Source organism: Diadema setosum, chromosome 19 (genome assembly GCF_964275005.1).
Source record: "Diadema setosum chromosome 19, eeDiaSeto1, whole genome shotgun sequence".
NCBI classification, from domain to species: Eukaryota; Metazoa; Echinodermata; class Echinoidea; order Diadematoida; family Diadematidae; genus Diadema; species Diadema setosum.
Window position 1 is genome coordinate 28,760,979 of NC_092703.1, and position 72,089 is coordinate 28,833,067.

At 38.0% G+C, this 72,089-nt stretch overlaps 3 protein-coding genes across 3 annotated transcripts; 1 reads left to right on the plus strand and 2 right to left on the minus strand.

Annotated features, from left to right (window-relative positions):
• Positions 1–8,067: 8,067 nt before the first annotated feature.
• On the minus strand, positions 8,068–23,964 carry LOC140242399 (betaine--homocysteine S-methyltransferase 1-like). The gene is made up of 3 exons (XM_072322135.1): positions 23,836–23,964; positions 9,461–9,572; positions 8,068–8,288 (listed from the first exon to the last, which is right to left on the minus strand). Exons 1-3 carry the CDS (start codon positions 23,962–23,964, stop codon positions 8,068–8,070), a joined length of 462 nt encoding a protein of 153 aa, XP_072178236.1.
• On the minus strand, positions 23,669–58,439 carry LOC140242674 (X-linked retinitis pigmentosa GTPase regulator-like). Its single transcript, XM_072322433.1, has 16 exons — positions 58,412–58,439; positions 57,258–57,383; positions 55,978–56,070; positions 54,684–54,902; positions 54,004–54,153; positions 52,713–52,871; positions 50,599–50,757; positions 49,283–49,407; positions 48,488–48,706; positions 47,535–47,688; positions 45,966–46,126; positions 44,352–44,432; positions 41,043–41,247; positions 37,668–38,003; positions 36,722–36,897; positions 23,669–24,696 (listed from the first exon to the last, which is right to left on the minus strand). Exons 1-16 carry the CDS (start codon positions 58,437–58,439, stop codon positions 24,556–24,558), a joined length of 2,532 nt encoding a protein of 843 aa, XP_072178534.1. The 3' UTR covers positions 23,669–24,555.
• Positions 58,440–60,777: 2,338 nt separating this feature from the next.
• Positions 60,778–68,535, plus strand: LOC140242245 (uncharacterized). The gene is made up of 6 exons (XM_072321989.1): positions 60,778–60,860; positions 64,521–64,710; positions 65,549–65,589; positions 66,273–66,357; positions 67,378–67,489; positions 67,943–68,535. Exons 2-6 carry the CDS (start codon positions 64,536–64,538, stop codon positions 68,013–68,015), a joined length of 486 nt encoding a protein of 161 aa, XP_072178090.1. The 5' UTR covers positions 60,778–60,860; positions 64,521–64,535; the 3' UTR covers positions 68,016–68,535.
• Positions 68,536–72,089: the final 3,554 nt, after the last annotated feature.

Genomic DNA, 72,089 nt, shown 5'->3' on the forward strand with positions numbered 1-72,089 from the left:
CCAGTTTTATTCAATCGTCAAACTGCCTCGAAAGGTTTAAAAGACAAATTCGATCAACAAATATAAACTCAGATTTTTGATATGTTAAAATGATGAGCAATTAAGAGTTTATACATATTAGTATGCATTTATTTCTGTATCATTATGTTTCTCAATGCTCATTGTTTTTAGTACATTATGATATGATTTCTGATCTTGCCTTTGGTACTATTTTAATATGCGCTACATTTTTTTTTAAAATCCTTGTATCTATATCTGTGTATGATAACGCATCTCTATTTTCTCACATTTTTCTTTTACTTTTCATATATTTGTTTCGATTACTTTTTTCTTCTCTTTTCTTTTTGTTTGCGTTACACTGTGTAAACCTACCTGCAATATTTCAATTTTCTGAACAAAGTGTGAAAGTGTACTTTTTACTCGTTGCCATATCACTTTTTGGCCATTATTTTTGTACATTCTGGTAACATGATTTATTTTGTTTTTGCATATGGTAATCTCCTGCTGTTTTTTACTTTTAATTTGTTAATTTTTGTATCTTTTTTACTTATGTAGATATCACATCTTGCTTGTTTCTATGTGTTCGTTTGCTTTCTTTTTTGTTGCTGTTGTATTATGTGATTTTTACTCGCAATATGTACTATTTGTAACAGGGCTCACTTGAAAAGCAGGCCCTTGGGCCCTGAACGTGACTGCCCTGTTCTTTCTTTTTTAAATAAAACTGAATAAATAAATAAATAAATAAATACATCTCATCTAATCCTTTCAGCCTGGAGCAACATCTCAAAATACTGGGGGGATCTATATCTCAGCTTCTTGTAGGGACAAGATTTTTATTGTGGCAGAACTCCCTGTTACTCTTGTAGATTACTGTATGATTATGCCTGTACTCAATATTGTTAAAAAGCGAGGTATACACTCAAAATTGCCGTATACATTAATTTATTGACCTCCCCAACACAGTATGACGTAGTAATCATGCTGATACATCTGCAATATATAAACATAAACAAATCTTACTGTGTTCTCCAGCAATGTACCAATATAATACAAATCTTATTGTGTATATTTATATACATTATGCACTTATATCTTGGAATGCCATTAAAATGACATAGCCAAAGGGAGTATACCAACGAAATACGCAGAAAATCATGTACAACGAACAACGTTTTATATCATTTGTCGCATGTTTGAGCACAAATCCACGACGAATGTCTTTATTATGTGGAAGAGCTTTCTTTTATCGTTGCTTTGTCCCCCCCCCCCCCCCCCGTAAAACAAATCAATGCTGTAATGACCTTAAATTAGATCGTACTGCATGATCTGGTCAATTGACGTGATAAACTTTACCTTAATAGACAATGATATTATTGTAAAGGATGCTATTGTCCTGCCCAATAGGACCCATTTTGTCTAAACGTGCATACTGCTTCTTTTTTTTTATTGTGGCAGAACTCCCTGTTACTCTTGTAGATTACTGTATGATTATGTCTGTACTCAATATTGTTAAAAAGCGAGGTATTCACTCAAAATTGCCGTATACATTAATTTATTGACCTCCCCAACACAGTATGACGTTGTAATCATGCTGATACATCTGCAATATATAAACATAAACAAATCTTACTGTGTTCTCCAACAATGTACCAATATAATACAAATCTTATTGTGTACATTTATATAGATACATTATGCACTTATATCTTGGAATGCCATTAAAATGACATAGCCAAAGGGAGTACAGTATACCAACGAAATACGCAGAAAATCATGTACAACGAACAACGTTTTATATCATTTGTCGCATGTTTGAGCACAAATCCACGACGAATGTCTTTATTATGTGGAAGAGCTTTCTTTTATCGTTGCTTTGTTCCCCCCCCCCCCGTAAAACAAATCAAAGTCAAAGGGGCAAAACCAAAATTAACACATTTCTTTTCTCTTTCTTAAAGAGGTCTTCGTGGATTTACACCCACCACATCATTCCATTTGGATTTAATGAAATATAATTTTATTATTGTCATATTACTACTTAGAATGCATGAACTTTGCACAAAGTTTCTCTCCGTTAGTGCACAGTCGTTGGCAGGGGTTAAGCAGCATGACTCAGTAATAGCAACTGAGATATTCTTTTTTTTATCTTGTTATGACCCTTTCGTCCGAATGCCGGGCCCTGCCGGCGCCGCTGCATTACCGGAAAGACTTTCTATTTACGTGCATATCTGATTATACCTAAACTGTACTTACCTTTCAACCTTGATATTGACAATGACATCAGTTGGCCACATCTTGGTTTGTTTTTTTATTTGTTTTGTTTTGTTTTGTTTTGTTTTTGTTTTTTGTTTTTGTTTAAACTGAACTTCTTCCCCATAGAGCACTATTGATCAGCAGAGTATCATTTATTTCCGCTTCTGACGAATTAAACAACATACCAGCTTACATTTAAATCAGATTCTAAAAATTTTGTATAAGATAAACAAACGGCTGATGTTTTTGACGATCGGGACAAATTCAATTGGTCTGGATTTTCCTAAACTACCAGTAGATAATGTATACAGAATGAATTTTTTTTTTTTATTTTTGTCAAGACAGTGTCCGTACACAGTTATAAATCACTCAAGAATGTCCCGTTTGCACTCCTGTAAACTTGTGAACCCTTTCATTGTAGTTTGACACAAGAATTTTCCTCCAGATGTACATTCCTCCTTCATGTCTCACCTTCACAAACTATCTCTACGTAAATGCATAGACGTTCGAAGGGGCTTGTCAGCATGACTCTGTTAAACAACCAATCTAATTTTTTTACCTTAACTGTTAGAACACCTCGTTCGTATACTATTATTGGAGTAATTCTATTTTTGTTATTACCATATAAGCGCCTTGTCTTCTTTTATAATCACTGTTATTTCATATTACGCATACGAATTTACCTCACCAACGTTAAGTGTAGGAGGATTCCATTTACTTCTGTAGACATAAATTTAGCGAGACTACATGATGTAACATTTGTTCTATTGTATAACATAAAAATTCTTTATTTTTGTCAAGACTGTGTCCGTGCACAGTTATAAATCACTCAAGAATGTTCCGTTTGCACTCTTGTAAACTTGTGAACCCTTTCATTGTAGTTTGACACAAGAATTTTTCTCCAGATGTACATTCCTCTTTCATGTCTCACCTTCACAAACTATCTCTACGTAAATGCATAGACGTTCGAAGGGGCTTGTCAGCATGACTCTGTAAAACAACCAATCTAATTTTTTTTTTTTTTTTACCTTAACTGTTAGAACACCTCGTTCGTATGCTATTATTGGAGTAATTATATTTCTGTTATTACCATAGAAGCGCCTTGTCTTCTTTTATAATCATTGTTATTTCATATTACGCATACGAATTTACCTCACCAACGTTAAGTGTAGGAGGATTCCATTTACTTTTGTAGACATAAATTTAGCGAGACTATATGATGTAATATTTGTTCTATTGTATAACGTAAAAATGTATCAGTATCATTATTGTTATTATCAACGCACATGCACTGCACACCCCCACACATGCACACACTCACATTTACATTCACGCACAGACATTGCAACGTACTACACAAAATACATGGCCCCAGAACAACCATTCTCAACTTTGCACTCAAATCCTCATGACTCATAACAACGATCATCCTGACCAGGGTATCATAAGTAATCACAGTAAATACTACACTATTTCGGATTTCAATAATATGTTCCAATCTTCACTTGATTCCACTGCAAGTCATGTTAATAATTCCTGTAGCAATTCCACAAATAGGAATGATGACACTAATTATAACCCCATTAAAGATTTTAGCTTATTCCACTGGAATGCTAGAAGCTTAAACAAAAATTTTGATTCATTTGAATTACTCCTTCTTTCTTTACAAAATTTTCCCTTTTCCGCAATCGGTATAACTGAAACTTGGCTAGGGCACATGTCTCCAAATTTGTTTAGCCTTGATAGATATAAAATATTTCGCTCTGATCGTAAGAGAGGTAGAGGGGGAGGGGTAGCCCTATATATATATAACGAATTGCGAGTAAAAATAAGAACTGATATTGATATTGAAGGTTGTGAAAGCCTGCTTGTGGAAATCATTAATGATAAAATGAAAAATAAGATAATTGGTGTTATATACAGGCCACCAAATCATAAAACCGAAATGTTTTTAGAAAATTTTGATGAATGCCTCAACACGATTACACAAGAAAATAAGGAAATTTATATTATGGGCGACTATAATATTGACATGACGAAAATAGATACTTTAGCGGTAAAATTAAAAACTATTCTTTTTTCATATGCTTTCCATTCCCATATTGATAACCCAACAAGAATATCCCAAACATCTAAAACCTCGTTGGATAATATTTTTTCTAATAACTTTTCTGTAAATAAATTCATTAATGGTATCTTATATTATGATATATCTGATCATTTACCGATATTTATTATTCTTCGTTATTCTGAAAACGTCAAAAGTATTTCAAAACCCAGGCCGATAATGTACAGAAAAGAATCAGACGAGAATATTGAATTACTTAATCTTGATTTAGTGAAGGAAGAATGGCAAGAAGTGTATCTTCAAAATAACGCCGATAAAGCTTATGATATTTTCTTAGATAAACTTTTATATTATATTATTATCAAAAAAACATTCCTTTAGTTAAGAAAAAAACACGCAGAAAGAACAAACATCCCTGGATTACAAAGGGAATCATCAATTCAATAAAAACCCGTAATAAATTGTATAAACTGGCGATTACTACCCACAATACAAAACATTTTACAGATTACAAAAAGTATAGAAATATACTCAGTAATTTGATTCGTATTTCTCGTAAAATGTATTATTCCGATAAGTTTGATAATCAAAAGGATAACGTAAATGGTTTATGGGAAACTATATATGAAATAACAGGTAAAAATAATAAGGAAACATCGTCCGTTTTTTATAATGACAACAAAGAACTCATAAACCCTGATGAAATATCTGATGCTTTTAACTCATATTTCGTAAATATTGGCCCCCAATTAGCTTCAAAAATAAAAAACAAACATGTTCATTCAAACTTTACTGAATTTCTTCCACCAAACTGCGACAAATCCCTTTTCTTTACCCCAACAGATGAGGAAGAAATACTGGAGATTGTTAACAGATTAAAGCCAAGTAGATCTAGTGGCCATGATGAAATAAGTGTTTATATACTGAAGAAAATCATCAAACAAATAACCACACCTTTATCTTACATTTTCAATCTTTCACTGTCTTCTGGAATATGCCCGAACTCATTAAAAATTGCGAAAGTAGTTCCAATTTTCAAAAGAAAAGACGACCCTTCTCTTTTAACAAATTATAGACCAATATCGTTATTACCTAGTATTTCTAAAATTCTGGAAAAAATTATTCATAAACGCCTGTACATTTTTCTTCATGTAAATGACCTACTTATACCTAATCAGTTTGGATTTAGAAAGGGCCATTCCACCGATTTAGCTATAATTCAATTGTTAGATAAGATTACTGAATCTTTTGCAAATAAAAAACATTTTATATGAATTTTCATGGATTTATCAAAGGCTTTTGATACCATAGATCATGATATATTAATTTACAAATTAAAAAGATATGGTATTCGTGGTTTAGCACTTTCTTGGATTATTGATTATTTATCCAACAGAAAGCAATATGTACTATTTAAGTCATCTAAATCTCTGAATTCTAATATTGTATGTGGTGTTCCCCAGGGATCAATTCTTGGCCCCCTACTGTTCCTTGTATATATTAATGATATAATAAATACATCAAAAACTCTTAAATTTATACTTTTTGCGGATGATACTAATATTTTTTACTCCCATGAGAACCTCGAAACACTGTTTGATACTCTGAACACGGAAATAGACAAAGTCTCCCGATGGTTTATATGTAATAAATTATCCCTTAATGTCTCTAAAACAAATTTTATACGTTTCAAACCTACTGCTTCACAGAACATTAACAGCAGTTATAATATCAATATTGATGGATTATCTTTAACTGAAGTAAGATCTACTAAATTTTTAGGAATCACAATTGACTCGAGTTTAACTTGGAACGATCACATTTATAATATCCACACGTCTGTCTCAAGAACTGTAGGAATTTTATATCGACTGAAAAACTTCATTTCTCAAAATTCCTTGACTATTCTATACAATGCATTGATCTTACCACATATCACATACTGCAATATCGTTTGGGGAAACTGTGGCTCAACTAAAATTAATCCAATTCTTACTCTCCAAAAACGTGCTGTACGTTTGATTACCAATTCCCGTTACTTATCCCCATCCAATCCCCTATTTCATCAACTAAAAACATTGAAAATTGAGGATCTTCACACCTTTCAAACTGCTGTTTTTATGTATAAATATACATTTAATTGTCTTCCAAAAATTTTTGATGGCTTCTTCACTCCAAATTTCACCGTTCATTCATATCCAACACGTCAGTCGTCCGATTACCATCTCGAAAACCCCAGAATCATTTTAGCTCAAAAATCTTTAAAGCACAATGGACCAGATATTTGGAATTCTTTACCCCCTAATTTAAAACAACGTACGTCGTTGAACATTTTTAAACGAGATCTAAAAAACACCCTCATAATCCAGTATACTTCTGACACATAAAAATATTCATACCACCTGGTCAACAAACACCCTAAACAATGAGTTCACGGCCATAACTGAAGTAATATTCACCTCATCACACTGATACACAAAATAACACTCAACGTACAAACCAAGATTCATCCCAACACAATGCACACCGCACTGCACCGCACGCCCTTCGCACAATTTACTTCCCACTCAGTGAGTGGCAAGATTTTCTTTATGTATCTCTTCGTTGTGCCCTTTGCACAATTACCCCCCACTCAGTGAGTGGCAAGATTTTCTTTATGTATCTCTTTACCTGGGGCCATCTTCCTCGTCAAGCTTAGCTTATGATGATGGTCCCCTGCATTTCATTTTTATCATTTCCTATTGCTTCCTTTCATATATGATATTCGTTCTTGAAAAAAAAAAAATGTATGTAAGATCCAAACGTTACGAATATTAGCTGTGTAAATGACTATGTAAGTATTTTGTTGATTTGTGGATTTGTATTGATTTTGAAATGCAGAAATAAAAACTGAACTGAACTGAAGTGAACAATTACAAAGCCCTTCACCCTCTCTCCGTCGCCCTCCACGCGTTGGAAAATTGTTAAAGACCTGCATTTCAGTAAAATGAATGTGACTTTATATTTTTTCCAGATTTCACATTTCTTTCTAGTCAAATGCATAGGGCTGGAGTCTTACGACGCCCCCCCCCCCCCCCCAGCGGTTCTGTAGCCAATGATGTCTATAATAATGTACGCCTAGCTCATCAGTGATATAATAATCCTCAGCAGCAATAGTTTACGTCAGTGTTTTATTATCGTTAAAACTCTTTTCAAATGGAACGCTTTCAAACCTTAAAGGACAAGTTCACCTTCATCAACATAAGGATTAAGAGAATGTAGCAATATTAGTAGAACACATCAGTGAAAGAGGAAAATTGGACAATCGATGCAAAAGTTATGAATTTTTAAAACTTTTGCGTTGGAACCGCCGGATGAGGAGACTACTAAGGCTCGTGATGTCATATGAGTACAACAGTATAAAGAAAATGTAAAGAAAATTCAACATATTTTCACTTTTTTCGCATAATAAAAGAGCACTTGACTTGCCTCTTTCTAAAGGCAGTGGGAATAGTATTACCCATAACTATGTCAGTAACGAGTCAAGGGAATGTGTACTTTTTTCAAAAGATGAAATTTTGTGAATTTCTCTTTATATTTTCCTTATATTGTTGTACGCATGTGACATCATACACTGCAGTAGTCTTCTCATCCAGCGGTGACTGCACAAAAACTTCAAAAATTCATAACTTTTGAACGGATTGTCCGATTTTCCTCAAACTTTCAATGATGTGTTCTACTAATATTGCTACATTCTCTCAATCCTTATGTTAATGAAGGTGAACTTGTCCTTTAATTCCCGCCTGTAGAGCGTTCTCCACAAGCGTCATCAGTGGTCCGGGTCCCCTCGTGCAGTTGAAGCCGATAACGTCAGCGCCTGCGGCTTCTAGCTGCCTCAGGGTTTCGTTGAATTCGACTCCGTCGATGGTACACGGCTTGCCGTCACTCGTCTTCGTCAGATGTGAAGCTAGCGTGATGACGGCGGGTACGCCTGCAGAATAATTTGCCGGAAACAATTTGCCGTTTACAAATCAAAATAATTTTTTATTTTAAGCCCACATTCTTCTCTGAAAGGAAGAGCATAGAAAAAGTCTTCACGCCTTCTCGTAATAAAGAAGGCCCCTACAGGTTGTGTTAGTGTGCTCTATAGCGAGCTCGACACCCACTAGTCATACAGCTCAAGAGTCATATACAACCCCACGAGCTATAGACTCTAAATGAACAAGGTCCGCGAACCATAGGGTCCACGAGCTAGACACTCGGCAGATAAGGAACATTAGTTTGACACTATATAGGCAAACAAGGTCCCCGAGCGCGATGCTACATCACGGGGGCTTAAAGGCATAATTAACCATTTGCAGATGAAACAAAAACCCAGCAGTAGTGCTTAACTAAAATAGTTCGAAAATGTGAGTTAGGGATAGAAACAACCACTGTAAAACTTTGAATCCGTATAATCGATGGTAAGTGTTGTTAAATACACAAAATGTGAACAATACTTATAATGAAAATGTTTCCAGACTAAAATCGTCTACAGTTACGGTTTATTAAGAAAAACACTGATATCTCCTCATATTTTAGGCTTTATTGTGAAAATTTTGCATGGTAGGATGTTGTGTGATACAACAGACCTACACATATGCATCAAATGTGATATCTTGAACATTTTTAAAATCACTGCTCCCAAAGGTAAACTGCACCTTTAATGTACGTAGTGTCGAGCTAGTGGACCTTTTTGGCTGTTTGTTTTTGTTTTTTGTGTTTTGTGTTTTTTGGGGGGCTGTGTGTGTGTTTCTTTTTTGTTTTTGTTTTTGTTTTTTGTTTTGGTTTTGGTTTTTGTATTGGTTTTTGCTTGTGCTTTTGCTTTTGCTTTTGCCAAGTGTTGAGCTCGTGGACTTTATTTGCCCGGTGTCAAACTCATGGTCCTTTTTTTGTCTAGTGTCTAGCTCATGGGCCTGTTTCACTTAGTGCCGAACCAGTCACTGCTATAGTAATATGGGTAGTGGGCCAGTTTTATTTGGTGTCTAGCTCCTGGCTCGAATGACTTGTGGGTGTCTTGCTCGAGGGATGATCACGTAGAAAGAAGTCGCCTTCTCCAGTTCTCGCTGGAGGTACATTATAGTCCACACTCCTTACAAAACGGTTTCTGGGCGAATTACTTACCTTTGCCGTATTCCTTTACGACTTGAGCCGCCAACGCCGCCTCGCCGCAGTGATCGAAAGTTTCTCCGACGATAAAGTCCGCCCCTTCGTCAACGGCCCACTCAATTTGCTCCTGACGTCATAAACAGCAAAACGAGATTTGTTTAGGAGAAACAGACTTCCAGAAATATAATAGTACCTTATACAGATTTCATGTTAATAGGATTAATGAGGGAGTTTTATAGGTGACCTCAAAATGAGGGGATGATATCGTCATCTCATCAAAGTTGCATACTATTAAAGTTGCAGTGCTGGACATATTCAACTATTATCATCCGGTTTTGCTGAGGCATCTATTACTCTTGTTTGTTCGATTTTTCGCCATTTACTAATGGCAATTTAAACATGAAATGCATTTGCACTGCGAGAGATCAGTATTCAGACCATGACTTTATTTCTAGCTTGTTTTTTAGTATATTATCTAAATGTGTCTGTAGCTTAATTGTAATCAGCTTGCAATTGCACTTCTGTTATTTGAATTTGAATACAATATGTATTATCTTTTTTGTAAAGCGCTTTGAGAACCTATTTCTTGTTGAACTGCTTAATTATAATGAGCTTTTAATTGTACTTCTGTCGTTTGAATTTCAATACAATGTATTATCCTTTTTTCTTGTAAAGCGCTTTGAGAACCTAATCCTTGTTGAATTACAGTCCACTCAATTTAAAATTACATATACGTGTACTATCATTTTTCATATAAAGCGCTTTGAGAACCTATTCCTCGTTGAACTGCGCTATAAAGATATTATATTACTATTTTTTGTTATTCTGATCTTTGAAGCAAGTATAACCTGAACATGTCCTCTGTTTCTTGAATGGCGCCCTCGTTGCCGGGTTGGTAGACGAACGTGTTGCAAATGTCGCCACACATGAGCGTTCCTGTCGAGTCGGCAACTTCTCGGGCCATCTGCAGAGCGAGGCGATTCTGACGTTCGAGCTCTTCGGCTCGGCCAACAACTCCCAGTTTATGACGGTTCCCATAGTACTTGAGAGGAGGAGATAAATTAATAATGCGAGTATGACACGATAATGACATTATCTGTATCAGTATGACTATCAGTATGATTGTGAACAGAGCACACAAGACGCATCAAAGATCCAAAGTTCACCGCATTAATGCCAGCACGTGGTATTCATACTGACAAAGGTTAATCTTGAGAGAACTTTTAGATGTAATTATGATTACTATACGTGGGTTTGTCGTCTGCGTGGTTTATAAGGTTTCCTACAAGGGTCATATAGGAATCTCGCAAACAAATGTCATAAACAATTATTGATAGTTTATGTGTTCAACGAATACTCGAACCACACGTAACATGGAACACCGAAAAGGGAGGACTATACATTGATACAGTTTCACGTATTGCGATAAGTCGCTCATTGTCAGACCCTTCTGAACCCTGTTTTATGGAGAGTTAAAATTGATTATATAGTTGATTTTATCTGTAAATCTATGGCAGCCTGTGTGGTAAGGAAATTTAAAATAGATTTTATCTTTTGACAAAACGGGGCCCTGGTCTTGTAAAGAAAGTCGTCGAAAAACAAAACACGCTACAATACTTTCCGAGAGCCATACATACATTTTCCGTGACGTTTGGTGACATGCTATAACACTGGAATAGATAATTTGATTTCATATCATTTTAACCTCATAAGCGCTCAAGTTCCTACCATTCATGTCTCTGGAACCTTAGAGGACACAAACTTTACGAGGAAATAGCGAAGCCTGTATCAAAATTGTATACTGTTCTAATACCTGTGCAATTGTCATGATGTTCGATAATTAGCACAGTGAATATTGCAGTTATGGATTCGGTAGGGTATTGGTATCAAATAAAAAAAAAAAAATGTTGGTTCTTTATTAACTGCGATTTCGACGTCACTAAATTTTATTATTCCATTTGGGTTAGTTACACTAAAAATTTCAACTCCAGACAACCGTTTGAATAGAACTTAACGCAGGATTAGATTTAGATTTTCCATACACTTGTGTACAAATTCTCACAAACAAACTGATTTTTCTCCGAAGTACTAAAAGTGGATCTAGCCCCTTTTACAAATAAACACTTCATTTAATATGCTTATAGCCCTCGATCTCGAGTCATGCATTTAATTCCATTAAATTGACCATGTCGAAGCTATATCGAACATTATAACGTCATAGGCCTAAGCATGACAATGTCTCAAATTCATATCGTGAGGATGCTCTGGACGTGCTTTTCAAAACCTAATAAACGCTGCGAGCACAAATCTAATGTATACCAATCGCTGAGATTGTTATCATTAAATTTTTCATATATTGTCGCACGTTCTCTTATATCTGAGGTCTGAATTGTTCTACTGTGCCTGTCTCACGTATAATACATACGCAGCCAAACATATATCCCGGGAACATACCATACCTTACTATCCGTCTACTGTCTATAAATCGGCGACCCGTGACAACCTTTTGGCTTGCCATTCATGAACACAGCTTTCATGTAGGCCTGATGTCAACAGAACCAAGAGAAGTGGGCGTCATGATTAACCTTGGTAAACTACATGAAGAAAGTGAAGATACGATGTTGATTTCGAGATTTGTCTTCCAGAAACGCATTATTATGAACGTGCCAAAGTGCACAATACGTGACGCACAAACAGCTTAATTGGAAACACTCTTTAGGGTAGCGGAACTTTTCTTTATAAAATGGGGCAACTGGCGATTAGGGTCAATATTGCCCCATTCCCCTTCCTCTCCCCAACCCCTTCAGACCATTGTACTGTAGTCCATTCAGTGAAATTGTGTTCATTGTATATTATGTAAGTAAAGAAATAACAGGAAAATCAAGTCGCGCGAAGAATATAGAACTACGAAGGAACGCGTTCATCCACAGAAAGGAATCCGACTTCAGAGCACTGTAACTTATGGCAGCCATGGGGGTTTCCAAAGAACAAAAACATTCTCTGTGAGTAATGCCATGAGCGAGGTGCGTTGCCATGTCAGTGGATAAATTATCTTTTGTTAGGCATACTTGAAGCCCCCAGTTAGAAATTACCATTAAGAACTAAACAGTACCCAAACCGAATTGGTCTATAATGAGCTTACAATGAGCGTGGAAAAGGAAAAAAGTAAGAGACAACATTCAGTGAGTGCAGACATACTGTTCACTCTCACCTTTTGATTTCGGCATTTTCCCCACGTGCAGGATAGTCGTGTAAAAAAATATGTGTCAGCTGTCACTGGCTGTATAATCCGCAAGCGATACACGCTGACTTCTGAGTTCTGACGCCGAACTGACGCAAAGTGGGAGCAAGTTACAAATAAAGAGAAGCGAATTTCACTCGTTTCGGCAAATTTGCCGTGCCCTACTATTATGCTCATCAGAAATCGTTGAGCGTTGCTGCATGCAATTGTATGCGGATATGCGGCAACTGAATTCAAGAGACCTTGGGTTATAGACCGATAAAATGTGGCTACCTCACTATAGTAAGCACATATAGCTAAATTGTTTTCAAGAGACAAACTGCCCACTAAAGTGCGCAAACATGGTCGGGTCAGTGCATGGCTGTGACCTGATTTTATTATCTCGCACAAAAGCAAACTTGAAAATGTTGAAAATGGGTCTATGACAGATTATGCAGACCTACAAAGTCTCACGCATCAGGCGTGACAATCAAGCCTGACGAGCTTTCTTTTTTCTCACGCCTCACACACGCCTCACACATGTACACAACCCCCCCCCCAAAAAAAAAAAAAATAAATAAATAAATAAATAAATAAAATAACGACACCAAAAACAAAGAACAATCCCCAAAGCATAAATCATTCTCGACCAGAAGGCGAAGATGAGACAACCACGGCCGAAGGAGAAAATGCACAGTGGCGCTAATGCATAGAGTTACAAAATCTTATTAGTAGAGCAGATAAGCCGAAGAATTGTGCAAAATTTGACTAAAGCATGAAACTTTCACCATTGTTAGTACATGCTATAAGATTAATTTTAAGATCGGGAGGTAAGTCTGAATTGACCTCTGATGACCTCTAGAGGTCAGTGACCTCAAAATGTAAGAAAATTGATATTTTGCGTCATTGGTTAATGATAAACACAGTAATGATGTACTAAAACTTAATATTTGTCACAGTGAAATTGTCTTTATGTTCCACAGAGCCCTGACAGGTTTCTACCTTTGACCTCTGATGACCTCCAGAGGTCAATGACATCAAAATGTCAGAAAATTGATATTTTGCATCATTGGTTAATGATAAAACACAGTAATGATGTACTAAAACTTAATTTTTGTCACAGTGAAATTGTCTTTATATTCCACAGAGCCCTGACAGGTTTCTATCTTTGACCTCTGATGACCTTCAGAGGTCAATGACCTCAAAATGTCAGAAAATTGATATTTTAATGCGTCACTCATAACTGAAACACGATAATTATGTACTAAAAACTAATTTTTGTAAGAGGAATTGCCTCAATGTTCCACTGAGCCTTTCGAGTCAGATTTCTACCTTTGACCTCTGATGACCTCAGATGACCTATGATGAGGCCAATGACCTCAAAATGTCAGAACATTGATAGGCCCTATTTGGTGCAATTGGTTGATGACAAACATGATTTAGATGTTATATTCATTTGTATTACAATTGAATTGTTTTCCTATTCCACAGAGCAAGAGAAATTACTCACGTGTCTCTACCTTTGACCTCTGAGGAAGGTGACAGGTCAATGACCTCAAAACATCAGAATATTGATATTCTATGTATAGTCAATGGTCAACTTTGTAATACCCGATGTACAATCATTTATGCTATAATAGAAGAATCTTGTCATTCCATGGAACATTGGTTATTAGCCTGTGCATTATATCCAACTTTGACCTCTCAGGACAATGAGAGGTCACTGAGGTCACATGTGTAGGCTTACCTGTATTGATGTTTGGCTTCATTGGTGTAATCGTAAATGCTTAATCATGTACAAATCACGCACTGATGTTTTGATCAAAGTATGTATACATATTCCACAGAGCACTGGTTTATAGTAACAGGTCTCTGAAATGTGAGAGGTCAATTACTTCAGAAATAAGCTTAAGTTTCTTGAGTGATGGCAGTGACCTCAAATACAACTGTTATGTTTGGGTTAGTTATGTAGACTAGCAAATATAGGCAAATATGGCCATTATCTCGACACTCGAGGAAAACAAGGCCCACGAGACTGATATACAGAGTGTTTAATCTATTCAGTGTAAGTCTCATAGATCTTTTCCCCCATTTGTCGCACTCATTATGGGACTGGTTTGCCTAAGTGTCAAGCTCATGGGCAATATTTGCATAGTTTCCAGCTGGTGGGCCTGTATTGGCCAGTGTAAAGCTGGTAGGTTGTTACAGTATGACTGCGATGAATGACTCATGGTCCTGGAGTATACAGTCCATAGCTGCGACATCATGGACCATCTTGAAAACTTCGACATACTGTGAGGCCCAACATGCATTCCACATGAAGCAATCCTGTGTATTTCAACTAGCTATTGCCATCCGAAACCTACCCAGGGAATAGATAAGCATTCATGGCAAACCATGGAGAAAGCGGATTGTGCAAAATATTTTGGAGTTCCAATAGGAGGCTCAGCTGGAATCAAATCGCCACAGCAGCTTAAAAAGGTTATACTTCAACCAAAGACTCTCGCCAGACGAAGATACGAGTATCATAAAGTTCAGGTGTTTTGCTACTCCATGCCGCTCAGGACTGTCCTGGAATATGCATGCATCATCTGGGATCCATTCACCCAGGTGAAACATCATGAAGTTTGGAATGATCCAGAGAAGATATGCACTCTTTAGCTGCAATGACCATCATATGCAAAACAAGCAGTGTTACAGCCACACTTGAAAAACAAAACAAAGCAAAACAAAACAAAACTACAATGGCAATCCCTGTAAGAAAGTACAGCTCAGGCAAATTCAGCGATGATGTTCTGCATCAAGAACCCCACAATATTCACTCCGCAGGAAGTTGTGGCTCTATTGCTGCATTCTTCAAATAGGGCAAATGACCAAAAATGTCAGGCATCATTTGCAAGAACACAAAGTCGGCCTACTCCCAAAAATGGTGGCGGCTACTCTCGGCCACTGTCTCTTGTATCTCTTTGAAACACTTCAGGAGAGAGATACTCAATATTCAGCTCTGTTATTAAAGATACATATGTCTCTCTTTTTGTTTTTTGCATTTGTTTGTTCTTTAACCAATTAAGAAAAGGCTCTATGGCAGAATATTACAAGATTACACAGTATAATGAAGAAGAAGAAGAAGAAGAAGAAGAAGAAGAAGAAGAAGAAGGAGAATAGGAAACGAGATCTGCTGTCAATGATGCAGAGCCAATACCAATCAGTTCCATGGCAGATCTTAGTCGGCACTGCAAAGGTTTGGATGTCTCTCTCTGTTGACAAAGGATATTCTAAAGCTCCAAGTAAGTCCATGGGGTGGTTTACATTGTCTGGGCATAGAGGGTTGGGTTGGGTATATGAGGATATGATGCTTTGTTATAACAATTAGGTCTGAGATATCTATTTTTTATGTTTGTTTTGACCATCCCGCATGGATCTCCAACGAAAAGGAATGATAATGTGTTAGACCCAGCCGCCACCGTGTTTTTTCAATAGATTTTGATATTACAGTGTAGTTGAGAAAAAAGTAACCGCTCATTGTCCTAGATGGAAGTCAAAATTGAACTGTGTGTGGAATACTCTGCATACAATTTTGGACACACACACACACACACGCACACACACAAACACACACAAAATGCATTTTTTAAAGTATAATCATTTCATAAGCAGCTGGCCATTACAAACCAATGAGACCAGACATCAATATTCTTACATTTTGATGCATATCTTTCAATATCCTCCAGGGGTCAGAGGATCATCGCTAATGTTCATGTAAAATGAGTACACGCCTTTTGAATTGCTCACTTTTACTGCTATAGAAATACACAATATGTGCATCATGTCAATCATTAAATATTGTATCAGTTTCGTTTTCAGTCTTTGATTATTTTTTCTATGTACAAATAAAATCGTGGCAAAGTAAACAACTTTCACATCAAAATATAAACGAGAATACTAAAAAAGAAATAGATGTAATAAGGTGCAAGGCAAATACCAGGCCTACATCATCTTAAGGTATACAGGTGAAGGAATTCACCTTATTGATAAACAATTAACTTGACTGGGATAGCGACCACTGAACAATATTGTTTCTTAAAACTCTCTCTTCTTTTCAACAAGTGGAATAAAACACATGCACATACCGGGGCATCAGTTTGGAGGAGGGGTGGGGTGGTGGCAGGGATAGTTGACCCCCACCCCATTAAATTCTGAGATGTGGACTATGTTTTGTTGTTGTTAGTTTTGTTGTTTTTTGTTTTTTGCTTTTTAGACAGAAAACTGCCCAAGTTTTTCACTTTAAGTGTGCATCGGATTGTTAAAATTTAATTCTGAAATGCAGAATCTCCCTTCTGTGAGCGGGGATATCTCCTTTCGATAGACTCCTTCCCCCTGCTTGGTTCCTTCCACAGATATAACATACTTTGGGGAATGATAATTTCCCTTATTCTATGAAAAAATGCTTTTAAGAGATATTTTTATTTGAATTCCAAAGATGAAAAGGCTTTCCTATGTATGCACGATTGTTCATTTTGGAGGACAAGAGGCATTTGCCCCGCCTCCCGAGAAAATATGGGAGGGGGAATGGTGGGGACATAAAACTTTGCCTCCAAGTATTTCCTGAGATTGAGATTTTTTTTCTTCACTTTTTTGACAGAAAATGAATCGTCACTGAACATTTCAGCTATAGTATGCACCAGATTAAAAGGCAGAATCTCCTTTGCATACCCCCTCCCCCACACTATCTTTCGTTATGTCCCCTTCCATGTACGCTCAGTGCTTTTGTCCCATTTTTTGTTCTATATCATCACAAAGTATGTACTAGATCTTTAATTTCAGTTCCGACATATTAAAGAAAATCCCTCTTGTTGCAGGGGGTAGTGTATCTTTCAATTAACAATCCCTCCTCGGTTTTTACCCTTAGATTTGGTACACTCCTTTTACTGATAATTTCCGAAATATTCCATCATAAATGTGTATACTAGATTTTTTTTTACATTTCTATTCTTACTGCAAAGGCTCCCTCGCATGGGAAGGATTGGGGGACAGCCCCTTTCATACCCTCCTCTCGCTGTATCAACCTCTCCTCCATGCAATGATTATGGCTACACATTTGGGTATGGACTTTTTTTTTTTCAAAATGGTAGTTCAACCAAGAGTGGCACGAGATCATTGAATTGCAAACAAAAGAATGCAAAAGCTCCATAATGTGGGAGGAGGATACCTCCACCCACATCCTTCTGTCGATTGGTCTTCCTCCATAGATGGCTGACTTACTACACCTTTTTGATACAATTTCGAGGTATTCCTTCAAAAGTGCCTGTGTGCCAGGTCGTTGAATCTCATTTCTCAAAATACAAGAGCTCTGTCGAATGGGAGTGGAATACCCTACCCTCGCCAACGCTGCGCTTGCTGGGTTCCCATCCATATAGACTTGGTACACCTTGGTGATCCATAATTTTCCAAATATTCCCCAAAACGTATGCATCAGATTCTTAAAAAAAAAAAAAAAAAAAAAAAAAAAACTTCGTCTTTGGAAGGAGGGTAGGTGAGATGCGCCCACACCCCATCAACTTCCGTATAAGTGATGACGCACACATTAAACAAGAGCTACACTGAATCACTGATTTCAGGTCTAAACCTGCAAAAATCCAATCCCCCACCCACATCCTCCGCTTCATTTCTTTGCACCATGAACTTATGCTTTTACTTATTTTCCAAGTTCTCCCCCCCCCCCCACGTGAAAACAGATCGACACCCCTTGCTCTGTGCACATACCCGACTTAGATAATTACCTGAAAAGTTCTGCGGAATGAGTAGCCACTTTTTTGGTAACAGATTTGCATGGTTTGTAAACCCTACATTATAAACAATTATTAACTATTAACTATCGCAATATCAATATTAACATCCTCACATTTCATTCGAGGTATTTGACCTTGTGTGATTTTCATAGGTGAATGGTAATGGCTCGTTAATAAACAGGGCCTACGAGTGCTCTCTAAAACATCATCATTGTTTACCATTGATGATGCCAAACTATTCTGATACTTTGAGGTCACTGACCTCTCGAGATCATCAGAGGTCAAAGGCAGAAACTCGTCTGTGTGCCTTGGAATATGAAGACGATGTCATTGTACACAGATATGCTTGTTTTGTACATCTTTACCATGTTTGACCTTTCACCAATGATGTCATACTTCAATAATCTGATATTCTGAGGTCATTGACCTCTCAAGGTCATCAGAGGTCAAAGGTAGAAACCTGTCTGCTCTTTAGAATATGAAGACAATTTCATTGTAAGACAGATATGCTTGTTTTGTACATCTTAACAATGGTTACCATTAACCAATGACATCACAGATCAATATAATATTTTGAGGTCATTGACCTCCAAAGGTCATCAGAGGTCAAAGGTTAAAACCTGTCAATGCTCTGTGGAATCAGAAAATGGTTTCCCTGAAGTATAGATGCCTGTTTAGTGAATCATAACCACATATATCATTCACAAATGTCTAAAAACATCGATATTTTGATATTTAAAGTTCATTGACCTCTGGAGGTCATCAGAGGTCAAAGGTAAAAACCTGTCAGTGCTCTGTTGAATCTGGAAATGATTTCTCTGTGGTATAAATGCATGTTTAGTGCAACATAACCACATATATCATTTGCAAATGTCTAAAAACATCGATTTTCTGATATCTAAAGTACATTGACCTCTGGAGGTCATCAGAGGTCATATCAGACTTACCTCCCGATCTTAAAATAAATCTTATGGTATGTACTAACACTGGTGAAAGTTTCATGCTTTAGTCAAATTTTGCACAATTCACGTGATTTTGAGGGCTTATCTGCTCTACTATATGTAACTGTATGAAAGCAAATAATATTCTAGTGAGAAAAAAAAATCCCTTGAGACTAGAATGAATATTATAAGAATCAGGAATTCAAATTCTAATCCGGACATGAATTCCAGATCCAAAATAAAATAAAATAAAATAAATCTCCAATCACAACTCGGATTCTACAGTGTGTACGGCTCACTTCTGATTTCTGTGGTACAGCTTGAGCTCTACAAAAACTAATCAGTTGGGAGGCGGAGATTGGGAAATCGGCGCTCAACGATTCCATTTGCGAAATGCATGTACTTTACAAGAGAAAGCAAATCTTTTGGCACATTGAATGTGATTTTGAATCTATTTTCCCCATTTTCCCCACATTGTTTCAGAGTAAAATTGGACAGTAAGGGTAAACGACATGTATGTCGTACCATTAAAAAACGTCGTAATTATGTGTGTCAACAGTGTCCACGTCAGTAATTACCAATTTTGTGACGCAAAATTTGTCGTGTTTACAGGTTTGCTGCTCCTGATCATTGGTGTTTATTCAAAGGCAGTTGTGCTCAAAATGGCACCTCAGTAAAAATTACTCCCTCTTTTGAACCTCCTTATTGTGTGACATAAAGAATAAATTGTCTTGGTCCCAAGGGTCTCATTATACCAAGTTTCCACTGTACAATCTTCCTTATGCCTGGCGTAGCTGTATTAACTCTGAGGAAATTACCATTATATATGTTGTATGGTCCCAAGAGTATTTCTTCCCTTCTTAGGCATAAAGATTTTATAGCTCAAATTTTCTGCAGCACAGGGCATTTTGACAAAGACTAAAAAAAGTTCTCACACAAAATTTGTCATCAGTGCCATGACATGCATACAACAGGGAGCCTTAACCATCAATACACACTTATGACACGACTGCACAAGTGGACACATGATTTGTTGTTGTTGTTTAATGTTTAATGTTTTGTCTCCATAAGTTGATAAACTTACATACATTCAAACATACAAATGTCATGCTTGGATAATATGCATGTGTGTCAGTGAATTTGAACACAGCACAGGTACATAATCTTGCATTAGGCACCAACACATGACACGCTATGGGACAGAGTTTAATCATCGTATTCATGTCATTTCAGTAAAGTGTATATTAGCATTAATTTTCCACAATGGTATTTTACCAAACAGGCGTGTGCATTGTGAAAGAACGATACTGACACAAGTTACCGGTATGCTGAGACATGGTCGTCTTTCCACAGAGGATCGCAGTACATGTATTATAAACACAAAGAAAAGTGTAAATAAAAAACAACAACAATTGAACCCCTCCTCAAAAGCCCTCTTACAGGAAATAATAACCAGAATGTACGAAATTAACCATCATTACATTTACAACAACGATCATGAAGTAAGCCAATTAACTCTGCCCAAGTCAATACATATGGCATGCACCTTAACATTTGTGCGTGCAATATGGACTGTCTGCACTTGACGTGTAAATACAGAGTATACAAATTGTCTTTTTATTCAATTTTTTTTTTTTTGCTATATCAAACCCATAGAAGCAAATGCCACTATCCATCAGTCTATATTACTCAATTGATGCATTGCAGCAAGGCATACTTGGAACACAGTTTGCATGGAACGCTGTGTCTACGTCAGGCAAGCCTCCGACAAGCTTTCCATTTGTCAGAAATGACTTCAATTGTGGATGTTATGTATACGATTTGAATATATGCATATATTACCAGTAGTAAACTGTCGAATAAAACAAGGCCAATGAGTTCGAGACATTAAGCCCCATGATGTAATGTCAAACTCGTGGGTTGTTTTCACCTAGTGTCAAACTCGTGGGCCTTTTTTGCTTGGTGTCGAATTCGTGGGCCTTGTTGGCCTAGTGTCGGACTCATGGGCCCTGCTTGCCTAGTGTCAAACTCATGAGCTGTATGGACCCATGGGTTGTAGGACTTATGGTCCGTTATTCAATGCCAAATTTGTGGGTGTCAATGTCGTGGGAATACCCTAGTAATACAAGCATAAACCTGTGCTGAAGACAAGAATTTTCTGAACTGCCTCACTTAGGACATCCAGGGTTCCTCAGGACATTGTGTTACCATGCAGCAAATGTACAGTCAACCTTGCCTTAGTCGACCTCGCACAAGCAGGAAAAAAAAAAATCAACAAAACAGGCTAAGTCAAAGAATTATTCTACCCAAAAAGATATAATCGTGTGAACTGTATCAATCTTTTGGTTATGAATTCAACCATTTATTTAAAACATTACATAATATGGTCGTGTTACACTAATGATTCTCTCTCATGTGAATTATTTGCTGCTCATAAATATAAGGGTTTGTCTTGGTTGCAGGATATATCTATGACAATGACCAATTTTGTAGATTTTTTTGGTGATTTTGTGCAAATCTGGTGAATTTTACCAGTTCACCCCAATTGCTCTCCAATGTAAGCTACACTATGAAATTCAGAGGTGCCACTTAATGACAAAACAATAATTTCTGTGGCAAAATTCTACCAAAACTTGAGCAAAAAAACGAAACAAAAACAAAGCAAAAAACGAACAAACCAACTCAGCTACACAGCAATATGGAGCAGCTACAGTACTTTTGTAAATACTTATGTATCAAATAGGTGAGAAGAGTTGCGTATTTTCAAGGTTACCAGAAATTGTCATTAATTTGTACAAAAAAAAAAAAAAAAAATTCAGCTGATATACATAAGCTGGCTACAAACTTACAGTAAAAATGAGAATAAGATGTTCAAAACATCATCATGAATATTGTCTTTTCATCAAGGCAAGATCAAGCAATCATCTAAAATCATTCATCAAATTGGCAACATCACGCTAGTACCTACTGAATCATTTTGCGGTATGAGTGTTTATGGCTCTCCGTCCTTCTTCTGAAAAGCAGCATAAATAAGCAGGTCTAATCACTTTACACAAAATATTATGTACAACTTCGCAGTTCGTTTCTCTATGTACAGACTAGTGAGATTCTATTTGCAATATGTGATTATCAAGAATTGACACACACACACAAACACGCGAATAGATTAGAAACAATAAATAATACAGAATGGACGGATATCATAACTAGCCTTGGTAAAACCTTCGGCTAACATAACTTAATTGACCAGTTATTCATAGACATCTGTTCTTCTCTCTCTCCCTCTAAACAATACAGAATCATATCTGTCTGAATGATGTAAGACAGATGTATTCTCTCTCAATTCTACGTTGCTGTTATAAACTCTGCTTGCAGTCGAGACAAACAGAAAAAATGATGTCGATCTCAACTTCAGAATCTCTCTTTTACTTTAAAGACAATTAGTACTTTGTTTTCATACCTGTACACTACACCATAGGGCTAAAACAAACCTTTGCAGTGCCACAACGGCATATATCTCTTTTACAAGGTTACTTGAATAATAACTGTTGTGAATTCCTCCACAAAAAATGCGATCCACCTTCCAAACACTAGAAGGAAGAAGAAAAATCATGCTAATAGTAACATCTGGTAACTTCTATATTTTTTATGTCTTGTCTGTGCCTCCCGTTTCGACTTGATTCTTTTTGCTATTAAGTGCACGGTCTCTCATTGTATGATGTACAGTAAAGACATGTATGAGAAGCTTTATGCGTATCTACAACAAGTAATGCCAGTAACGAGGTCTAAGTACCTATGACCATGGTTGTAGCTCCATGCTATGTCCTTTTAATGCCTAAAAATAAAGGTTTCCTGAAGTGGAAGAAAAGCCATTAAATTTGATCGTACCCGGAGTGAAAAGTCTTTGGTAACAAGTATAACATGAACACAGTGCTGCAGTTGAGCTCATCATCACTAAATGTGGTGTACAATTGTAGTATGCAAATCTCTTTAACACCACAGAGTTCCTCAAATTGATACCTAACACCTCATGCAGACAACTATTACTCTTCACTGCCCATTTCAATCATCATGGATGCTTTTATCAACACAGTCTAATTTCAGTTGTCTTTGAAATTGTATTATAGATCTTACACACACAAGATGGTCAACTTTCAGTCGAAAAGAGAAACGCTGCTGCTTGGAATTGTGGGATTTTTAAGGAGCGCGCAACTAGCGTTGAGCGGGTAAAGTTTCCAGGTGAGCTGTACTTTCCTGATATGTTTGTGTAGGACCAAGACAGGCTAAGACAAAAAAGAAGGTATTTTCTGTAAAGAATCATGAGTAAACCTAAGAATTGGTGCAGTGCATTAAACTTCATCAATAGCTACACCAAACCATCAGCAGGTTTATCATTATTTCGATTTCCAAAAGACTGTGCACAGCGAGTTTTCGTCCCACCTCCCTCGTCACAGCGGGCGGTAGACTCGCACACAGCTCGCTCAGCCCCGCTCGCAGGTCGCTACACTCGCTGTGCGGCAGCCACTTCCATTTCAGCAGCGGCTGTGTAAAATTGGAAGAGTTGATCATCTTACGTAGTGTGTAGGATCTTTATATATATGTATATTGACAAATAAGATGTCACTTATTCTCCACTTTTAACACATGCCCCTCTGAATATCTCATCATCCATTGCAGTAGCAATGAAACAACACGGGAAAGTCAGAGACATCTCCTGTCTTTCCACCTCCTCTGTCATCCAAGCCATTTTATATTGTCACAGTGAATATGAAAGTTATCATGATCTCTGTGTCATCATCATTGTCGTCACCATGACAACCACAATTTCCATTAAGCTCAGTCTCGCAATTTCACTACCGCGAAAATTTATCTGCAGCAACTTCTGCGTGCCTCCGTATTTACCCTCAGCATCTAGTGAAACTGTTCATTACTCCTGCAACAATCATCCAGATCAGTCGCCAACATCATCATCATCTTCACTATGGCAACGGCCAGATCCATCGGCATCGCATTTTACTTTACATTCGTGGAGCACTCGGTGCCAGAATCACATCCCCACCATCACATGTGTCACTATCACAAACTGCACATCCTCTGCAGGCTGTTGGTGTCTGGAAATCCCCTGGCTGTGGCTGGTAAGTCACTGTTCCCTTCAGAGTCCTACAAGATGACGCACGTCTTTGATCCTCCCTGGTCTCCTGGCTTCTTAGTGGAAGATGTCGAAGTTGTTGACGCTGTTGGGGAGATGGTGGAGCCAGCTGGTGAGTCAGGATTTTTCTTCTTCTTCCAAAACTGCCACGCCTGTTTGAAAGATTTAGACAAAACAGAAGAGAATGACACAATCAATCATCCTGTTTAAAAAGTTAGATGAAATGGAAGAGAACTACCTAATCAATTGAAGATAAGCATGTATGATAATTTTGACAAAAATCCATGATTAATTACATCACACAAAATACAGCACGACTGTTTAGAATACCAGGTGCACAAAAGAGCAAAAAAAAAAAAAAAAGGGAGAAAAAAAGACTGAAAATGCCCCATTGTGCAAACACAATTCAGTACATTAAATCTTGTCATGATGATGGTCATGATGAAACAGCATTTATATAGCCCCATTTATCTGTTGCAACATTCAAAGGCATGAACACACAAGCAGTATTTTGAAGGCAGAAACAGACAAAAAATAAAATAAAAAGATTGTGTACAATCCATAGCAACCCATAAACACTCAATACTGATTCAGTATTTTAGTCAGCCTATCTACCACAAAACAACATATCTGCAACCACCACAAATTCATAATCAGGATTAGCACATGAGGCTAAAATATAAAAATATGATATCAAATGATGTTCAGTGAATATGCAATGGTTCAATGCTTTGTTTTCTTTTTTAAATACTTCAATTTTTGAACTAACCAAAAAATCTACAATTGACTGGAGTCTGTGTGCATACTGCATCCAAAGCTTTTGAGATTGTTTGATATTACTTTGCATTACACTAAGGCCCGAATTCACGAAGGTGGTACAAATGAAACCATGGTTTAAACCATGGACAAAAACCATGGAATGCCAAGTGTCGCATGCGATATTTCGCTACGAAATCAGTCATTTCGTCGATGAAATGATTATTTTGTAAAGAAATGACAACATTTTGTAACTAAATGAACATTTCGTCCACGAAATGATAATTTCGTTAACGAAAGAGTCATTTTGTCGACGAAATGACCAATTTCATAACGAAATATTCTGTTTGACACTTGGCGCTCCATGGTTTTTGTCCATGGTTTAGACCATGGTTTTGTTTGTACCACCTTCGTGAATTCGGGCCTAAATGTTTTATCACATGGTGTCAACATTTATTACTTTGTTGATACTATGCGAGGGGGAGGGGGGGGGGGGGAAGGAGTGTCATCCCGTCACCTGACAGGGCAGGGAAAGAAAACAAGGTGGGAAGTGGAAGAGAAAATCCACACCTTAGGGTTCACTATGCAGGCCACTTGTCTATCAACCAAGGTAAACTTTTGACATGTACATTGTACATGCATACAAGCACTGACATGTAGCAATATGTAAGATTGCATCAGACTCGGAACACACAATATGGCATGTGCAAATTCTGCAGCGCAAAGCTCTCTTCATGGTCATGCAAATCTGTGGGTCGACTGTTGGACATCTCTTAATTTGGCTTTCTGTATACACGGCCAATATACCAAAATATAATATCAAATGGGTTAGTCAAATACTGGTTAGCTTGGTTATGTTTGCCCATGGGCAGAACATTTTTGTAATGTTATCTCCCATGGGAAAACATTTTCACGTAACAAATGACAAACGATACCAAACGATTGAACGATCATATTTTTCACGCAATTGATAGGATAAATTTGCCTATTCCATACAATGTGAAAAAGCAGATTTGACTAACCCATACAATATAACAGACGATGACTTTTGTTGTCCGGAACATGTACCAAACGTTCCACCCTCAGGATTTGAAATGCTATTTCGGGAGGCTATATGTATATGTAAGTCCCTCAATATCATTTCAAACCCTTCGGGTGGAACATTCGGTATGTTCCCTCCCCCGCCAGTCATCATCTATATCCTGTACAATCCAGCAGGAGGTCTAGGGAACAGCAGCATGTACTTTGTTTCTGCCACTTTTTTCTTTTCCCTGCTTACAGCTGTGGTCAAGATGCAGTCCACAATGTTACATAACTACCAGGGCAAAAGAAAAATGGAAGCAGCAGATAAAAATCCAGACCAGAGCTGACCTGATTTTTGTCTTAAAGGACAAGTTCACCTTCATAAACATAAGGATTGAGAAAATGTAGCAATATTAGTAGAACACATCATTGAAAGTTTGAGGAAAATCGGACAATCCGTTCAAAAGTTATGAATTTTTGAAGTTTTTGTGCAGTAACCGCTGGATGAGAAGACTACTGCAGTGTACGATGTCACATGCGTACAACAATATAAGGAAAAAAGAAAGAGAATTTCACAAAATTTCATCTTTTGAAAAAAGTACACATTCCCTTGACTCGTTACCAACATATGTCATGGGTAATATTATTCCCCCTACCTTTAGAAAGAGGCAAGTCAAATGCTCTTTTATTATGCGAAAAAAATGAAAATATGTTGAATTTTCTTTACATTTTCTTTATACTGTTCTACTCATGACATCACAAGCTGTAGTAGTAAGTCTCCTCGTCCAGCAGTTCCAACACAAAAATTTTAAAAATTCATAACTTTTGCATCGATTGTCCAGTTTTCCTCAAACTTTCACTGATGTGTTCTACTAATATTGCTGCATTTTCTCAATCCTTATGTTTATGAAGGTGAACTTGTCCTTTAAATGCTCACTATCTTGGGAGAATTTTCATGATTTTCAACGTGTTGGGGAACAGAGAAAGGGAACATGTCCATAGGAGAAGTAGACTGTACTGTACGAATATGATAGTCATGCAAAGACAGATGATCATGGGACAAATTAAAAGAAAAAATACTTTATGCTTCCAACAAACTCAGGGTATGTATATAAATATTCTGAATAGATACTTTTACTACTGTAAAGTTTATTTATCCATCTCGTAGCTGTAAAGACATTTCTGTGTTTTAGCACTCTATCTTTTTAATCTTTAATAATTTTGACTATTCAGAGCTAGTGTTCCATAAGGCAGAGTTAAAGAAACAAACAAAACAAAAGTATCTTTCCTTTAAGCCTTTTTTGTACATACATGTATGTAACAGCTTGTTTCTTGGCAGAATTGTAAAAAGCCTCTTAAATGCTGATTTTTATGATTGCTTCTAATATTTGGCACCATAAATTCTAATGCCTAATGCCTTTGGTTGGGGAAAGGAAAGATGAGGAGGTGATTGACAGTTCACAAGCATAAGTACTGCTAGAATTTCAGGCAACAAAAAGCAAATGTGTAATGACAGTGCAATCTAGCCGATACCAGAGAGGTATGTGAGCCTCTATGGAGCCTACTGCAACTCGCTGGCACAAATTACTCAATTCTGTCACCATACATACAAGCTTGCATGCATCATCACCTTGAAGTCAAGACTGCAAATGAGTACTTCACTAATAATGCTACCAGGTGCAGGATATAACTTGTCTTCATTCATTCCTTCTTACCATCTTAAGTCTTTTCTTGTGCAAGATCTGAATGTCATTGAAGCATCAAATTTGACAATTTTCCCCTTTTTTTTAAATTGTGGGAAGTCTTTTGTATAGATGATGAAATGTCTGAACTAAATTGACTTGAATTGAATTGAATTGACTTGAATTGAATTGAATTGAATTGAATTGAATTGAATTGAATTGAATTGAATTGAATTGAATTGAATTGAATTGAATTGAATTGAATTGAATTGAATTGACTTGACTTGAATTGAATTGAATTGAACTGAACTGAATTGAATTGAATTGAACTGAACTGAATTGAATTGAATTGAATTGAAATGAATTGAATTGAACTGAACTGATTTGAATCATGGGTTGACTGTTATCATTAGTACTGTGCCATTTGAGAACTTCAACATTGCTCCCACTGGAGAATTCCAACAATTATGAGTTTTAGATAATAGCAGCCCCACAGCGATGACTAATATGCTTGCAAATGATGGATGGACCCAGGGAGGGGAGACGAACCTCACCTCCCTGATCGACCCCAGCTGACCTGTACTTAATGTGCCTGACAGTTCGAGGCATCACACTTTAATAGCTGTATCACTATTGTCGCTGGGGGCGTTATACTCATTTCGTCTAGACAGTAATTTCAGGTTTTCAGTTTCCTGTTACAAGTAAAGTATACTCCTCTCTGAGAACCAATTAAGCAAACAAATGTGAGAAGCTAAAGAATCCTGTAAAAGTGGATATTTTCGCGCGACTAATTTTTCGCACTCGGTGGGGTAAGAAGAGTTTAGAGTGTTTTCAATTCCGCGGAATCAAGACATCAACTACTGGAACATATGGCACGCAAAAATATTTGCGTGCCTTTATTTTCGCGCTAGTTTCGGGTTGCGCAAAATGTGTAAAAATTTCAAGATTGAAAAAATTTCCACTTTTACAGTAGTCATTTTGTGAAAATTAACAACAGTAGCAATAATTACTGATGAATTACACAAGCATGTTTCCAAACAAACAATCAAACAAATTATCACATATCAGAAGATGGGAGGAAGAATTTTTTTTTCCTTTTTGGCATGCAGCATTTTAGCCAGGTCTAAATCTATAGGTGATATCTGTTATTCCAAAGGTTCTTTAGTCCAAAATAAACATATTTTGTATACCTCCATTTCATTTATCCGAAAATAAAATAAGGTTTATTATTTTAAAGGTTCATTAATGCCAGAATCAGGGAAAGGTGCATACTAATGCACCTTCGGAATCATGAACCTTATTTCATTTTTGGCTTAATGAACCTTTCAAATAAAGAACAAACCAAAACAATAATCTAAAGTGCCCTCTTGCAGGAAAGAATATATAAGCATTGATTTGCTATCCCCTGAAAAGAAGCGAGTCCTTTGTGATGCACTGCAAAGACAGTCAGGTTCTACAAGTGTAAGCTGGAAAGAAAAAGCTTGCGATCATGCAATGATTTTATGTGTGGCGAGAACTAAACAGGAGTCTCTGTATCCAGTTTAATAATTCACTTACAGCCATACCATCAAGTCACACGGTTAAAGTGCAAACAGTGGTTGAAATGCCAAGCACATTTTACGGCACAGCATCATTGAATGTGTCCAAGCATGAGTGTGCGTGAAAAAAAACAAAAACAAAAACAGAAAAAAAATACAGATCGCAAACTGCAAAGTGCAGACAAAATGATGATACCTGACTCTTTACACATATGTATATCACTATGTGCTAGTATTCCACTGAGAAGTGACGAACAAGTCTCAGTAATACCAACAGAAGTTTCAAAGTATGGTCAATACAAAAAGGCATTTACTCAGCCACACAGTAGGGACAATTCACAAAATGTAATTTGTACAATGTACATTGGTCTGTTTGCCAATATATACATGTAAAAGAACAAAATGAAATAGATAAAAGCAATATTCTCTGTTTTTTTTAAGTTTCAAATAAAGCTCTCACAAAGGATCTCACCAAAAAAAACAACAACAAACAAACAAACAAACAAACAGAGAATGAGGATAAAAACATGCAAATATAGTACAGATAACAAGCCTGATGCAAATTTTGGTACTCCATATTATGTGACTAAAAATGATGCCATCAGTGAATTCCATACTTGCTTTCTTTCTAATTTTACTTCGTTTTTGTTTCTCTTTTTTCTTTTGACCTCTCCATCACACACTATACTCAAGTCCTTCTGACTTGCTCTTCATCCAACCGGGCAGACACCACAGGTGCTATTCGTGAAATTAAAGGCACGCAAAAATAATGACTCTGATCCAAATATGAATGTGATGTACACGTAGACATTTCTCCGTTCAGAACAGTACTCCACAATCACAAATTTAACCACTCGCAAAGTCCTGATTCGCAAATATTTAGACTTGCTAAATATATGGCATATACAGTATTTGATATTTGTTCATCTAGACCTAAAAAAAAAAAATATATATATATATATATTGGAAAGTTTTCCCTAATTTTAAAGAAGGTTTGATTTAATCAAAGGTCCCCTACAATGTAGGCCATGGTTTTTGATGACAATCTGATTTACCTCTGCACCTCTCAAATATCACTAACAGTGTCTGGATGAAAATGAGAATTAGTTAAGTTCAATCACAGAGTCGGACAGCTGCTTGTTTATCCAAAGCAGGCACAAAAGCCTGCATTGATAACTTTTCTGTAGCCACATAATTTAGAAAACAGTGGGCTCTTTCTTGTTTTGAAGTCACTTAACTGGCTTCATCCTTCATTCCCATAACCTTGCTTAAACAGGAAGGTTGCCACTGATCTCAGTCACTGTTTTTCATGATACATCTTGCCGTTACCCCTGATGATTTTTAGATGTTTGTGTCTGTTTAAAGGCATTATTTACCATTTGCAGATGAAACAAAAACCCAGCTTTAGTGCTTCGACATAATGTAGTTCTACAATATGTGTTAGGGATAGAAACAACCAAAGTAAACATTTTAATCAGTATAATCAATGTTAAGTATAGTTATATATACAAAATGTAAACTATAGTTATAATAACATTGCTTCTAGAATAAACCATCTACAGTTATGGTTTATTAAGAAAAACAGAGACATCTCCCCCTATTCTAAGTTTTACTGCAAAATTTTCATATGATAGGATGTTGTGCGATACAACTGACCTACACATATGCATCAAATGTAATAACTCGAACGTTTTTAAAATCCCTGCTCTCAAAGGTAAACTGTACCTTTAATTGGCTTCATTCCACATTCTCATAACCCTGCTGATACTGTATACGGGAAGGTTGTCCTTGCTCACAGTTACTGTTTTTCATGAAAAATATTGCCGTTACCCCTAATGATTTTTGTGTTTGTTTGTGTTTTAATAAATGTGTGTGTGTGTGTGTGTGTGTGTGTGTGTGTGTGTGTGTTCAAGGATCTGCCGCTCAGTTGGTGTGAACATCATCCTTGACTCTCAATGAGCAAGATAAACTTGATTGCTTTTATTCAATTGTCTCATGTTTGCTACGGGGACTTGGTTTGATCAACAATCTCTCTCTGTGAGTCTGTATTTCACATGATTCTTCTCTTGGTATTTGCCATGTATACATGCTATTTGCATTGTCAGGCATTATCACTCACATGCAACATACATGAATCTATGCAGTGTGGTAAAGTTGGACATATAATAAAATCCCTTGTTACTGTGTTAAAAGAATTATCACAATTCAGCTATTCAGTCATCCTTGACTCTGAATAAGCGAGATAAACTTGATTGTATTCATTCAATGGTTTCATGTTTGCTACGGGTACTGTACATGGTTTGATCAACAATCTCTCTGTGGATCTCTATTTCGCAAAATTCTTTTATGACTATCATTATTATCATCATTTTATTCGGCATTGCAGACACTGCACATGTGCATGGGTAAGCACAAAACACATTCTTCTCTTGGTATTTGCCATGTACGCTATTTGCATAGTCAGACATTATCAGTCACAGGCAACATACACAAAATCATGCGGTGTGGTGAAGTTGGAAATAATGAAATCCCTTTCCACTGTGTAAATAGTTATCACAATTCAGCTATTATTCAGCTGTGAAGATGAGTGAATAAAAAACCATGCATTGAATTGAATTTCCACATGGAGGCCAGAATTCTAAAAAAAAAACACATTAATCACTGTAACCTTGACTGTCCTTTTTACTGAGGTGATTGACAATCCGTGAGACACACAGCTGGCAAAAATGTACAACTGCATATGTACATTGTATCTGGTAGCCTTGTGGGATTCGGGGGAAATGTAAACGCAAGAGGCACTTTGAAATTGAAGTTGGGAACCAAACTTTCAGTGTACACTGTATTCAAACATGTTGGTCCATGTATCATGTAAACCTGGTTCCAAAGCAAAATTTTAGGAATTAGACCATCTGATTTGCATAACAAATTGGCTATAAGATCATCAATTTTTTAATGGGATCGTATAGTTTTGGCTGAGACCTAACTTTGGGTTTCTAACATTTTTTTGGTCAGATAATGACAAACCTTAGTGGGACCCACCTTTTATTAAGATCGCTTTGTTTTACTTTGTTTTTAGATGTCTCAGCCATTCCAAAACAGATTTTCATCTCATAGATTGTGAATTCCTCTTTATGGTAAGCTCTGTATTATTTCATAAGTGGTTTCTTGGTATCTCGCAAGCCCAATCCTTGTCTCTACCAATACTATACCATCCCTTTAAACTCTTCCAAAGGATTTTCACGAGGCGGGGCAAAACTTCAGAAACTATCACCACGCGAGAGGTTGGCAAATCATTCACTCATGATATTGATTAAAGATGATAAAAAGTTTTGGTACCTCAAAAGTGTCCTTGAATTTCCTTGTCTTAGTTTGTGTTTCAGGTTAAAGTACCTTTCATATAACTAACACTGTGAGACTTACTCGCCCCAAAGTGCTCTCATGTCTTAGTAATCATGCAATTAACTGCGATCAGCAGCCCCATACGCATAGCGAACAGCAGTCCCATACGCATAGCGTAATCGGGCTTCGCATTGTAGCATTCAGGATCATGACAGATTTAGTATCGCAGGGTAAATGTCGACTTAAAATCCCATAAATTCTTCAATTTGAAGACTTACCAATTAAGTTGAAGTATTGAAAACAGGCTTCGGGCAACGTTTGGTTCTGCCTATAGTCCCTTTCTGTTCGAATTGATGACTGAATGTGACTCGGTCGACAGGACCTTAGGAGAGCTACATACAGTACACTGAATACAACAGCCAGTGCATGCGAACACATCACATGCACACGAATTTCAAATCCATGAACGAATAAGATGTTTGTGTGCGCATGCGCTGGCCATGGTATCCAGTGTATGTAGCTCTCCCAAGGTCCTCTCGACCGAGTCACATTCAGTCATCAATTCGAACAGAAAGGGACTATTGGCAGAACCAAACGTTGTTCGAAGCCTGTTTTCAATACTTCAACTTAATTGGTAAGTCTTCAAATCGAAGAAATTTTTGGATTTTAAGTTGACATTTACCCGCGATACTAATTCTGTCATGATCCTGAATGCTACAATGCGAAGCCCCATTACGCTATGCGTATGGGGCTGCTGGTCGCAGTTAGCTATGCGTACAATGGGCTGCACGCTGCTGGTCGCAGTCAGTGGTTTCGTACAATATTTATCGACGCTGTACAGCGTCGGCTCTGGTACGAAACCATTATTGCATGATTACTAAGACATGAGAGCACTTTGGGGCGAGTAATTCTCACAGACAACGTACTTTAACCTGAAACACAAACCAAGACAAGGAAATTCAGGGAAGCTTTTGAGGTACCAAAACTTTTTATTATCTTTAATATGCAAATAGTTGCCAATATTTGCCAGATAGAAGTTGTGTGTTTATGCATGTGTACGTCTGTCTGTCTGTCTGCTCTGTCGGTAAGAATGTCATCCTTGACTTTGAAGGAGCAAGATATACTTGGTTGCATTCTTTCAATGGCTTTTGTGTTTGTTACGATTACTTGAATAGTTCAATCAACGACCTTTTTGTGCAATTCTGTGTCGTCAAGTTCTTCACTTAGTACATTTTGAATTTGCATACTGTAAAGCAGGATATTTTCAAGGCAAAAAATTCTCGGGCATTGGAGCTGACAGCCTTTTTCATTTTCATGGCATGAAATTTCACGAATTGCCACTGGCATTCAGTGCATACCATGTAGACAAGAACTCCAGCGTGCATTTCAATTTTATGAATCCTGGCTCTCACAATATTCTCAAAATCAAAATTGACATTTCTGGTTTTACAGTAGTCCTACATTTTCAGACAAACATAACATACATTATGCAGTGTGGTAAAGTTGGAAATTCTGAAATCCCTAGCCCGGAGAGCAGAATTTCACATCAGCGGAAATCAACAATTCGTGAGACTGAAAAACAAGAGTCCCGACTGACCCGAATATCTCAACTTCACCTTTGTTAAGCATTCTTGCTGACTTCTACCTTTAGAAGAAGAACACAGCAAATTTGTTTTTTGTTGCTGGTTTTTTTTTTTTTTTGGGGGGGGGGGGGAGGGCAGGACGTGGTGTCCATTTTATCACACTGGCAATAATTTGTGCCAACCACACTGAAAATTTTACCATGCATTTTAAAAAAGATGAAATGTGAGAACCAGCCCCAATCCATGCCCAATTACACCCATTTGTACAAGTATATTTATCTATCACAAAAGTGGTAATAGGCCATATGCATAAAAAGTAGCAAATTTTGCTTGTGTCAGCCTTTTGCTTGAATTGGTATGCAGAAAAAAAAAAGGAGAAATTGCTTGCCAGCAAAAAAAAGCGGTCCTTCTGCTTGTTCTTGCTTATGCTTATTTTTGTGTTTTCAAGCTCTGTTTTACGAGCATGAGCTTTTCTCAACTGGGACGTTCGTGTTTGACGCTATTTAGCTGGGGCGGGGGGTGGGGGAATAGATCATGCGATAGACCTCTAAGATCTTATGGGGGCCAAATAAGCACCCTCCCCCCCCCCCCTCCCCCCCCCCCCCCCCACACACACACACACAAACACAGCGGCTATGTAGGGTTAGGCAATGCCCAACAATGGCACTGGTCTGATGGCCCCTGACCAGTACCTACTGGGTTAGTGTGCAGCCCTGGGCTAAGCATCATGTTCATGGCTGTGAGAGAAAAGCCAAAGTTGTACAGGAGTAGAAGAATGAACTGAGAAGAAATAATTGCCCCTGAACACGTATCTGACCTATTTCGTTTCAACAAAGGAGAATGTTAAGTCGTTCAGCAAACAAAATGTGAGGACAAACAGGAAGGCCATCTAACATCGATGGAGAACAGAGAGGCTGCATTCCACTTCCTGGCAAATCCGGGGCTCTGGTCAACGATGAGAATGAACCAGTGTGTTTGTGTGTGTTTGTGTGTGTGTGTATGTGTGTGTATGTGTGTGTTTGTGTGTGTGTATGTGTGTGAGTGTGCTGTGTGCGCAAGTGTGTGCTATCCAAATTCTCCCATGAAAAAAAAAACAAACAAACAGACTTACACCATAATGTAAAACTACAGTCACACATCTACATTGTACTTTTCTACTCATAGCACAAATACAGCTCTATCACTTCTAGTTTTGGAGAAAAATATTTGTAAATGTGCCTTTATAAATTTTGGGGCTTGCACCCCAAAGTGGGGAATGGTGCTCATTTGTGCAAGTATAATACTCTATCACCCCAGCCATAATAATTTCAGTGTCTAAAATTACAAAATTTAATATGTGATGATGCATGTGGAGTGATTGATTATCTGCAGAGAAGCACACAGTATCTCATGTAATTGTTATGCTGTCATAATAGCAATTCCTATTTTGCAGAGTCTGACAGATATACATTTTTAATGGTTTAATGAAAAAAAAAAAAAAAACTACACTATATTGTCCTTAGCAACAATCTAAAAAAAGAAATACACAATAAAAATTTTCCAACCTACAATATGTCGAAATTTCTTAAGCAAATCAGTATTCTGAAATAATGTGTTCGAACTTTAACCCGCCGAGGACAGGCTGATTTTGCTACAACACGCATTTCCGCAAGACACTTGCCCGAGTATACTCGGGACTCATCCTCAACAGGTTAATAGTACATGCCTCAAAATCTGCCTAGTTCACACGGCATACAGACTTTTTTTTGTTTTGTTTTTTTGTTAATGCAAATGAATCAATTTGTGTTCTGGAACTGAGTGGGCCTAAAGTAAAGCAAACTATTCTAAACATGAAGATCGAAAACATTGTTGCCAATCAACTTCACACGGTGTTCCCAGTAACACACGTCAGGTACTCGACTTCAGTCCACATCTCACATAGTATCCGAGCTTTTTGCACATACTCTCTCTCGTATAATAGAGCTCATTATTGCATGGTATGCATACCACGAGACCACATGCATCAAAGATAAGGTTATATCATCTGAAAAAAAGCATGTTTTACTTACCGAACATCTAGCCAACTTAGAATACAGTCTACCTTCCTCTTTCATAACTCTGAGTACTAGTAAAAGCTGTTGAAATTTCCTGGGTTGGTGTTTGTTTTTTGTTTTTGTTTTTGTTTTGATTTTTTGCCATGGGAAAAATGAGAGAGAAAAAAAGAATGGAAAAAAAAAGGAAGAACCATGAGCTTATTTACAAGCAATTCATACTTACTTTTGGTTCGGGTTCCTCCTTCTCCGTCTTGGATTCCGAGGGCTTCTTAGCAGCCTCCTTCTTCTTTTCACTTTCCTCGTCTTCATCGTCGTCGTCATCCTCATCATCGTCTTCGTCGTCCTCGCTCTGCTTCTGACTCGTGCTGGGCCTCTCTTTGCTTCCTTTCTTTGGCACGGCTGCACCACAGAAATAAAAGACATCAAAAAATGCATAAATGCATGCAAAGTATCTTGCTGCAAGTCCTCACCATGATAAATGAACTTATGTACTGTAAAAGTGGAAATTTTTGCATAACCAGAAACTATCGCGAAAATATCGCTTACCATACGTTCCTGAACTTGGTGTCTTGATTCCGCGGAATTAAAAACATGCAAAACTCTATTGACCTGGCCAAGTGCGAAAAATTAGTCGCACAAAAATATCCACTTTTACAGTATACTTTTTATGAATGTACCTTTTGGGGTTAAGAGTTAATACATCCAATTCATGGGAAACTTTTACGACAAAAATCATCTTTCCGTCATCAAATTGGCACCCCTGAATTTTGCTGCGCATCTTCAAATGTTAGAAAAGGATTTATGCAAAGAAATAGTTCAATTCGATAAGTCTGGACAAAATCAGAAAGAATATTTCAATCAAGAACTTCAATCTTCTTAAACCTACTTATATCAATGTGCTGGACTTTGCTGCGAAATCAAAGACACACAAAAATATTGACTCTGATCCCAATGTGGATGTGATGTATGCATCTACATTTCTCCATTCAGTACAGGACTCCACAATCGCAAATTTAACCACAAATTTAACTCGCGAAATCGTCAGGAATTCCCAATTCGCAAAAATTTAGACTAACACAATATATGGCGTACACAGTACGTAAATTGCACATTTCATTAAAAATAAGGGATTCATATTGCACTCATTGCATCTATCACTGTAAGTTTACCTTTAGCAGCAGATGATCCCTTCTTCTCATTTTCTTCCTCATCCTCTTCCCCACTGTCATCCTCCTCCTCCTCCTCATCTTCTTCCTCCTCTTCCTCCTCCTCCTCCTTGGCTTGCTTGGTGGGAACCTTTGAAGACGATGCCTTGGTCTCCATTTTGGCAATTGGTGCTGACGTTTTTAACTTTGAATCCTTGGATGCACTCTTGTTATTCTTCACGTCACTCTCTTCATCATCATCATCATCATCATCAGCTTTTTTAACCTTTTCACTAGTCCTTTTTGACACAGTTACTTTTGTGGTAGTCCTTGGACCCGCCAGTGCTGTGAGTGACAAACCTGCGGGTGTGAAAGAAGTCGACACTGACGCATCAAGAAAGGTCAAACACCAAGTACAGCCAGTATCACTTTCTTAAAGAAACTCTCCTTATCACAATTCTTTTTTTTTTTTAATGTAAAATACTGTACACATTTTCCTTCTCTGCAGTGACTGCATTGATGAAAAAGAGGTTTTCATTTATAAGGGAAAGTACAAAGTAATTTGCATTCAGCCTGCAGGGGGCCAGAATGCCTCAGTCTGATTTCTTGTGCAATCAAAGTAATTCACCATCAGTACTTCTCTTTACTTGCGTTTAGACATGAAGCTCATTGATCAAAAATATTGATCGCAAAGATTACCCATCACAGCAAATCTATTTCCACTGTTGGAAAATTACATATCTAGCTTAAAAGTAGCAACCTGTAACCTTGACCTTTGAACTCCACAGCTTCCTAGCACAGAATGTTTGTTTCTATCATTCCTGCTAAATCATACTTCAGGACGTTCCAAGCTGCATTGATAAAATGAAGATGACACCTCTAGCCTCAGAGCACAAACAATCATTTCAAGCACATAATCGCCTCTTTACTTCAATCCTTCAATCCAAGGTATAGTACAGCTGAGCATTCATAGCTGACATTGTGGCCACAAAATAACAAGTTCTACTCATGACCTTTGACCTCTGATTATTAGACTCTTCCCCCAGGATCAGATCAGCATTATCTACACCTCACTGTTAGTATGCCTGGGTCTAAAACCTTCCAATAGCTTCTTTTTTTTTCTTTCTGCAGTTGTAAGGTCAGACAGACAGATATATCAGAAATACAATCACACAACATACATAGTACCCCTGGAACCCTTTGATGGCATAGGAATAAACAGATCAAGACAGAAAGACAGACTTGGAACTCAAAGCGTAATCTCTTGAACATTTTTCACATTACAGGAAAAAAGCGGGGGAAAATTGTAAATTTGATGTTTACTGTACTTCAAAGACATGTAATGCAGGGCTGCCTACCCTCAGCAGATAAAAAGATATTCATGCGCCAAAGCACAGTAGAAGAAAATAATGTTAAGGGAGAATTTTTTCATTTTTTTTTTTCAAAGAAGTCAGAGGTCAAAGAAAAAAAGATTACATGAAAAAAACATTTTCTTATTTTTGATGCATTAAAAAAAAAAAACTCCATGTAAAATGGTAAACACATTCCAGTAAGCAGCTCAAGCGTATGCCCTGATTCAACTGCACAGTTGCACATGGGCAATGTTGCTGAAATAATATCAAAGTGCACACCAAGTTTACCAAGGTCACCGGCTCTGACCTCCTTTAAGCACTACAACTAATAGCTACTGTAAATGACTACCACTAAAAGTGACATTGCGCAGTGCAAGCACAATAATAATGTTTTTCCTGTTCCCTGCAGCAAATTGATCTTGCTTAGCCCTTACTGCCCTCAGCAGGGTTCCCATATTGGCCCGCCTTATTCGCTTGAACGGGCACCAATGGTTTACAAGACTGCTTCTACTGAAAATGAATAGGGATGTTAGACAGTCCTTCCTAACTACATCACAACAGCCGCATTCACATACAGGAGTTATCGGTTTTTCATTTGCATCGCAATGCGAAAATCGATTTTATTTGTCACTATTCACACACGTGCTGTGCAGAGCAAATTACATTTGTATTTTGAGCTTAAAGGGAAAAAAGTCAAGCTGGAACGGGAAAAAAAAAATCACTAGCCAGGAAATGAAGCTCTTTAAATCTCCAGACTGCTTCCATGCCCAAAATAAATGAATATTAAAACAGAATGAATGAATGAATGGAAGTGACCACGTGTATCCACATGTGTAGACCTACTGCAAGTTGCATTATGGAATTTAAAAAAAAAACAAAAAAACAATATCTTTGCGTGCTGTTTATACTGCGCAAGGAAAATCATCACAATATATTTTTTTTTAAATCAAGCAGGACGGTTTTTTGCATCACAATGTTTATCATGACAGTTAACAATTTTTTGTGTCCACATACAGGAAACTCAGTATTTGCATCACTAAGCAAAGATGAATTTTTAAAAACCATTGATTTTGAGTGGTATTCTGAAAATCTTCCTAAGTTTCTTCCTAAGTCAGAAACTTAGGAAGTGCCTAGGAAAGACAGAATTGGTACTCTGAAATTACTTCCTAGGAACTTCTTAATGCAAATTAGGCCATCCTTATCCCCGCCCATGTCCTTTCTTAAGCCAATACGAAATGCCGCATCATAAGGGACCAACCAAATGACAATCGCATATTACTAAGACGTAGGGTCAAATACATGTGTGCGCGGCATGTTCCCTTTCTCACGCCCATTTCGTGCATCAAAGAACATGTTGTGCGCATGAATGACAAACACGCCTATCACGGTGTTTTGTAGCTTGTTATTCTTAACAACGTACTTAGGACAGGGGTGGGGCTTTCCTAAATATTTTCCTAAAAGTCTTTCCTAAGTGCATTCTAGAATGCCAACTTCTTCCTAAGTCAAAAATTTGCATACTCCCACCCCTTCCTAAGTTTTTTTTCTAGGTTTAGAAAAAACAAACTTAGGAACAGACTTAGGAAGAAACTTAGGAAGATTTTTAGAATACCACTTGGGAAAAAATCCTGACTTAGGAAGAAATTTCTTCCTAGGAAGGATTTCAGAATACCACCCTTCAGGTGTGTGTGTGTGTGTGTGTGTGTGTGTGTGTGTGTGTGAATGTGCACAATGACTTCCAGTGAGACTTTGGCATCATTCTACTTCAATGTTTGCGTTTTTTTTCACACTTTTAGTTACAGAGAAGTTTGTTTACTTTATTTTTTTTTTCAATGGGGATTAAACAAATACTCAGAAAAATAGCTCGGTAATGTACAGCTACATGAATAGGTTACATGAAGTGCTGAAGAGTTTGATATCATCTTAATATACAAACACACACACACACACACACACACAAGCGGAAATCATAAAGGTATGGCAGAATTACTGATTATATTAATAACAGGTCTGTAACTCAGCACCTCACAATGAAAAGAGCATTATTTACCTTTCTTTGGTGGTGGATCATCTTCCGACTCCGAGTCGTCGTCCTCCTCCTCATCGTCATCATCATCGTCGTCGTCGTCTTCATCTTCGTCCTCTTCTCCCGAATCCTCCTTTTCGTCACTTTTCTGCTCCTTAACCTTCTCGGATTCTTTCCTTCTGTCAAGCGATGCAGCATCTGTCTTCTTTGTGTCCTCTGCTTGTTTTACCTTCTCATGAAGATTTGCCGGAAAAACAGAGTGGAAAAACACAATAATCAGGCAATAGTTTTTGCCAGCACATTCACTGCAACTGCGGTGGAAAGGGTACACAACAATGACATATTTTGACTGAATTTATCCGTCCGGAGAATACAGTTCTGGCAACTCTCTCAATGCACACGAGTAGCTACATGACTAAAGTGGTGAACAGCAAATCACTGTTAAATCCAAAGCTTGTAATATTTCATTAACAATATCATATTTAGGCTTCTACCAACCTTTAGTGACTTGCTGGCTAGCTTTCGCCCACTCCTGTGGACTTCTGCAGGCCAAGCTAGCCAGCAAGTCACTAAAGATTGGTAGAAGCCTAAATCTCCCATTGTACGAATGCCCCAACTGATGAAAGTTTTCTACATCAATATTTGATCTGTTATGTATACAGGATGCTCTGCAAGTACCCCAAACAAGAGTGGTTTGTATTGTATAACTGCTGCACATGGCTAATGCTGCTATATATGTGCTACAATTTTGGCACAACACTCTACCAGACAAGTTATCAGAGAGAAAGATAAGTCAGGATCATGACACACAGAAAAGAAAGAGTCAGTGAGTCCAAAGCTGTTAACTTGATTCATCTAATACAATTGCAGCGGATTATTAGCAATAAGAGATTAACTTTATCTTCAAGCATGACAGTTTGATGCTCTTTAGTGTCAGAGAAGAAGAAACAACACAACCTGGGTCCCATTTCATAAAAGATGTTAGCATAATAATTCTTGCCTAGAATAGCAACTCCTCCTAGCAACAGGCAATAATGAAGCAGGATTTTTGTCATTACCATGATGGCACTTGCCATTTCAGCAAGAGTTGCTATCTCAGCAACTTTCAACTGAATGGAGCCCTGAGGTTATCCTACAATGCAGTTTAATCTGTGTCACAGAAAATAGGGTTAAAGAAGGTCATGTCAGATTGAGGCCTGCATAGATCTTGGATCTCCCCCGGTAGAATTCAGATAGGACACTTTTCACACCAACCCTTAAGGAAATCAATGCAGGATGCCACTGGTATGTTGTGTAACCATCTGGGCTATCATAACCGGTCAAAGATGTGAATCTCAGGAAATACAAGCGATCTACACTAAGGCATGAGCAAAGTACATTTTGTGGCTACATTGACAGTGACATATACACGTAGTTGCATACATATGTGATGCACAGATGTTAGAAAGGCAAGGCAAGCACAAATTTGCTGCATGAGAATGAGTCTGCACAGGACTCTCAAGTTGAATGCAATAAGTCTAGAGCCGAGTATCAGTAATGAAAGGATTGAAGAGAAAGAGAAAATTTTGTTGGCACTAGCACTACACCGAGCAGAATGTTAGACATAGCAGGAAGAAGACGTTACTTGTACTCCTTTTTCAGCTAGCCCTCTTCAATCTCACGAACAGAAAAATAATGCTAATCTCCTGCAACAGGCAAACAGCATCAGAGTGGCGGCATGTACTCCATTTTACACAAAACCACCTTGTTAACATACATCCTGTACCATCACAATGTTTTCAGGTTGCTGTATAATTGTCATGCAACATCTCGTATTTGCTGTCATGTAAACAGGAATCATATGGAAATTCTTGTAAATTTTACATGATGTGATACTGGCGCAAAACACGCAAGCATGTTGATGACTAGATTTTGTCTGCATTTACTTGCACTGCTGTTAGAGTAACCTGCTGACGGTCCACAAAACTGAAAACACAATTCATTGCCCTCGACAGAGCGCGAAAAAAATTGATCACGCAAAAATTCTGGCTGTTACACTAAAAGCCATCACATTGGAGGAGACTACCCCCTCTGAAATCCCAAACCCTTTTTACCCCCTTCCCCTTATTCCTGTCCCCTCATATCGATCCCTGGCTTGGGATATAATCGTGAATCTGCGTAACAAATAGTGTACAGCATTATCACTGATCTCTATCTAAGTCTACACAAAGCCAAAGAATATCAACTGGAATTGAACATTACCTGTGTATAAGCACATGCTTTGATGCACATACATTGTATTCTCTGGTGAGCAATTCTATTGTAACAGGCCTGCGCTATTCGTGGGATTAGAATGTACCCCAGTGAGCAGGGAATTAAGCTCGATTCCATCAGGCCACCCTCTATTCCACATGCTAGTGGATCTTTAAAGGACACTGAAACCCAAAGAGAAATCTGGATTGAGTGAAAGCAGCAACATTAGTAGAACACATCAGTGAAAGTTTGAGGAAAATCTGACAATCGATGCAAAAGTTATGAATCTTTAAAGTTTTGGTGTTGGAACAGCTGGATGAGGAGACTACTAGAGGTTATTGCTTCATGTGTGGACAACAATATAAAGAAAATATAAAGGGAATTCCACAGAAATTCATTTTTTATGAAAATTACACATTCCATCAACTTGATACTGACATATGTTAAGGGTAGCAATTCTTCCCCCTGCTTTCTGAAAGCAATTTTTAGTCAAGTGCTCTTTCATTATGCTAAAAAAGTGAATTTTTGTGGAATTCCTCAAACTTTCACTGATGTGTTCTACTAGTTGCTGCTTTCACACAATCCACATTTCTCTTTGGGTTTTGGTTTCCTTTAACAAAAGATGGTATAGTTTTGGTTGAGATAGGGGTTTACAATAGGGTTTTAATTTTTTATGAGACAATTAGAAACCACTTATATGAAAAATAAAAGAGTAAACAATCTAACAGGAATTCAAATTTTACTTGACGGAAAGATATAATAAACAAAGTAAAACAAATTGGTCCTTATAGAAGGTGGGGCCCCACCTTTTTATTAGGACCACTTTTGTTTCAGGATAGCTAAGCAATTTCAAAACCAACATTTGTCATATAAACTTTTAATTTCTCTTACAATTGTATGCTCTTTTATATTTCACACAAGAAGTTTTTAATCATCTCATAAAAGTAAAAAAACTGAATTTCCATCTCAACTTGAACTATACCATCCCTTCAATAATGTAAGATTGAATAATACATAAACACATAAGATTGAATAATACAAAAACACATAAGATTGAATAATACAAAAAACAGAGTGGGAAATGATAAGATCGATGGGTACCTCTTCGATAGGTTGTTTCTTTGAGCGAACCATGACTAAGGGTTTCATGCCTTCTCTCCTCCCGCTCTTTGAAAAGTGCGTCTGGGGGGTGCCAAGGGTTAGAGAAGTTAATCAGCAAGGGCCTTAAAAGGTAGTCAGAAATGGTGTTGGTGTCATGCAATTATACTCTATACGCCGAATATTTTGCGAGGTTTTTATTTTCGTGAATTTCGCATGTCAGCTGCAATTCGTGAAATCAAAGACACGTGAAAATATTGACTCTAATCCCGACATGAATAGGATGTACGCGTACACATTTCTGCGTTCAGTAAAGGACTCCACGACCGCAAATTTAACAACTCGCGAAATCGTCTGGGAAGTCTCGATTCACAAAAATTTAGACTCGCGAAATATACGGCGTATACAGTATTTCTCTCTACTTCTCTCACTCCCTCTCTTTCTCTTTCTATCTCTTTCTATCTCTTTATCTCTCCTTTCCCCATTCCCTCTCTCTCTCTTTCAAGCAATATCTTTGTGTGACATGTAGGCCCTACATGTTAGTATTATTAATCATGTGTCATTTAGACATAAGAGAGCCTCTAAAGGCGCGTTAACATTTTTTTGAATTACTGCACAATACTGTGAATATTATGTAGCTGGTCTTGTATGTCTGCGTATGACTTTGTCTGTGTCTAAGTTTGGTTACATGAATTGTGAGCACTAGCTTCTTTACTGTTTATATTTGAAAGAGGGAACATGACTGCAGCAAGTTGTAAAGTCTCAAAACAAAATATTACTACAATAAATAGCACATGATGAAACAAAATAAAGATATGACAAATAGATATGCATGAAAGTAAACTGTAAACATTACCTACACCATACAGCAGTAGTGAAATAATACCTGAAGATAACGTAACTTTGCATGCATGATTATGACACTTAAACATTATTCACATACAAATACAAATGTACATTTAGCCGATGTCAAATTGAATATGAGAAGAGCATAATAAAGATAAAAACAGATGGGAGCCAGAAGGAAAGAAAGCCATCAATGAAAATTTGCCTTGCTTCAAGACTTTCCTCCAAAGAGGGTCGAAAAAAAAAAGGACAGCAACTCAGAAATTAAGATACACACAAATGGCAGATTCATATAAAATGTAAAACGTTGACCCTCTCATCAAAAGATCGCTACATTCCATTCTTTTCAGATATATCTCATTGGGGATATCTTCAAAAATAAAAAGGGCCTATTAATCCCATGGACAAGACTATTAAAGATATCATTTCAGTTTGCTAGTAGACCTCGATAGACATCAAGAACCAACCTGAATCAGGTGTATCTGGGCAATTACCCCCCGCTAAATACTGGTTAGTGATAAGATTAGAGTAAAGATTATGGCTAAGGTTAGATTTAGGGTTAGAGTTTGGGTTAGGGTAAGGATTAGGTTCAGGATTAGGATTAGGGTTGGGGTCAGGGGAAGGGTCTGGGGTAATTGTCCAGAGGGTAATTGCCCTAGAACCGAATCAGGTACAGTATTACCTATAAAGTACAGGTAGTGTCCCGAATGATAGAAGAGATGGCAAGAGCTACTACCACAAAATGATTAGTGGGTGAACAAACAAGCTTACAGTTCCAAACGGGTCCTGGCCTTCCGGGACTTTTCTCTCTTTGTCATCATCGTCATCCTCGTCGTCATCCTCCACGGCGCTGTCGTCATCGGTTCGTTTGCTCTTCCTCCCTCCTCCATCAGGGCTGTCTCTCCCTTCCCTGCTTCCATCCGTCTCATCTTCTGCAGTGTTGCAAAATCAATGTCATAATAACACAATCTCATTGATTACAGGGTGTGTACAGTTCTGGTTGAGATGAGGATTTAGCTTTTAATGTTTTGTGAGATATTCAGAAACCACTCTATGAGATGTCAAAGAGCATGCAATTCTAAGGGGTATCAAAAGTTTATTTGAGGAAAATCGGTTTTGAAATGGCTGAGATATCCAAAAACAAGATGAAACAAAGAGATCCTAATAAAAGGCATGGCCTGTCATCTTTTATTATCATCACTTTTTTGGATATCTCAGCCATTTGAGAACCAATTTTCATCAAATAAACGTTGAATCCTTCTTAAAATTACATGCTCTTTCATATTTCATAAGAGGTTTCTCATTATCTCACTTAGGAATGTTCAAAACATGAATCCCCACCTCAACCAGTACTGTACAGTCCCTTTAAGCCAATGTTACAGACAACAGGATTTAGAGAAACCATAACAACAAAAACAATTACCATAAGAAAGGAAAGTTTTGTTCATCTCATGCAACATCAGGCTAGCAAGAAAATACAAGCAAGTGAATGTTTTGCACATTGTTTTGCCTTTTTGTTAGTCGTAGTTTTCTTCACGTTCACGAGTCCTGTAGTGTGTAATGTGGACCAGTCATCGTTTATCTTGGTATGTGGCGCCAATGCCCCTAACTGCCATGGCAGTAGTGATCTCTTTGGAGCGATCACTCAATTGTCATAACTCTCCGCAAAATTAAAAACATGTGAAATCCATCTTATCCTGCCAAGCGCAAAAAATTATTTGCGCAAAAAATTATTTGAGCAAAAATGCCCGCTCTTACAGTACAACAAAATAACATTTAACCGCACAGGACTGACATACATTCTTCTACACACAACTTCATCTATCCAACTGATTGCACAGTGCAGACCTACTATACCCATCAAAAAATTTTGCTAAAAACATAATGAATACAAAAATACTGCCTATCTGTTACATGTATGTGGGTTATCTTTTATTTTTTTCAAGAGTAACTGAGCAGGCATGTAAGGTGGTCAACATTCACCCATCAAGATCATGGGGGTCCCAAAGAGTAATCAGAGCAATACTTGTGTGGCAAATTCATCTCAATGAACAAAAATAATTCCCAAATTGGGGAGATTTTATATTCTCTTCTACAGACATAAGTAGATATCAGGGCCTCATTTCATTAAAAGTTGCTATGACAGCAACTTTTGCTGGAATGGCAATTGACATGATAATGACAAGAATCCAGCTTTCTGATTTGTTGCCACTGAAAGTTGCTATTCTAGCAAAGAGTTGCTACGCTAACATCTTCTATGAAAAGGGCCCCAGAAGTTTTCAATAAGTCTCCTTGTAGAATCCAGGAAACTTGGCACCTCTGGTGATGCACTTCACTCACCGTTCAGCTTCAGCTTCATCTTGGGAATGCCGTTCTTGCCGAGCGGCCTAAGGCTGAGGGGCACATCCTTGGAAGGCAGCGACGACAGGGCAGACTTGGGCGTGGACGACCCCAAGGGAGGCAGGGTCCTGCTGAGTGGCGGCAGCGGTGATCCCTGGCAGACATGGGTTTGGACAATGTACTAACGGTCAATGCCTAATCTATCAGGTCCTCAGATCCTTTTGCTGCAGAGCTTATTATCTTTTTCTCAGTAAATTGGCAACTCCCTATGATACATTTACGGGAAAAAGATTAGATGGAGATGGCTAACCTCATTTGATCTGCACATACTCCAATTTTACAAAGATTCAGGAGAGGTTTCAATTTGTTGCCAATTTATGGAAAAATTCATCACTTTAGCAATTTAGAGTCTCTTCAGTTTTACCTCATGTAATACATAGCAGTGGATGACAAAAGTAAAAAATAAAAGAATCACAGCATAAAACATTTGAATACTGTTCAAGGAAAATGCAAACAAAAAATTAAAGTGAATTAAAAGGATTTTAGGGGAACAAAAGGGAACAAAATTTCGCACTTTGTGAAAGATGAAATGCCTTATTCTACTTGGCTTTTTCTCTCATCGTGTGTGAAATCTTGTATCATCCCACTCGTCACCATTCACTATTTTAGGGCTCTCTACTAACTTTTTTTTTGTTTTTCTGGTTGCTTATTCGGGCCACTAAACTCTTTCAATCCAAAATTTTGGTGGCCCGAAAAAGAAATGGAGTAGCCAGAAATAAAGGAAATATAAAAATCAATTGTAAATTTTAAGAGCCCAATCGGGCCACCAAAAGAAAGCTGTTTTGGAAATTTGGTGGCCCAAAAGCAACTTTCAGTGGCCCCCGGCCACTGGGCCACCCTTAATGTTGAACCCCGATAATTTGTATTATACTGAAGAGGAGAATGATTCTCACCTCCCTCTGACGCCTTCTGACCCGAGCAGTGCCTCCCAGCGACCCGTTCAGATCGATAGAGTTGGCCAGCTTGGCTAGGTTTGCTCCCATCACCGCGCTGGAGATGGAGTCGCCTGCTTTGCTGGGCTCATCCTCCGTCGGCTCCTGATCGGAATCAGGGTCCTCCGGAGGGTTTCTCCTCCTCGCCCGGACTAGGGTGTGGCATCCTCCACATGACACCTGGACAAAAATGGTAGGGATTGATAGGAGTAGTACTTACAGTAGTAGAGTCATAGTAGTCGTCATAGTCAAAGTAGTTGTCGTCTCATCGTAGTAGTAGTTAGTAGCAAGAGTAGACTTGTAGTACTAGTAGTACAACAGCGATAGTTATGGAAGTGTCGTAGTAGTAGTAGTAGTAGTAGTAGTAGTAATGGTAGTAGTAGTAGAAGTAGTAATAACGGTAGTAGCAGCTGCAGTCGTAGTAGTAGTAGTTCGCAGTAGTTCTTTGTAGCATAAGTAGTAGTAGAAAGTAGCTGTAGGCAGTTGTTGTTATTGAACCAACACATTTATCATGGCAAAAAAAAAAACCCAACAACAACAAACAAATAAACAAATACACAAACAAACTGGAAATCTTATCATCTTAGTCACTGGAATCAAATCTACAACATACTGAACGCTCACTCCACCTCCACAGAGAGAAGTCCAGCCACGATACAAGCTGAATATGCCCCATAGTGAGTGCACATACTGCAACTCTCTACACAGCAACCACTACCCAGAAAGTTGTACACACAGAAACCTCTTCATTCTCACCTGTTCAACCACGAAACCCTTGAAGCGATGAACCTTGGTCGGGACGAAGATGTTAGAGAAGCTCTCCTCACCCTGAGCCAGCTTACCATGGCGACCGTCTCCAAATGTATACAGGCAGCCCTTGGCTGGGGAGGAGCACAAAAAATAATTAGAGGCATAAACAGACAATTTTTGCTAACAGGTTCAAAAACCTTTTAATAACAGTTTTAAGGTGCTTTGCCACATCCTGCTCCAGCCGGCCGTATTGGGGGAAAGTCCACCCGAGAAATAAGTTTGTCGAACAGAACCAGAAAAATTGGAGTCACAGGATAGTACAATATTTGCATGCAGGGGTTGCATAGAAAAATATTAAAAGTGATTGTAATGATGGGTGCATGTACAATTGGAAAGTTACTTTAATGGAAAAATGAAAATTTCTATCTTATGGTACAGAACAATTGGAGGTGATGTTGTGTACCACATCATGGAATTTCCAATTTGCGTTTGACTGATCACAACTTCAAAAAATCCTAAATTTCTTATTTTTGAAATATCCCAATGATATGCTGCCACATCCTGTCCTTTTCCTCTGATTTTTCAGCTTCCATTCACACAAACTATTTCAGGGCAAACTTCCCCTTCAATAAACATAGAAATATCACATCCGTGAAAAACAGTGTAGCAGTACGCAGTCATAGATGAAGTGAGAATAGCTACTGGACCTGACCAGCATTATACGAGAGGGTTAACTGAAGTGGAAGCAAACATTGACGGTGTAAAACATTGACTTCTTGCTCAGACATCACTACTCTGATGGCATACACAACTGCAAAGTTTCCTCCTGCTGCAACTGTGAACTAAAACAGCAAGTTTTTTTCTCATAAACGGCATTCTTTTCATTGCATTTTACAATACAGCCTATGTCAATAGTGACCTGTAAACAGGGACTTTTTTTCATACTTCACAATCTAAATAAGACCTCCACAACTCAAATGAGATAGACTGATCATTGCACTCTTCTACAAATTATCTGTAGCTCTTCCTATTTAATCACATCATTTTTTCACATTTAGTTTTTGTGTTTTCTGTGATTTCCTTCCAGACACACTGGGACGTAGAAACATGCCTTACATGACACTTCTACCAGAACGATACCCAAATACAGTTTACTCTGAAAATCAATGTTATAAAAAATCATGATCAGACACAGGAACGGGAGCCACAAAATCATATGAGTTATATCAGAACTATCCGTGTCTATAAAGAATATGTAGAGCAAAGAATTTGTACATCTACTACCTTCAGCGGAAACAACAGAACAGGGTAGAATACCTCACCTGTAACAACAGCAGTGTGACTCTCGCCACACGCCACCCAGCGACACTTTGTCCACTCCAGCCTGGTCACCAGCACAGGAAGACTGGTCTGCAGTGCGTCCGGACCGAGGCCAAGCTGACCGCTGGCACCATCTCCAAATGTGTACAGATGACCGCTCTCTATGGAAAGAAAATGTGTCAAAAGGTGAGATGTTAGTCTACACCCATATTTCCTTGCTTTAACCCTATTCTAACTGGGGGGGGGGGGGTCAATTACCCCCCTCGACGTTTCGCGCCACGATTCTGCAACGCGCAAAGATTTTGCCGCGTCGTTTCATGACTTTTTTCATTTGAGTCTCCCGCATATTTTGAGACCAAATTTGCGACGTCCGGGTACACCGTTCTGAAGTTATGCAATGTTTTGCATATGCATGTCAACCCGAAAACCACTCAAATTCATGATTTCATGTGCAAATCCAATGCAAACTGTGATTTTTTGTTTAATTGATATAAATTAGATTATTTCAACTTTTAACCATTGAAATAAATCAATTCTAATGTAGATAAGCTTGAAAAAGTGCCTCCAACAAATTTTGGCAAAAAAACAATAGAAAACAAAAGATCGAAAAAACAATAAAATACATAAGAAATTAACAAAACAACAAAAAACAAAAGAAAATGATTTTGATTGCGCTATTTTTTTACAAGAAAATTGTTTGATGTGTCTTGAGGAACTCTGACACAAAAATTTAATAATGATTCAGTCTTTTTGATGGAGTTATAGGTGAAAATATGATTTCATGCGTTAATTTGCATAATTAATTTATTAAAAAATATGAAATCAAAATTTTTTTATTGTATGATCATGTAATCTTGTAGTTGACATCCGGCTCTATTTTCAGGCAAAATTTTGCGGCGATCGCGTGATCGGCGGCTGAGATCTGAAGGGGGGGGGGGGTCAAATTGACCCCCCCCAGTAAAAACTTGGTCTCAAATAGCCCAGTTAGAATAGGGTTAATGCAACTTCTGCCTTATCTATACTTCTCACTGTGTCTTACTTCTTGCAAGTTGTAGAGTAGCCCTCAACAGCTCAACAGAGAGATTCTAAAGACTTTAGCTAACAAATCTTCTCCGAAACATTACCAACAGAGCAGCATCATATAAACAATCTATTCCCTCTCTAGTATTCTCTGCTATTCTGTCTCTCTTTGCATTAAGTTGAGGGCGGTTTGATTTTGCTACAACATACATTTCCCATAGACACCTGCCCGAGTATACTCAGGACTCATCCTCAATCGTCCTAATCCGCATTTCCTTGACTGTTAGGACAGACCTGCTCTCAATGAACAGCATCATGACCACATACCTACATCTGAAATTCTTTACCTTTAAAATCTACAAAATATATTCCAATCACAAGTATCTCTATACAGATAAACATTAAGCCAAGATGAACTTCATGACACTGAAAGCATAATTATCCAAAGTGTGAAAGGTCATGCTGTCTCGTTGAGGCAAGAATACGATGATGTCCATGATATTCATGGCTATAAACTGTTTTATTGAAGGCTAAAAGACCATCTATCTGTTTACACACTTTGCCTATTTGCCTAGATATTCAACAGTCAGCATAAGATGCCAATTTCAATCATACAAGGACCCATACATCATTTACAAGAAATAATACAGTCGTCATTTGAAGAAAATTTATTACAATCAGCAACAGAGCTAGAACTCATATCTGTTGGGCAGACATTCATGACGATTCTTGTCATGGGTGCACCATGAAGAAAAATGAGCAAAGATGGTTTTATATACATATATAGAGTTTGATCGCAAAAATGAGTTAAGTTTATTTAGTTTGATCGCAAAATGAGTTAACTTCATTCTTGTTAAGTTCAGATATCTGCAATTAAAAGCTGACAAAGAAAATGAAACGAAAATGTAGGACGATTTTAATCGCAATTTCAAAATTATTCCTTGTTATTTTACAAGTGGGGTATCATTGGAAAGGTTTTATTTTATCTGATGGACTTACTTTGAAATGTTTAAGAATGGCGCTCAGCCTATTTTGCAATTAAACTCCTCATATACAAAAGTCTGTAGTACAGACTAACAGAACCCACTCCACATACCTGTAATGACGGCTGTGTGGGCGTTGCCGCAGGACACATACTCCACAGGTTCCTTGAAGAAGGTCACATGTTCTGGCTCCCTGATCCCATCCAGGCTGTCGTTGCCGAGCCCCAGCTTCCCGCCCTCTCCCTCGCCAAACGTGAACAGCCTCTTGTCCTCTGCAGCAGGAACGTACCATACACCCAATGAGTATAGACACATCAGCATATACAATTGTATATACATTTTTTTTTTTTCAATTTCACCAGCACAGTATCGTTTCATATTGTACTAACCTTAAGTTTGTAAATTGTGTCATGCATCAATATTACAATAGTCAGTCTTCTCAAAGCAGGTCTCTTTAAAACTGTGTGGCCACCAAAAAAGCAACATAAGCCTGTGCTTGTAGGCAGGCAACCACAAGACCGACAGATTGAAAGGCATTATTTACTATTTGCAGATCAAACAAAAACCCAGCTTTTGTGCTTCAAAATAGTTCTAAAATGTGAGTTAGGGATAGAAACAAGCAATGTAGATATGTTTATCAGTATAATCAATTTTAAGTATTGTTAAATATGCAAAATGTAAACAATAGTTACAATAAATTGTTTCTAGAATAAACCATAGATCTACAGTTATGGTTTATAGAAAAAAATAGTGATATCTCCATATATTTTAGGCTTTAATGCAAATATATGGTAGGATGTTTTGTGATACAACTGACCTACACATATGCATCAACTGTGATAAGTCAAACATTTTCTATATCACTGTTCCCAATGGTAAGCAATACCTTTAACGAGGACTAGTCCCGAGTATACTCGGGCAAGTGTCTATGGGAAATGCGTGTTGTAGCAAAATCAGCCTGTCTCAATGGGTTAAGTCACCTCCAAAGGACTAGGCAATGGGATAAAGTCAGCGTCTTGCCAAGGGGCACAACCATTGCAGCCAGGGGACTTGAACCAGTGACCTTGTGATTGCCGGTCCCTGGTCTTATCCCCTGGCCACAATAGCTCCTCAGTGCCAGCTGTGATACTGTGTATGCCCAATATGTACCGATGCTCTTATTTCTTGCAAATTTTGCAAGTTTGATACTATTCACAACTTTAAGAACACACAAATCTTAACTCTTATCCCAACATGAACTTGATGTGCACGTCTCTGTTCAGTGCTGCTCCACAATCGCAAATTTAATCACACTTGAAACTGTCGGGAAGTCCCGATTTGCAAAACTTAGACTCGCTAAATATATGGTGTAAAGAGTATCTATATCAGCAGCAGACAGGAAAGACTTCAGTCTAACCCCCTCACCTGTCGTGAGAGCCGTGTGGTAGTAACCACAGGACACCATTCTGACGGGAACGCCGACTGACAGCTCCCTGGGGATGTCAACCTCGTCGACCTCTCCGTGACCCAGCTGGCCTTCGGAGCCTCCGCCCCACGTGTACAGGGTGCCAGTCTCTAGAAAATGATGCAACAAGGGAGCAAAACAGTGACAATAAAAGTGTTGCTCGAAAAAAGCATTCTTCCATGGCAAAGCCTTGTGGCAATTTATTATGATAGTGTACAGGCAAGGTACTGTAAAAGTGGAAATTTGTGGTGTTGAAATAGCTACACCATAAAAGTATTCTAGACTGTATGGTTATTACATGATTTGAAATAAAAACCTGACTGGCTTCCCCTCCAACTTGACAGAGAGGAAAGAGAGGTTCTCATAGCTGTAACATATTAAAAGTTGAAGAAGGCTCTCAATCCTCAATGCTAAGAAGTGTGACAGTTTCATCTTATATCTTACAGCTTGCCAGCTTGCGCTGCCGTTCCATCTAGTTCAGCTGTCAGCCACAGATGAATTTTCTGGCAATGACTAGAGATAATGCATATTAATCATCTAAATCTACTGAGCAAAAACTGAGTGAGTTCACTCTCTACCTTCAGAATTAATTTACATATGATTTGTTTGCATCGAGCCACGAGTCAGGAACAAAACTTACTTGTCAGTGCTGCTGAGTGATCAGTGCCGCAAGAGAGCATAAGGTACTCCTGCTCACCCAGGGCCTCGATGAGCTTTGGCGTCTCGTACTGTTTGGAGTCCCCATGACCCAGCTGACCATCGCCCCCCGCCCCGAAGGAGTGCAGGCGGCAGTCGCGGGTCAGGGCCAGTGTGTGGGACCGGCCGCAGGCTATCTGGACCACACCCGCCTGCTTTAGGCCTGGGAAGAAGCAATATAAATATGCTTATTTGAATGAATTAATGAGAATATACATACACAATATGTGTTTATTACTGCACACTGTGGCACAGTTACATACAGGACAATGAGCAAAGTCGATGCCATCATATCTGCCCCCCCCCCCCTTTTTCCCTCTCAATTGCTTAATTATGTGCATTTTGTTGTTGCAATTTTCCATTGTCAGCATCACTTTACTGCCCCAAACTCTTGTCATGATAAGATCACGATCAAAAACTTGTTCATACAATGTATCTCTCATTGCTGGCAAGACTGAGTGATAAAGGTTCACTGTGACACTGTTCACACCTTCATGCAAAGCAATTTCTACAGAATATATCAGGAACATGAGATTCCCCTCATAAATGAAAGTAGACCACAACTTGTGTTTGTTTTCATTTGTTTGTTTGTTGTTTGTTTGTCAATATAAACAGTGTGGCTTTCCCATGTGTGATTATAATGTACAACACATCAGACAGGACAAATACAGGGAGACATTCCTTTGCTGCTGGAGTGTTGAGAGGGGAAGTGAATTGTTTTATTTACATCTAGGAGTGTTATCATTAGAAGTTCACGAGCCATTTCAAGTGAGATAGCCTGTCAAAGGTTTGGGTGTGGTGGGTGAAAGAGGTTAGGGACTAGTTGTGGTTTAGGCATAGATAAGAATGATTATTTTGTCTAGGATTTGAGACAAGTCATTACTCAAAAATCTAGCTGGCAGGAAGCATACAATATACCTGCCAACCCTTTGATAGATTTTTTTCCCAGACAAACAGATCGTTAAAAATGAATGAATTAATAAATAAATAAGTAAATAAATAAATAAATAAATAAATATAAATACTCGCAAGAACTGTGAAGAGTACAGTGTACGGTAGTGTATTATGTGAAACTTGACAGGTCATGCTGTGGCGCAAAAGTTGAGTTTGGATATCATAATCAGCAGGTCTTAGGCACTATGATTATATAAGTGTGAAATCAGGGGTGCACAGGAGTAACACCATACACACACACGCACATACACACAAAAGACCCCAACATAAAGTTTTAGATTCACCTTTGACACTGCTGGGCTTGTTGCTTGACTTTGTATGGCCAAGTCCGAGCTGCCCCCAGTCATTAGCGCCAAACACGTACAGGCGCCCATTTTCTACAAGGCAAAATACATGCAACAAAACAGAACAAAGACATGTAAAAGTGAAATGAGAAATTCTGTGATAATTATAGCTCCAGAGACTCTCAAAAATATATCTGAATGAAATTATTTTCCTAAAAGCTGACAGTGGTATACTTTTGATGGCAAAGGCTTATATTTACACTGTTATTAAAAAGTGATAGTACACTGTAGTCCCTGAAATAACAGATAGAAAGACAAAAAGAAAAGAAGAAACATGAGTGGAAAGGTACTTTTTCCTCGTCTCTCTAATAAGTATATTTTGTCCCATCAGAATCCTCAGGCTTAAAGGGATAGTATAGCTCTGGTTGAGATGGGAATTCAGGTTTTAATGTTTTGCGGGATAATTAGAAACCACTTAAATATGGAATATTAAGGAGCATACAATTCTGGGAGGAATTAAAAGTTTATTTGATGAAAATCGTCTTTGAAATGGCCAATACATTCAAAAACAAATTAAAACAAAATGATCCTCATAAAAGATGGGACCCCACCTTGTATTAGGACCACTTAGTTTTTCTTAGGTTTCTGATATCTCAGCCATTCCAAAAATAGGTGACAAAAGTTCTACAATGTAAGAGAACACTGGTAATTGCAAGTACATGTATCCTGAATACCAAACTTGACAACATCTGAATTTTCTATGTACAATGTAGGGAAAAGGCATACACTTTTTGACAAAGTTAATGCCATCCACATAATGTACAATGTAGTTCACATGCACAAGTACAATGTATACTAGGAACAAACACAGGTCTTCATGTGATATACAAAAACGCCTATATGACTAAAGAAAAATCTGAAACTAAACAAATAAAATCATATCTCACAGATCCATAAAATTATGAATATGATATATCACAATGCACTTTCAAATCATTCAAATCATCTCTGCAATGGACATCTAAATCAAGATTATGTTCCATCTCCTGAAAAAAAAAAAAAAAAGATCTAGAATATGGATTATGAAAGCTACTGTACATGTATTCCAGGGCCACGTCTTATAAAGACTTCAAATCAATCACAAGTCCCCAAATCAATCGCAACTTGCATTGCAGCTCACAAGAAACTTGTGATTGATTTCTATCACAAGTCTTTATAAGACAGGCCCCAGGGTTTAAAACTATCAATGACAGTGAGCCTGATGTCAAGAGGTTTCTCACCCGTCACAAGGGCTGAATGATCATCCCCACAGTTGACCTGCACCGCCTTGTCATTGCGAATCCAAAATTTGTTGGCTGTATTGTCGGCAAATCTACTCTTCCCAAAAGTGAAGACGGCTCCACTAGCTGCACAAGAGAATAAAAATCCAGGATTTAGAATCGGCTTGAAAATGAGAAAGCCACACATGCGTCTCTTCTCCCTGAATAATGCCTCATTAGGCATTATTATTCTTACAATTAACATAACTTAAAAGCTCAGGATGCCACCATGGATGTACATATCTTGAAGGTAAATCAAAACAACTTAAACTTTTGATATTGCGCCTCAGACTCGAGTTCTGTTTTTCCATCTTTTTGTCTCAGCTCAACCCTTGCTGAGGATGCTGGAGCTGGCTAATAAGCCTAATAAATATTTACTTTGTGGGCTCTACAATGACTCAATGCGTGTCAATACCGTCATGATTTGCATGTCACCAATTTTTTGAACTTTTTTTTTTTTTCCAATGCACTGTTTACAGATCCACATTTATGGATTGATCCTGTTTCGTGTTTTATTTCTACACGTACGGTATAGATCTAGTCTATGCTGTTTCAGTGTTTGCATGCCTGACTGTGCTGTGTAGTGACAAAGTGTGTTGCACTTATCATGGCCCTATGCCGATTTACACATGGGTCTACAGGCCTAAATTTAGCATACAAATTACAATTGACAATTGTGCCATGTGAAGAAGCTGGTAGAACAATCTAAGTAGTAGGTGTGACGAAATTCCTACACAACAGCCGCGGTAGTGACTCCTGGATTAGGGCTTAAAACGTTAGCGCTGGTTACAATGTAGGCCTTCATTCGTGATCTTGTGGGTGCGGCACACAAGTCAACAGCGGCGGTCTCTCGCTCGCTTGTGGCACCGGTACCCCGGCGGCGTCCTGGAAGCAAGCACGGACAGTCCGCGCGCTCGCGTCCAAGCAAAAATTAGCCATAAACTATAATTTCACACGACAGGAGATTCATTAACTCAATGACGTACATGTGTGATAGACATATAAATCTCGTTTCCTACAACAGAAAACTCAAATACTTCACGAAGATAAGTAATCTGTCGAAAATAACATTGGTAACTAAGCAAAAGTACAAGATGTTTACACAACAAACTCACCGGGAATGTCATCGTCTTCGTTCGCCATGTTCTCTGCAAATTACCGTGTTGGTACAATAGAGGGCGTCTGTCTTTTGTGGATTTGTGGATTTACTAGTACATGTGTACTGCAAAGCCGTAAATATTTAAGCTTGGTTGTACGAAAATTTAATGCGGACACATAAAAATAATGAACCGGCATTCGCCCCCCCCCCCCCTTCTTTTTTGTTCTATTCGTCTTTCAATGATACAGGGAAGGACCTGCATGCAATTAAAAAAAAAAAAAAAGATTCTACTGAAATGTGTATTATTAGCATCTCACTTGTTGATCAGTTTTTATATCACCAATAATCACTTTCAAACTCATCACCTTTGACAACGGTTTGTTCGTCACGGAGAAGTAATTATTGCATGGGAGTTTTTTGATCGTATATGCTATAGAAGCGTTAGCTTTTGTACTCTCAATGATAATGTTGCTGCTGCTGCTGATGACGATAACGATGATCATAATGTTGAAAATGATAAATGTATGTATAACCTGTGTTGATTTTTCAATGTGATACACGATGGCGGAGCTGGCGGAGGCGAGCCCCACCTTTATTTTTTTTAAACAAAAGAAACAAATAAAAAGACAGAATTGGGATGGAGACTTTTGTAAAGGCGCCCCGTAGTTTCTGGAGTTCCTGGATCTGAAAATTCCTATCTCCCGTGTGCTCATAATTATCTAAATTCATGCCATATAGTGCCTATTGATAATAATTCTTCTACTATTTTTCTTCAGATTACCCGGATACGCAAAAAAAAAGTATACAAACCAATGACATCATCTGTCAATCACTTTATGTCTTACATGTCTTACAAGGAATTGAGATATTGATACAAGAATCATGTAGAGCTCTGCAAATTCATGAGTTATGGACTTTCGATCAGATCACCATCTCGTAGACAGTGACTATTGAGATACAAGAATCATGTAGAGCTCTGCAACGAGTTATCAGCTGATTTTCTTCGTAGTCCGAGGATCCAAATATAAGATATTGTTGAATAAAAACCTATGACATTTTTATGATAATCGTGAGGCAATATAGAATGAAGATGACAAGTGCATTAAGCCGTTTCAATAGGCTGATCGGATCCTTTGGGAATCAAAAATTTAGAGAAACGTATTTGTGGCGAGTTAAATGTTGCATTCGATTTTCTTTCTTTTTGTTCTTAAATTCTTTATAGTCTTTTTCGGGTACGTATAGCAAAATCGACAAACGTCGCAGACTTGGGACTCACGCGTCAAAGGATGTGCAGGTGATCCGTTTGTCTGTAAATTGTGCACAGCGCGGTATTGCATCTTTGGACTCTAACTCTTGATCAGGTTTGTTGACGTTTTAAAATGCATCGAATTCAGCGTGGAAAGTTGACGAGTTCATTCCAGCGGCATTCCTTCGTGTCTTCTAAAGTTTTATGAATCCACTCGAGTTAGATACGTACAGGCCTCGCTTTCAGTCTGGGGAAAAGATCCCTTGTTTAAATAATTATTTACATAGTATAGGCTTCTGTATAGCATACCACCTTTATCTTTTATGATACTATTGATAGTGCGATGCCACCCCCCCCCCTTTTCTCCATGAACCCCCTTATAGCGAATATTTTCCACAATGAGGATACAGTTGGCGCCGGTGGGTGCGTCAACAACGGGTGGTTTTGGGTCAAGGGTCGATAACCCCTACCCCCACCCCCTCCCAAGCCTCCGCGCCCCTTGGATGTATCCTAATTGCCACTAGTATAAGAGTTCACATTGCCCCCCCCCCCAAAAAAAAAAAAAGAAAGAAAGAAAAGAAAAAAAGAAAAACAAAAGAAGAAAACCAAACAAACAAACAAACAAACAAACGAACGAACAAACAAAACAAAACAGAAAAAAATTAATCAAGCCAAGAATCAGTATATTTATTCCCGTGGTATTCTTCACCTGGTCCCTCCCTGGTTTTAGGCTCACGCAGGTGTGATCCTGTATCAATCCAAGGATCAAAGATCCCTCACTACATACCCCCCCCCCCCCCCCCTCCCAAAAGTTTAACCCTTCCCTTCGAGCCTACTACGTATTCTCGACAACCCGTCGGGCCGCAGCTCAATTATCAACTCGTCGGTATGCAGTGCACACACTGGGCACGCCGTCCGCGCGGTCTGGGTACGCCGCTGGTGTCGGTACATAATTGAATACTGATGAGTATGCTAACCCCACGCATGCAGTTTCAGTGCATATTCAGTTGTACCTGATTCGCGTACATGCTCTGTATTATATGTATTGAGCGTCTCATCGAAGCTCTCAGTAGTCAGCTCATCAACATTACACATCATTCTGATCTGGCCCATGGGCACTGGCACCGCTCCTACTGTATTTACTAGCACTGAGCAGTATTTACACATCATTTTCATAAAGAGGGTTCAGTATTCGATGTGAATACACGCCGACGAGAAGGTGAGCTAGCGTGAAAAGTGCCTCAAAGTGATCCTGACTCGACTGTGAGTGCTACAGAAGAAACCTAACCTTAATCAGATCAAGTCAAAGAAAGAGATTAAATCTCTTTGGATCAAGTGGAGTGGTAGTGGCGTGCGTTTCCGCTGCACTGTACATTGTAAGTAACGTACATACAATACGAATGTAAAAGATTGGTATGGTGACAACATTGAGGTGCCGGTGTATCTGCATGGAGGTGTTACTCACTGTTAGTAATGTTAGAAGAGTGGGATCTTTGTCTACCATATGCAAATTTATGCATAGGTTCTGTATAATGCAATGACTATAGTTGATAGCATGACAATCTTGACAATTGAACGAATGATCGATGATGATGGTTGGAAAGATGTTCATCATCGTGGTAAGGTTAGTAGAGTAACTGAAGGAAATGAGACGCTTATCTTCTGTCTCACGAAGCGAGGTAACACAAAGAAATGAATACGACATTTCAGCTTCGAAATCTGTTACTTAGTGCAATTCAGTACTTGTTAGCCTTCGTCTGGCAAAGTACATTTGTAGACCGAGCACTGCAAGGCGTACCTACAAATATATTGTTTACCTCGCTTCGTGAGACAGAAGATCAGCTTTGAACAAATTGAAACACTTTCACATTGCACTGGCTTTAGCTCTATTATGGAGTGTTTGAATCTTGATGTACCATGCTCCAACTCGAGTCAAACTTCCAAGACCACGAAGACCAAGTCGCATTTAGACTTGAGTTGTGAATTTGTGATGGTTCCCAGCTGAAGACTAAGATCCCACATTAACCCCGGGGCGCTCCTTGTACACAGATATTGAACGCTTTGCGTTCGGCGTTCGGGCTGTGTTTAGCAGGTTAAGGGCCTACTCCCACATGTGCTGGACACAGATATTGCTCTCCAAGTATAGGGATCCATGACTATGCAACTTTTGGCTTGTAAAAAAAAAAGAGAAAAAATGTGGAAGAAAATATAAACTGTTAAACAACACCCATGAATTTCAATTTCTAAAGATTCCGCCTTTGGATTCATCCCGTGGCGGGGGTGGGGTGTGGAGGTGGGGGCAGGGGCGGGGATGTACACAAAAGGGGGGTAGCAAGATTGGTCTCAAGCACTTGTGGGAGGGATTCTAGCATCACAACCATTTTTGGTTTTAAGAGTTTAAAATCATGAATGGCCTCATAACCTAGCCATCAAGCTCGAATATTTTTTTTGAACCCAAATCCACCTAACGTTAGAGACAGGAGAGGCCTACTTTGTAGGTCACTTGCAGCAATTTTTGCAGAAGCAGAAGCAAGATCAGAAGCAACTACAAATTCATGCATTAACCGTTCCACTGCTGAATGGTTTATACTCCTGTCCTCTGCAGTAGAAAAGTCATCAATAGAAACATTATAATAGAAAATGCCCTCTTTGCAGACCCATCTGTGCTGAAAACTTGAGATGCACCTTCAATTAAAACTCCACGGGAGTATTTTTTGGGGGAGAAACTACCAAGTGTCCATATGGCATAAAGTCAGATTACACTGCTCTTGGCTGTACAATAGATTACTGTGTTTACAGACTTTTCTAATGTCCTTCATTTCATCTTCATAATTTTCCAGTTGCCTATCACATCAGAGAATGCTGTCCAAAGTACTTTACACATATTGTAGCTATACTAGACTGTAAAGCCTACTCTAAATTGAGTTTCTTTTGTACCCCCCCCCCATATTATTTCAAACCATGTAGACTCTAGGGTCTATTGCTCATTGAGGTGAGAAAGTTGAAAAATGGGGCCTATGCTTGATTCTGTCTTTGACCTACAATCTACATTGGGTTAGGATTAGGGATAAAAAGGTTATCTATGGGGGCTGCAAGAGGAATGTTGTTCATTTATTTTCTGTGGTGCAGACATCGGATTTAGTGAATGAGCACCTGTAAGATGATCTCCCAAGTGGTTGAATTTGCAGTTCACAGCAAACAACATTTTAACAAAGTGGAAAATGTCAGAATGCTAGACCCTAGGCAGTTTTTCTTTCCCTTCTGTTCTCAAAAATATCTTGAGAATTCCCAACATGGAGACAATATCCAATGCATTTCTGTTACAGGAGACTGCTTTTTTCTTCTTTTTTTTTTTTCTTCGTTTTTGGTTTTTTTTTTGGGGGGGGGGGGTGAGTAAATCGTTTGTTTTTGGTTTGTTTTTTGCCATAATTAATTCATGACAGCAAAAGTCCACTTTCTGCTGTACGAGCTGAAATTTTCGCATACAGATATTTTCGCGAATTGCTACTTGGAGGACATTTGCACGTGTTGTTAATTTCGCGGTTGCGACGGTCTAACTGAACGTAACTATTTGCGCGTTGTTATTTTCACGTGTTGTTATTTTCGCGGTTCAAAGGCGATTTGCGAAATTCGCGGAAATAAAACCACCGCGAAAATTTCAGCTCGTACAGTATCATTTGAAGGAAAAAATCAGTGAATAACGAAAACCATTGGAGGACAATTTGACTAAAAGTTGACAATGATCATTGCTCATGTTAACATTATGCTCCCTGTGGATTTCAATTAATGTGATTTTTATCAATTGCATTTCTATGATGAGTGACTCTTTACAACTTGGCAAGAAACCCAGTCTGACACCGCTCAAAGGTTACATCAGTACAATACCCTGCTGATACAACTATCGTTCCAGACTGTCTATTGAAAGATAAATATTTGTTCACCATCATGCCATACATAATAGAATCACAAGATAACTTTTATCAGGAAATTCTATCACATAGTGACAGTGATAGCAGAATGCAAACAGTGGTGTGATACTTGTGTCCACATTGTTGTATCTTATAGTAGCACGTGCAGCCAAGTGGCATGTGTAGCCAGTTTGCGTTGGAAGTATCTGGCTTTTCTCCAAGCCAGGCCAACTGTCTGGATGTGTGCACCATGTGATGTACTTTTGTACGTATTTTATGGGCATAGTATTTCATACAGTTAAATCATGTGCGGAGAACCACAGCACCAGAGTGAGAATTTTGCTTGTACAACAAGTACATTTCTTTGCAACTGATTGACAAATTGCCCTACATCGACGTAAATAAGCATGGCTACTACTAAAAAACACTGATCAATTTAGTGCTTATTTACGTCGATGTAGGGCAATTTGTCAATCAGTTGCAATGAAAACATCTCGACGGAAGAAATTCATGAATTTGAAGTACATTTCTATACAATGTGCATACTCATACCATCATGCAAGTTGGGTAGCGAAGTTGAGAGTATAATTCCAATCTTGGAGACTGTATGATTAATTGTGAATAATTGTACATGCTACAAGTATGATGGAGGCAATATTTTGGCATGTTGTTACACTGTAGTTTACCTGATGAGGCACACCAGTCCATGCTCTCTACACATGTACATGTAACTTCATGTTTCTGACTCTATTTTAGTGCTCAACGATGTACTACAGTTGGTGTACTTTGCTTCAGACTTTTGAGCATAATCGCTCAATTACTCATTTAATGTCTTTTCTCCATCCTCTTGATGGATGAATTGCAAGATGATTGAGGTCACTATATTGTACATGCCACTTTATTTCAACCCAAACTGTTTGTATGTCAACTCCCGGTTAATAAGTCCTTCTACCACAAACTCATTTATCCAGGTGCACAGCTCTGACATGGCAAGCCGCAGACATGTTTTCCTGACAGGACTCCGACTAGTACTCCGGCGGCAGCCGCAGCGCAGCCTGGCCGACAGCGTCCCCCAAACTACCTCTCGCTTTGGCGCCCTCGACGCCAAGATTCAGCAGGCTCTTCCGCCACGTCTACAAGGCTTGTGGAATCACCCGGCAGGTGAGTGGCTCTGCTCTGTCTAGCATTCCGGACACATTCAAAAGGATAGTTTGCCTCAAGAAGGAAAGTTTGATTTTGTTTTGGTTTGGTTTGTTTCTTGTGGCACAGTGTTGACATTATGTAGCACTTTGGAGAAAAGTATGATACAAGTGACCAGTAATGACATTTAAAAATCTGTACCAAATGCATTTATTTTGGAATTCAATTGGCACCTCATTCTTTGTTTCGTGAATATGACTCTCCTGTCAATGCTAGTGTTCCTCATTTCATAACCTTTATTTTGTCTGGCTTGCTTTCAATGAAAAAAGATGGAGACATCTAAAGTCTAAAGAATAAACAAGGTGGAAAAGATATACTAATTCCAGGTCTGTGTGTTTGTGATAGATTGATGCTTTATGTGTTTATGTGTTTATGAGTAGGACTTGAAACAAAAGGAATTTCCAGAATGGACAATAGAAATTGAAGTACATTGTAGAATTGAATTGAGTTAGTTTAATATTAGTTAGTTTAGCATTGGAATATTTGTTGATGGATCCTTCTACATGTATACAGGGAAGTTCCATTACATAGCGAGGTCAAATATGATGAGAATCTGCTTATAATGAGGGAAATTGTCGGGTCCAAACCATCCTTTGCTTGTTAACCTACAGGAATCAGAGGTTCTTTTATTGCAAGATAGATTTGGGGAAGAAACAAACAACAAAAACAAAAACAAAGAAGAATTTGTACAGATGTATTAAAAAAAAAATTTCCCCAGACAGTAGGCAAAATCACGCTGTTAAAACCAACAAGCGACATAATATTAATACCATTGAACAACAAATCCCTCTCTTTGCAGGACTTAAAACAATTCATTTCTGGGCCCCTGCATTCAAGTGGGTAAGTAATAGCAGTGAATCTGTCTCTGAAAGACAAAGTTATTCAAAGCTTCTTTCTGTTTTCTCCAAACTAAATGGCAATCTGGTTAAACTATCACATTTGAATGAAGCCATACATGTTTGTACATCATTAATGATGTGCCATGTTATAAGGCTGATTTGTTCTACATCCCTGCTACATGTAACTTCTGCATGACTTCAACTCTTCGAGCAACACATGCCTGTAATACAGGATTGTAACCTTTGATTTCATATGATTTCAGTCAATGGACATTCAACCTGCCTATTAAAAAGTCATCAAAAATTTGTTTTTCACTGCATAATGTTTTTTTAGCTCTTAAACATTAATTCAGCACATATCATTTGTTTGTGAATCTTGAAAAATACCCCTTTACTTCCATAGACATACAGAAATGTTTTGCTAAATTTCCTTTTATTGACCTAAAATAAAATATAATACTTATGATAATTAATTGAACTTCTTCCATTCTGATTTTGATTGTTGTTTTTGTTTCTCTTTGCTTTTTATTTGTTTGTTTGCTTTTGCTTTAGCATTTATCAAAATCAACTCTAAACTGGGCTGACATCGCATTTTAATGAGTTGGTGCCAGTGCTGTTTGTTTGTTTGTTTGTTTTTTGTTCAATGTAGTTTATCTCTCCTTCTCTTTGTATCTCCTGTACCAGTGCCTCGTAATCGCAGGAATAGCTGACTACGCCCGTCCTCCTGAGAAGCTCAGTGTCAGACAGTCTGGTGCCTTGGCTGCCACCGGTATGTGCATGTACCTCATCTTTTTCGATTCTTATCCGTGCGACAGGTTGATTATGAAATGGAAAATGGACAGTGGACAGTGTGGCATGACAAATAAACAGTGTCTGTGGCATAGTTAGGTGCCAGAGCCACAGTTGGTTTTTGCTGAAGCCTTCATAGAGTTGCAATGGAATGTCTCTTTTCAGTATGATCCCAAATTCTCATATATTTTGCATCTCACTAGGTTGCCTGTTTAGAAAATCATCCTACTTTACAACATTCTGGGAAAAAACAACAACATAGAGCTCCATGTTCGAAAATATTACTGTTTGAAATACATGACATTTAGATTTCTGAAATGTTTTGAGTTGAGGCTGATTGCACCTGTCTGTGGAGATTTCACAACCGTGCCTCTTGTAGCAGTCATTTTTTTTTTTTTAACTTCTGTGAGCACCTCTCTTCAAATGTACACTGTTTCAAAAACTCTGCTGCTTTGTAGAATTTTATGTTATGGTCTGTAAATGGTGTTTTGCCATTACTGTAATACTAATTTTCTTAGATTCAAAGTATGTTGGAAAACACATGCTGAAATTCTTTATGTTTGATACAAGGTTTTCCACTTGGATGAATGATCGGAACTTGATAAGTGTTATGTACATAATATACAGGCATATTACAGTCACTTTTAGGACAGAGAACTGTACAATATACCATTGTGTGGTTATTCTATCTACTGTATACGCCATATATTTCGCAAGTCTAAATTTTCGCGAATCGGGAACTCTCGACGATTTCGCGAGTGGTTAAATTCGCGATTGGAGAGTCCTCTACTGAACAGAGAAGTGTACACGCGTACGTCACATTCACATCGTGATGAGAGTCAATATTTTCGCATGTCTTTAATATCGCGAATAGCACTTGCTGAAGTGCACTTGCGAAATATTCGGCGTATACAGTAATTAGAGCTATTTTATCTGATCTAACATTTGTTTCTGCATGCCTTGTGCTTACCTGTGTCCACTTGCTGCCTTGCTTGAATAGGTGTCATTTGGGCCCGATACTCAATGGTAATCATCCCGGTCAACTGGAATCTGTTCAGTGTCAACTTCTTCCTCGGACTTACTGGACTCATGCAGCTGGGACGGATCTATCTGTAAGTTCGAGAGTCCTAGCTCTTGTTTGTGGGGGAGCTGAAATGCTACAAAAAGGGGAAGGGGGTGATGTGATTAAAAAAAAAATGATGTCCTATATCACCTAAATTCTTTGTGATTCGCTGTTGTCTTTGCTTCGTGATGGCCTACATGCAGAGCAACTTTCTGTTTGGTTCAGCAGGCATGGAGTGAACAATTGAAAATATCAGTGAAGTCCATTCTTATATTGCCATGCAATATAAGCCCATATAGAAAATAAGACTGGTTTTGGCTTCGTACTGATTTTGATTTCTTCCAAAGTGTAATAGGTGCACAAATATCATAATCATAAATCATGCAGTGGAAAAGTAGAGTTTCTGAATTTGTAACAAAAAATAGAGTACAGTTCTTGATAACTATAGATCAGCATTGTGATAGAAATTTGTTTTTTTGTTTGCCTGTCTTTGTTGATTTAGATATTACCAAAGTCAAGGTAAGGAGGCGAAAGAGGAGAAGCCAGCAGAGGCGGTGGAAACAGAGGTTGCCTAGGAAACACTGCTGCAGAGGTTTCGGGAGATGGAGGTGGGGAGATTGGGTCTCAGACGCCCCCCCTTGGAAGAGCCCTTGGTGCTGAGAGGAGGCCACCAGCAGCATATACACCCCCTGACTTCTTCCTGCAGTGGGTACTTTGCACTGGTGTAGAGGGTGTGCCTCATATGGATCTTTTTGGTGGGAAAGGTTTAATCATATGCTATGCAGGGCAAAGTGTATTTGATTGTGAAGTCAATTCCGAATGTGCCAAAATGACAGATTTTCTGTGAATTGATCAGAGGAGGCAGGTGTGTGTGTGGATGCCATGTGAATGGGAAAACATCCTAACCAATGGAGAAAATTAATTTCCTTTTAAAGATTTGTTCATAGAATTGTCAAAATATAATTGCTGTTTCTCTGATTATAAACGCCAATCATGTCTTGCTTGAAGTGTGCAAATGAATCATGTTGTGTCGAGGTTTTGCAAAATGACAATTACCCTAAAATAGCTCTTATTCAAAGTCTTACCTAACTACTAGCACTTAAAAAATTTAATGATTTAATAAAAAAAAAAAAAAAAAAGATGTTGCTTCAGTCTTTGCATCATATATGGCAGGTGATGGTGGATTGCTTGTTTTTATTTCTGTGTTTTCTTGTTGCTTTTGTTTTGTCCTAAAAGGCAAAAATATTTATGCATATTAAAGTCTGTAGAGTGTTTTAAACTTTCGGGAGCCAGGGTATCAAAAAATGTTCAGCCACATGACATACGTCATTCAGGTATAAAAACAAAAGGCATTATTTGTTTAGCATCTCTAAGAATGTTTCACCTCTGTCATTGATGTTGGGAAAAATTGTCAGATAAAATTCATAGCATCTTGTGCAGCCTTAATGGAGGATTTTTTTCTGAGGAGAAAGTGTTTTAATATTTTTATTTTACTCTGAATTTAAAAGATAAAAATTAGTTAGGAACATCAATAAAAACAAGAATAAACAAGTAAAAACAGACCTAAAGCAGACAAACAAACAAGAAGTCATACTTCATATGACATCTTAGTCAAGGGACCAAAGTAGCCCTGTCTGAGCTCCCACAAGACATAATGTTACTTGCATCATAAATGCTTGTTTGAATGACAGCAGTAATTTGAATATTTATTTCAAATTTTCTCAAATAGTTCTCCAACATCTTGATCTTGTTAGTTTGCTTTTGTGTAGGATAAGTGTTGATCTGTATTGCATATGTATGTTAAGTTAACAGCGTGATCATGAGTGGAATAATGATTGCTATGGTTTTAGTTGTGTCAAGTTTTGAATGTCATCCTTTTTGTAAAAACAAGTAATTTCCACATATTAACAGGAAAATAAATGTAATTTGAAGAAAAAGAAATATTCTTAATTTCAGGAGAGTCATGATATCAATAATTTACATGTACCTAAGAACAGATGTTTGATAATCATTGTTTAACAACTTATTTTTCAAACTTTTAAAACAATCTTGCAGCTTGTTAGTCAATAGATTCCCGTCAGCTTCCCTTGTAAAGGTATTCCAAGACTACTGAGTACACTCTTTAAATCCATTACTGAGGTTCTATGCAATTAAATATTTGGTTTGTTTCAGATAAATGAAAACATGAGGCTGAGAGAATAAGATATCCTGAATGTAGATGTCCATGCTGGAGAAATATTTTTGCTACAAAGATTGCTACTGTGAAACATTCAATCCCATCATATGGCATGCATTTTATTAATGGTCCATCAAAGCCCCCATTACAAAGGTGATTTAGAATTTGCTATCCATAGAAAACTGCTACAACTTCTTTTTATGTGTGTGTGTTTGTCTAGTTCGTACCCTTTGCCTTCTTATGAGGTTTTTAACCAACTGTATACATGTAGTAAAGATTATTTGTCTATATTTTATTTTTCACACAAGAAGTAGAAGATAAAATTTGCCTTTTTTATTTGTTTGTTACCTAGGTTTGTCTGTTCTCTTTTATGGGTACACTTTGCATGAGATCGCATTTAATTGTCATTCCTGTCTGTCGTAATTTGGAATGTACAGCTGAGCAGAATGACTTCTTTGGCTAGCAATATTACGATCATTACTAAATTTAGTTGTCAGCACTGCAAACAGTAAATGTATGAGAGGCATGCAAAATTTATGTACTGCTCATGATGTTACAAGTGCTTTCCATCCATTCAGGGCATTTGGGCCCAAATTTGTCAAACCCACAGTCAGCTCAAAACTATGTTTCCTGTTTGGGAATCACTCGACCCAAGAGTGTGGGAAAATCATGCAGTTGGAAGGCTGGCCTGACTCAGAAAAATGTGGAAATCTCTGTAATGAATGTACAGCTTATAGTTCAAACAACACATATACAAATGTACACAGCTGAAAAATCTGGACTGAAGTTGAACCACAGATCTCTGCCCTCTAGTGACATCAGCGAGTCAAACTTTACCAATGAGCGTATCTTCGGTGCTGGTATTCTCTGACAAGCAATTTCTATTTTAGGAGGCCTGTGCTAGTCATAGTCATAGCTAGTCCTAGTGGCCAGTGACTGAGGATTAATTCAATTGGAACCTTTCCTCCCCACACTACCGATTCTTTAACTCTTTATGTAACATGATGTAAACTCCCTGTGTGCCACATTATTCTGAGATAGCAATGCAGCTATGCTTTGGGAAAATCATTATGCTTTTCAAATCTATGTAATTTTGTTTTTCAAAGATTTTTGTTCCCCTGGATGTGTAATAATTATACAAAGTTTTAGAAAAAATGCCAAATTTTTCTTTGATGTAAATTGTATGGCAAATCTATGATTGCATTTTTTTGATGACTAGTATTAGCTACATTATTGTAAAGGCCTGACTTTTGCAAACAAAATACATTGTAGTAACAAACACTTACAGTTTACTCGCAAATCCAGGAGGGAACACTGCTTGATAGTCGATCATAGCATAAAATACAACCTACATGTGACAGAAATGGAATCACAAGAAACGCTTTCATTGTACTGTGGCATTTGGCGACTTCAGTTTGGGCGGGTTGTGTATCTGAGCAGAATATGCAAACTTGGCACGCCGTCGACTGAGTCGGGCGTGCAAACGTGGCACATGAAAGAGTTAACAAAGAATGTAATTTCCAATGATGGGTCTTGCATATACATTGTATTTAAGACAAACTTTGTCTCTTTCTGTCCAATGTGTCCTTGCTGTGATTACTGAGTGGCCCCTCTGTGAGGACCATTTTATTGTGTGACATGAAGGAATATATTGGCCTCATCAAAAGCTTTGCAGGAAATGACAGAAATCATTAAGGAGCGAAGGAGATCATATGATTGGTGTGGTGGTTCATATCAGATGCACCTGCTGGTGATGCCTGCTGGCGCATATAAGACTGCTTTCAGCGGTGGAAATCATACTAATGTACAAACTCTATTCTGCCCTATGTATAGTGTGTGTATCATATGAGATTTATATCTATCTCTATATTTTCATGCTTTGTGGGCAGATAATAGAACAAAATTGTATACAGTAACTCCTCTATCAGATGGTATATTTAGTATTTCATGAATGAGAATTTTATTGGGAATAAAGTCTTTTTTTATGACTGGACTTGCTCCATGTGTACATTCTGTGTTTGATATTGTTTTCTCTCAGATGATGGTAAATGTCTGAACCGTTGTGCCTGTCTGTCTGTCTGTCTGTCTGTCAGTTTGCCTGTCTGTGAGTGTTTCTACCCATTCACATCTTTTTCTTCGAATCTGTTATCATTGTATTAAATATTTATTGAGCTTGACTCTTTTTTTTCTGGTGGCCTGTTCGAGCCACTAAAGTCTTTAAATCTAAAATTTTGGTGGCCAGGAAAAGAAACTTAGTGACTTAAGATAAACAGAAAAATAATCCATTTTGAATCTTAAGTGCCCAATCAGACCACCAAAAGATGGTCTTTTCAGAAATTTGGTGGCACGACATCAATTTTTAGTTGCCACAGGCAACTGCTAATGTGAAGCTCTGTATGCATGTGAGTGTGTTTTGTGTGTGTGTGTGTGTGTGTGTGTGTGTGCATGTGAGTGAATATATATATATATATAC

Coding starts and splice junctions, on each gene's coding strand:
- LOC140242674 (XM_072322433.1), bottom strand. CDS start 58,439: ATGGCGAACGAAGACGATGACATTCCCG. Junction 56,071..57,257: donor TCATTCAGCCCTTGTGACGG/GTGAGAAACCTC, acceptor TTTGCCTTGTAG/AAAATGGGCGCCTGTACGTG. Junction 47,689..48,487: donor TCAGAAGGCGTCAGAGGGAG/GTGAGAATCATT, acceptor CATGTCTGCCAG/GGATCACCGCTGCCGCCACT.
- LOC140242245 (XM_072321989.1), top strand. CDS start 64,536: ATGGCAAGCCGCAGACATGTTTTCCTGACAGGACTCCGACTAGTACTC. Junction 66,358..67,377: donor TGGTGCCTTGGCTGCCACCG/GTATGTGCATGT, acceptor TTGCTTGAATAG/GTGTCATTTGGGCCCGATAC. Junction 67,490..67,942: donor CAGCTGGGACGGATCTATCT/GTAAGTTCGAGA, acceptor TTGTTGATTTAG/ATATTACCAAAGTCAAGGTA.
- LOC140242399 (XM_072322135.1), bottom strand. CDS start 23,964: ATGATCAACTCTTCCAATTTTACACAGCCGCTGCTGAAATGGAAGTGG. Junction 9,573..23,835: donor CGCCCGCTGTGACGAGGGAG/GTGGGACGAAAA, acceptor TTATGACGTCAG/GAGCAAATTGAGTGGGCCGT. Junction 8,289..9,460: donor CGTAAAGGAATACGGCAAAG/GTAAGTAATTCG, acceptor ATTATTCTGCAG/GCGTACCCGCCGTCATCACG.